Raw genomic sequence first — 71451 nt, 5'->3', positions numbered from 1 at the left:
AACAATTCTGGAGTCAGTGACTACAGGAAAAGTAGATCTTGATGACTTGAATCTACTTCAAGTTTGTTTGAAAGAAAAATTGGCTGGAAAGAGATTCTTGCTTGTTTTGGATGATGTTTGGAACAAGAGAAATAATGATTGGGATCTCTTGTGGATTCCATTGAAATCAGGAAAAAGTGGAAGCAAGATAATAGTAACAACACAGAATAGTGATGTTGCATCAAGCATGGGTACGGTTCGAGCTCACAATTTAAGAGGTTTGTCATTTGAAGATTGTTGGTTATTGTTCAGGAGTCAAGCATTTGAGAATAGAATCGTAGATGTTAATTTTGAGGCTATCGGTAAGGAGATTGTCAAAAGGTGTGATGGCTTGCCCTTGGCAGTGAAAAGATTTGGAATCCTATTGCATACTAGAATGGAAGAAGATGAATGGAAAGACATATTGAGTAGGAAAATATGGGATCTACCAGATGATGAAAGTAACATCCTTCAAACTTTAAGATTAAGCTACAATCACCTTCCTGCACATCTGAAGCCGTGTTTCGCATATTGTTCCTTGTTCCCAATGGAATTTGAATTTGACAGGGATTCAGTTGTTTTGTTATGGATGGCAGAAGGTTTTCTTGAGCAACCTAAAGGAAATAAAAAATTGGAAGCTGTTGGCTGTGAGTATTTTCAGGAGCTGGTATCCAGATCATTCTTTCAACAATCAATTCATGATACATCACGATTTATAATGCACAACCTCATGAAAGAGCTAGCTCAATTTGTTTATGGAGAATTTTGTTTCAGGTTGGAGGATAAGATGAAGGACAGTGAAGTGTTTGAGAAGGCTCGTCATTCTTCATATATTCGTCATCAGCGTGAGGTAACTACAAGGTTTGAGTCCTTCAGCAGACTTGAGTACTTACGCACCTTCCTTTCATTTGATCCAACTGATGGAATTGGAGTCAGCTATTTGGCTAATAAAGTTCCTTGTGATCTGCTGCCAAGGTTACGATATCTACGAGTGTTGTCTTTCAATGCCTGTCGTATTACTGACTTGCCAGATACAATAGGAAATTTAAAACATCTACGTTATCTGGACCTTTCTCGCACTGCAATTGAAAGGTTGCCTGATTCAATAAGTTTGCTTTGCAATTTACAAACTTTGTTATTAGTGGAATGCCGCTCTCTCACTAAGTTGCCAGAAGAGATGGGGAACCTAACAAGCCTACGTCATCTTCATATTACTGGAAGCAGATTAAAAGAGATGCCACCGCGAATGTGTAGACTGAAGAATCTCCAGACCTTGTCTAAGTTTATGGTGTGCAGAGACGGTGGATGGGGAATTAGAGACTTGAGGGACATGCTGCAACTTAAGGGATCACTTCTCATTTCTGGACTACAGAATGTTGTAAATTTTGTAGATGCAATGGAGGCTAATATGAAGGGAAAGGAGGAACTTGATCACTTGGTATTCCAATGGAGTGACAGTTTCGATTATTCACTCACTCATACAGATGAAGAGGAAACTCCTAACATGCCACAACTGCATAACAACCCAGAAGATCTCAGCATCAGAGGTCAAAGTGTTGGAAGATTTCCAAGTTTTAAGGAAACCATGGATGCTTATAATCAAGAAGCCATTGAGTTAAGATTGAGACAGAGGAATTTGGATGATTCAAGAAATGAAAGAGTTGAAATGGTTGTCCTTGAGATGCTTCAACCTCATAAAAATATAAAAGGAGTTACAATCAAAGACTACGGAGGCACAAGATTTCCTGGTTGGATTGAGTCTCCATTGTTCTCTAATATCGTAGTTTTAAAGCTTAGTGATTGTAAGAAGTGTATGCAACTACCGGCACTTGGACAACTACCTTCACTAAAAGACCTCATTGTTGAAGGAATGGAGGGGATAAAAAGTATAGGTCCTGAGTTCTATGGCGACTGTAATTCTCCTATCCTTCCATTTCCGTCATTGGAGACTCTAAAGTTTGACAACATGATAAACTGGGAGGATTGGTCATCCTCTGGGGTTGAAGGCAGGGAAGACTTCTGTCACCTGCAGAAGATTGAAATTCTAAACTGTCCAAAGCTAAGAAAGTTCTCACAACACTTTTCTGCCTTGAGGGAAATGAAAATTAAGTGCTGTGAAGAATTGATTGCTCTTCCAAACCTTTCAAGAGCTTACGACAGCTTAGAACAAGGCACAGAATTCCCTTACCTCCGCGAACTTTCTATATGGACATGTCCCAACTTGAAGGAGTTACCTAGCCTCTTTCCTTCTCTGCAAGTACTTGAGATAAATGAATGTCAAGAATTAGCAGAACTGCCCAAACTCCCTTCAATCCGGGAGTTGGAATTTGAAAAGTGCAACAAGGGGGTACTACAAAATATAGTTGGACTTACCTCAGTTACCTACTTGCATTTGAATCAAATTCCACAGATACCATGTCTACCTGAAGGGTTTCTGCAACACTTGACGGCTCTTGAAGAGTTGCAGATTGCACATTTCAGCGAGATTACCACTTTGTCTAATGAGATTGGATTTCCCAACCTATTGCACCTCAAACGCTTGGAAATTTTAGGATGTCCATTCTTACATGAGCTGCCACAATGCTTGCACAAACTGTCGTCTCTCAAGGAGTTTAAAGTCTCGAGATGTTCCTCGCTTGTGTCTTTTCCTGGAACAGGCTTGCCATCCATGCTTAGAGGGCTTGAGATCAAGGGTTGTGAGGCATTACAATTCTTACCTGAGTGGAAGATGCAAAACAGTAACAAGTTGTTGTTTCCACTCGAGTATCTGGTAATTGAAGATTGTTCTTCTCTGAAGTCTTTCCCAAGAGGAGAGCTTCCTAGTACACTTAAACAACTTGAAATTCGAAACTGCATAAATTTGGAGTGCCTTCCCAAGGATATGATTCACAACAACACTTGTCTTGAAATTCTAAAGATTTCCGGGTGTCATTCTGTTACCTCCTTTCCGAAAGGTACTTTTGGTCTCCCTGCAGTAACATCTGCAATGGTCATGAACCTTAAACAGCTCGTCATCAACAACTGCGACAACTTCCGGTTGTTACCTGAGGGCCTACACAACCTCATGCATCTCCATCACTTGGAAGTTACTGAGTGTCCACTTCTCCAGTCTATCGCGGAATTTGGCCTGCCAAACTCCATGCTGCAATCAATTAAAATTTCTGGTTGTGGAAGCCTCAAGTCCCTACCAAATCGTATGCACAGCCTCACATCCCTTCAAGAACTATGCATAGAGAGTTGCTCTAATCTTGTGTCATTTCCAGAGGGTGGATTACCAACCAATCTTTCGTCGCTGTCGATCTTGGACTGTGAGAATTTCAAGCCTTCATTTGAGTGGGGGCTGCACAGACTCACTTGTCTCAACAGCCTTGCCTTTGGTGGTTGTCAAGGGCTGGTGTCCTTTCCAGAGGATTGGTTGTTGCCTACCAGTTTATCATCCCTTCAACTTCAGCGACTGCCAAATCTTGAATTCCTTCCCAAAAGACTCAATCTCACCTCTCTTGATAATCTGGAGATGTCAGAATGTGACAAACTTCAAACTCTGTCTGAAGAGGAGCAACCCAAGATGCTTCAAAATTTTGAAATTTTGGGATGTCCTCTGACTAGCGGTTTTGTGTAAAATTGGTTCTGGTCTTTCACGTAATCCAAAAATGTGATTTTGTATGTAAAATTTCTTTGTTGTGCTTATTTGTACGGAAGGGAGGTCAAGATTAGTTGATGATTGATAAAAATGATAACTTATTTGTTCTGCCTTTTGATAATCACGTTTGGTACTTGAATTCTGATATGCATTGTAAATTTCATTACGAACAAAGGATCTACCTTCAACATTAAAGAAAAAGGAAATTAATTCGAATATCAAATGAGTCATTTTCGTAACTGTTCCAATTTCACAGGTAAACCACAATTCATAGCGGTAATGGCAAACATCTCTCTCCAGAAAGAAGCATTGTTCTAATTAAGGCCAACCTCAACATCTCTACTGATCAGAAGACGTGCATGCTTTTTTTGTCATAAGAAGCGCCGGAGCTTTCATTTCTTTAGACAGAAGAAGAATCTGCACCGTTGCTTCTACCAAGTAACAATAAAACCAAAAAGAGCATACGGGAATTTAAATGATTTTTGCTGCTCAACCAAAGCCATCTCAATGAGTCAATTCTAGGCCAACGTACATAACAATAACAAAATTGAACAGACGACAATTTTCAGTACTCCAGTTTTGTAGCTTCCACTGTCTGCCCTGGGTTAGCCCTGAAATTTGATGGACATACTATGGACACTTAACGCCCAGTCACTCCGGATAACTCGTGCAATTTTCTTCTGTTTGCTTGACAAAGCCATCTCAATGCGTCACTTCTATGCTAAAGTACAAAGAAAGCTACAGGGCAAAGGTGAGGATTTACATACAAACAAGCTGTCCTGAAACGAGGGGGAGAGAGGGGAGGGGGGCCTAGATAAGTGAAGTCGGATAGAAAATGGTCTACTGAGGTGCTTGCCCGTGCGGTGGCGGACCTGGTGGAGGTTGAGGCATACCAGACTGACCCCTAGTCTGCAATAAGCAAAGACAAGGACACAAAAGCTTCAGCTGAGTAATGTTGAAATTTATGAAAAATCTCTACCACAGATCCTTAATAGTCTGCAGTGCAGAGGTAAATATAATTCTGTCTTACCTGGTAGGGATTATACCCTGGATGCATTGGAATTTGCCCAGGTTGACCCCGATTAAAGGCGCCACCCTGAGGATACATTTGGCCTCCACTTGCATTTGATGGGCCCTGCATGTTTGGCATACCATTTGCAAAACCTCCAACAGGTGCAGATGCTCCACTTGTAGGTAGGGATCCTGAGTGCATTGGATTCATGCCCATGTAATGACCTTGCGGCAATGGATGAACCATCTGGTTCATTGTACCTTGCATTCCCTAAAGAACCAAACTAATGTTAATTACCATCATAAGATTTGCAAATGAAAGTTTCTTTTAATTTTTTTTTACTTATTGCTATTAGTTAAAAACACTAGAATTTTCCTTTTCATTAGTTATGTTATGGAGGGTCTGCCTTAAGAGTTTCAATTTGTCACTTAAAGCATCCACAATGGGCTCCTTACACCACCTCCTTAGACAAATTTTAGGGAGGAATTGGAAAAATATAACTCCAACCATGCTCCCTATCCACCTCCTAAAAAAGGGAGACCTCTAGGAGCTCCTAAATTTGAGGAGAGAAAAAAGACTCCTAGTGGCTCCTTATAATTTAATGATGCTTTGTTTTATGCCTAGTTTAAACTTTTAATTAATGCTAACTATTTTTTTATATTATTTTTTTATAGATATGGACCAATCATGTTGAAATAAAAAATAACTATAGTATTTATGACTCCCTAAACTAGGGAGTATGATTGGAGTTCAAATTTTATAAAGAGCTCCTAAAATAACTATTGTGTTTTTTTAGTTAAATTTTAACTAAAAAATAAGGAGCATGATTGTAGATGCTCTTAAGAAAGCTAAGAGAGATGTCATATCGATTTTAAAAAATTCTAAATATATCACCTGACACTAATTCCACCCAAAATTCTATTAAAAATCGTCATATGGCATGCACATCCCCATCATCCAAGAATATTTCAGTACTTTTACAAATGAAAACATAAAAAAATTCAGAAAAGAACAAAAGAAAAGGAAACCACATTCCTTCCCCAAACCATCCCCAACATCCATAGCTACCTAACTCCCCCACCCATGCCAACACCCTATGTTCATCCTCCAAGGATATTTCAGTAATATTACAAATAAAAACATTATATAAAAAAACTCAGAAAAGAAAACCCATTCCCTTCTCCTAAACATTAAAAATTCTAAATATATCACCTGACACTAATTCCACCCAAAATTCTATTAAAAATCGACATATGGCATGCACATCCTCATCATCCAAGAATATTTCAGTACTTTTCCAAATGAAAACATAAAAAACATTCAGAAAAGAACAAAAGAAAAGGAAACCCATTCCTTCCCCAAACCATCCCCAACATCCATAGCTACCTGACTCCCCCACCCACGCCAACCCCCTATGCTCATCCTCCAATGATATTTCAGTAATATTACAAATAAAAACATTATAAAAAAAACTCAGAAAAGAAAACCCATTCCCTTCTCCTAATCATCCCCAACATCCGCAGCCACCTCTCTCCCCCACCCACACCAACCCCCTTTCCCTGCACCCACCCCTTCCCAACCTAGACATCACATATGGAATGGACATGAGAACAATGCCTGCTAAAACCAGCCTTGGTGTGCACAATTGGGTCTTAGGGTGAGAATTAAGGGAGGGTTTGGTTGAAAGGATTGTGCAGCAGAGGGTGCAGAGCAGAGGGTGAGATATTGTGCTGATGATGGCCATTGTTAAGGAGAAAATAACTAATTGCATTAGTACTAGGTCAACCTCAAGTCCGGCTTTTGGGGGTGATTGGATGGATGGTTGGGGAGGTGAGGAAGGAGGGGGAGGGGGAGGGAGGTGGCTGGGGATGTCGGAGAAGGGAATTGGGGTTTGTTTCTTAAATTATTTTTCTGAAAGTTTTTATGTTTAAGATTTTTATATTTTAAAAAAAATTTCATTAGTAAAATTACTAAAACACCATACAGTATGAGGCATGTGCACAGTAAATGACAATTTTTAACAGAATTTTGGATGGAGTCAGTGTCAAGTGACATATTTAGAAAATTTTAAAAATTGAGATAGACATCTCTACATATATTATATATTTTTAAAGGTGACAAATTGAAACTCGTGTATACGTTCAAGGGCCATAATTTAAAATTTTCCCATTTCTTAATTGAAGCTTTGGCAATAAACATGGAGGGAAGGCTGACTTTTGAATTGTAAGCAAGCCAAATGGATTGTGAAGCAACCTACCCTAGTTCTTACTTAAAATAAGAATGTCTAACTTATAAAGCAATCTCCCTTGGTTGATCCAACTTATATAATGAGAACAGGTGAATAAAGTAATTAAATAATTCTGTGAGAAGAAAAAACATACCAGTTGCATTGAATGTGAGGTAGGAACTGATGAAGGCATAGGCAAGGATCCAGGCACTGATGATGGCATCCCGAGTGGGGGCATTTGGGGTGGTGGGCGATGTAAATGTGGATGGGGCAGCAACGGTAAATGGGATGGAGGCTGTAGATGTGGCATATTTGGAGGTGGCAAAGGCATAGGGGGCATTTGCTGTGGGTGAGCTTGGTGTTGTTGATGTTGCTGTTGTGGGATCTGTTGAGGATTTTGCTGATATTGTTGCTGCTGATTAGCAGCAAGAAGAGAGGGGTGTGGACCTGGAGGGAGAGGAGGAGCCCCTGAAGGCATCGAAAGTGCATGAGGTTGCTGTTGCTCTCCCTGAGTTGATGCATCAAGAGATAACGGCATAGCAACTCCAACACCTGGAATTGTTCCTTCATTTCGAGTCAACCCAGGAGGAAATGGTCCTGGAGTTGGTGGTCCTTCAGGTACTGGAAAGTTACCAGTCATGCGACCACCAAAAGCAGGGTTCTGCTCACCAAAACCTGCGAGAAATAAGAGTAGCATTGATGCTTTGCTCAAGTTGGGTCGCATCCACCTCAATTTAAACTACAAATTCTTATGCAAGGTGTTGGTGGGTGGGTTTTTGAGTGTGTGCACATATATATATCACCCCTAGTATGAAGCACTTAGAGCAGAATAAATCCAAATTTTGGATATACATCCAAGTATGCTGGCATATTAATTATTTATGAAATCACAAAAATACCCAAAAAGGGGAACATTTACCATGCTTGCTGCTGCACAGGTGAAATTGGGTATACTTTAAAAATAACATTCTATTTGATAAGATAAACGAACTACATAGTTTTCACATTTTGATTTTGGGTTAGGCAAAGTACAACCTTGATTCTGACCAATGTTAAATTTATCACGACCGGTGTCTCCCGGCCTATTTCTGCACCAAAACTTCGTAGTGTGATCGTTGCTACCACTGCAGAAGAACATGCAAGTGAATGAAGCCATTGCTAATCTTGTTGAAAGCGTACTAATATTATTCCATATAACAAATCCAAAACATCAAGATGCCTATGCTTACAGGTAGGAAGTTCAATTTGGACATGCAACTTGCCAAAAGCATGTAGGTTTAGGTGGTCCTTTTGTTGGTCCTTACCCTAACATTAGACATTTCTAGCCAAAGTCCAATCATTACAAAGAATTTGGACTTGGGTAAAGGTAGATAATACAAAACTCAAAGCTGAACCAATAAGAGCCAATCCATGAATTGTGTGTGAGAGAATCCAGGGCACAAAGAATTTCCATATACCACAAACATCCCTCCTCTGACAAACCACATGGTTTCCAAATACTTTACTCCCCTTGATCTAAATTCTACAATGGTTGCATGTCAATTACGATACTATAAGGGAACAAACTTACATTTTGACCTGTTCTGCTCTTTCGAATAAAAGTTTACATTTATAAATTCTTTTACAACAGCATCCCATAGCTGATGCCTAGCAAAGTAATTAAGGACAAACTCTAGCCAACAACCTCTTTAGTAATTCAATAAGCTTCAACTCTTCAGCTGGTTTCCTTTATGATTAGTTCCCTAAACGAAAAAAATAATAATTTCATCTGAGCATCTCGGGTCTACTACCATATCATAAGACATAGTGCTCTGTCGAAAATTGCATGCCTTAATCAGATGGCTAAAGAAGATCATAGCTTTCAAAATAAGTTGGCAAAATTAGGCCACCATAGAAGATCATTTTATAAGTATAAAACTCTTCTTAAAGTGACTTGTTTAGAGAGCATTCCACCAGTTTTTGGCGACTTTCACATGTACAACAAAACTGTTCAAAACGGGGTAGGTCTTAATAATGAAAGGGATAATACACTATGAAGAGCAGTAATACATACCTGCAGAGAAGATAACCAATAGGATGCCATGCAAGATCCCACACACTGTTATCATGTGCATTAGGAATTTCAACCTGGGGAGTATCATGCCTGTGCATCAAAGTAAATTTAATTTCAGTTACAAGAACTATCAAAACTTCCAAAAAAACAGGACTACCAATACCGAAAACTTGCTATGAGCATCAGTCATTTTTCTCCAGTCATCCAAAAGGCAATGGAGAATGCAATACAGTTTTGAAAATACATACATATTGCACCAAAGACAACGCAAAAATAATAGGTTCGTGAATATTCGCTTGTGTATTAAGAATTAAATCAGACAAGAAACTGAAAAAAGCTTTCTTCTTCTCTTTTTTACCCATTTCTGAATGGGTAAACTGTAAAGAATGAAAGACATGAGTGTAAACTATTCTATAACACTGACCCAAAGAAGAATAAACCCATAGAAGGGTACTAGATTTAAGGAATAGAATTTACCCAACAAGCCAATGGTAAATGGATCCATCAAAACTCCCACTGACAAAATATTCTTCATGAAACGGATGCCAAGCCAGAGCTAATAAAAATTTCAAAGAATGATAACCATAAGCATTATACTCATACAAAACCTTAACAAATATAATGAGTGCGATAACTTTGGCCCACCAATGGCTAGGCATGAGCATAACAAAGACAGAAGGAGGAAGTTCTGCAGACAGAAATTTTCTACTGTACTAATAATACAACTGGGGCTTTGGAATAGAAGTTTTGCAGACACATTGAACGTGGCACCTACTAATTATAAGAAAAGATAAAGTAGGCTTAGGTGATATGAGAGGAAACTTCACTAACCAGTCACGTCCTTTCGATGGCCACGAAAAGATTCAAGTTCCTTCATAGCCCTTATGTCATAAACCTGAGAGCATTTGGTGCAATATCAGCCATGGGAGGAAAATTATAAATTTCTGAGGAAAAAAAAATCCCATATCAACTGATGTGATAGCTGAGGAGCAAAAAATTGGCCACCAACCTTAATGATTTGATCCTTGGAAGCCGTTAGCACCCAGTTACCATTTTGGTTCCATTTAACAGAGAGCACCATATTTTTGTGGCCATGACTGCAAAAACATGCATAACATCTATAAAGATTTTCAACTAATAAAACTAACTTATAGGTTTAACTGCCATATTTCTCTACTTACAATGAACAGAGTTCTCGCCCTGACTTAGCATCCCAAAGTTTGACAAGATTGTCTTTCCCACCTAAGTACAAACCAATTATATGAAATAAATAGTCAAAGACTAACTTTCAAAAAGATATTAATATAAACTCAGAAAAGAATTGTTGCAAACACCTGAAACTAGTAGAGATTTGGTAGGGTGCCAGTCAACACTCTTCACATCCCAACCATGGCCTGCCTGAGTTCAAACCACATAAAGAAATTCTAAGGTTACTCCATGCACCTCTTAAGCATGCAAACCCCAAGAGCATGATGTCAAAATTTATTAAAGAAGAACGCTTAATGCAATTATGAAACTAAAATAACATGTTCATAAATTTTATGCTTTGAACTCAATAAAGTACACTACTAAGAGACCTAAAAGTATCCCTAAAACTGATAACACAACATGCTTGTATATCCAAATGATGTTAATCAAAGCAGTCCCTAACCTAACCCTTAATTTGCAAACTTGTGATTTTCAACCAGACATAGTATACGTTTAACTTGGTGATATAAAATATCTCACGTCCTAAACAACCCAGGTTAAATAAATAACTTTTCAAGAAAACTAAACATGAATAAACAGACAAAGTCTCAACTAACACCAGTCTAATGGGATGTCATAATTTGTAATGCAGATCATAAGGAATCCCCACAAACAACGTAACACTTCAAAATAAAGTGTAGTTTCTAGCACAACATTCCAATTCCACTGACAAAAATAGATAAATTCTGGAATACACCAAGGGCTACCAATTATGGAAAAGCTGCTGAAGGTGTGTTAGATATTAAATCTAACCTCCTCTCAAGGATACTGAGGGATCTGCTTCTTCATCACTAAATAAATAAAGATGAACTCACACAGAAAGTAGATGTTCATGTGTTCAGAAATTTTGGATGAAGGAAAAAAAGGCAGGTATTGCATATTTTTTATAGTCAGATAACATATCAATAAATCAGTACAGTATGGCATTAAGCTACTGAATTAGGGTCAACAAGCTCATTCCATATGTGTTGAGTGGTCAAAGCACTTTACCAGTCAATGTGCGCTCTTCTTGACAACGTGCAAAATCCCAAACTTTAACAGTGGTATCATCAGAACAGGAACAGAACTTCAAGTCAGTCTTACAGAAGCTGTAAAAAAGGGCCAGTTAAGACATGCCTCAAGCAGAATGAAGAAAAATACACATATGTAAACACTTACCTTAAATCACGAACAGATTCTTTATGAGCAGATTTATTGGCCTTCACATTATTCATGTTGTTCTGCCAATACCTAAAAAGTACACCCATATGCAAGAACACGTTAGGTTTATTATGATTTTTATTTTTAAAAAACTTCTTAACAATTGAAATTATCTGTAATTCTAATTACTTTATTGAGCCCCCATCATCACCAGAGACCATCCAATTGTCATTATGACTCCATACCATAGACCTGATTGCTTGATCATGCGCCTACAAATTGAATTAATGAAAATATCAAAGGCTCTCATTCTGACATCCATCATAACTATAATTTAGAAAAGAAAAAAAATTAATATCTATAATTATTAACCTGAAGAATCATTTCAAAGTTAAATGATTGTCCATTCCAAAGAGTGAATTCCCCACTTTGAGAGCCGGTAATAAGACGTCTCCCTGTAGGAGTCCACTTTGAAAAAAGAGGGGGGGTCAGCCAAATTTAGAATGATAGATCAACTAAAAACGATAAGGTAACGTCAGAAAATCCTATTATCACTCAAACAAGTTCAACATCATAACCCAATACCATATGAGAACACTTAAAATAACGTTTTTCCTGGCTCATGGCCCAATGTTGGGCCTAATTAACGTACATAGGAAAAATAATGGGATGAATAGTTTACCCACTACCCCTTTGAAAATTCCTTTCATTGTAGTGGCAACCTTAAGATGATTTTACTGAAGTTTGTGTTTTTTGTGTTTTTTTTAATTACAGAATTATTTTCAATCTTAGTAGGTCAGACACTCTTTATTTTAGGTTTTGTTGTTTGATCGAGGAGTTTTTCCTCTTGATTATCAATACAATGTTTCTATTAAAAAAAATAGTGTGATGGAATACATTTGAACCCTAGAAAATAGCAAGTGATGTTACTATATTAGCTATTTTCTACGCAACCAAGACAGTAGCATGTATAATTGTCCAACACGTAAAAACTCGGAAACCAGTACAAAGCCTTTCAAACCAACTGGGGTCTACAAGTCATTGATTTCAAATGCCAATCCAACAGCTAAACAATAAGATTAATTATTGCTCAAAAGTGGTCGGGACATAGCCCAGCTGGTAGCCACACACCTCCCTACAAATGGGAGATTCCCAAATACCACACTTTCCGAAACAAAATAATAATAATAATAATGACCTGTTCATAAGTCACACAACAATATAACTTCAAACTCCAAAAAAGAAACATCAATATGCTCAATGCATAATGGTTGGAAAAACATAAATAAATAAATACACACATAGAGAGAGGATTTAAATGTACTTCTGACCAAAAATGGATCATATGTAACTTACCAAGACCCGATTAATCGAACAACGATTTTTGTTTAAGGACGTATGTACAAACTTTGCAGCAAAACTAGTGGAGGGATTATCTGAATACGCAACTGTCGGCAACATCTACACCAAAAGGACAAACTATTCAAGTAAAATGAACACATCCACCAGGTTCAGACCAAAATTAGACTATCATCATGCTTCCAGTAAACCATATTTTATGCACAAAGAAAATATAATATAAAAAATAAAGGACCACTCACATCAATTGCTGCTGCTGGTGTAGGTTGCAATACCGTCCTATCCCTTGCATCACGCTGCCACATTCGAATCTGGAAAACAATGATATGTAATTTTAAGATATTCAATCACCAATATAAATTTGCAAGACTAAGAGACAATGGCAACCAGAATCTTTCAGGGCTGTTTACATATAAAAATGAAATAGATATATCCAAAGGACACACGTGTACTGATGTTTTGTGAGGTTGACATCTATATTAGAATTTTTTTTATAAAGTTTTACTGCAATGTTTGCTGTTCCGCTCTGTACTTCGTAGGTTTCTGCTGAGGTTGTTCTGTGGTTGGGTCATTACTATAAGTTCTGTGATACTGTTTGCTGCCCTGACTTTGTAGGCTCTCTAAGGAAACCCTGTTTAGGCATTTAGTTTGGTTGGTTTCTAACAAATTTCTTTAATATAATTTTTTCAGTTTTCTAAGAAAAAAGGGCGCACATGTGGGTCCATGTTGACAGCATATTATTCATATCATTTGAAAAAGGACAGGATAAATAATTTGAATGCTGCAAAACAAGGAAATTCCTGACATACAATACTTAAACGTAGTATCATAACTTATGAAGTTCTGACAAACATACGAGATCAGGATAGATTAGAACATTATACAACCTGTCTAATCTACACCGCTAGAATACCGAAAGAGATAGCATGAACACCACATGTGAGATGGTAGTCAACCCAGAACCAACATGTATGAACAGAGACATGAAATGCAATTAGGTTAGTGATGCCAACATCTAAAGAACATAAAACACATTTGGTTGTTTTTCCCCAGTGTTGTGTTCTGTGCAGAAAAGGAACGCAAAGAGTGCTTCATTGCCGGTTGGATTATTTTTTAAGGTTAAGGTTGTTAAGGAAGCCCAATCTGTGCTGGGTTATTCCAGCTTCAAGTGATACTGTATTTTCTGCGAGGCTTAAGTTCTTAAGTGGGAGGAATAGAAGTGTGGTTCTAGGAATATGTGCTATGATGGTAAGCTTCCAATAATATCGATGGAATGGAAGAGGAGAGATTTTTATGATGTCAGGGAGGAGGAGATGGATTATTTGTGGGAGGAAAGCTTTTTTCCAGATTGGAGAGCAGCTCATTCTTAGATCTTGTTATGCTTTCACTGATGTTTTTTTGTTGGTTCGAAGTTATTGAGTGTGGTTATGTTGACATCTAAATCATGGAAGACCCTGTCCCTATTATGTAAATTTCCATTTTATTAGTTAAATCTTGTTTTTTTATAAACAGAGAGGGAAAAAAATAGAGTCAGTATGAACTTATTCAACTATAACCAAGAGCAACAAGAGCAACCCCACAAATTAATTAGCTACACATATATAAATCATTGTCATCTTAAAACCTTTCCTTAAGCAGAAAAAAGACGCGTATTGTAGGATTTCAGCAAAATGTAAAGATACACTGGGCCAGATAACATAAAATGTTAAGATTCGAGGATGATGACTTGCTGAAATGATAACTGCAGGAAGGTTTAAAGAAAGAAAAACCAAACTATAATGCAAACAATTCAACTTCACCTGCATATATCGCACCACAGTGCTAGTGTAATCAACTGCTCTCCTCTGGGTAAGCTTTCTCATCCTTTTTGCAGCAAAACCGTCAGGATGAGCTGCAACAGACATGCCATTTGTCGTCCATTAAGAAAGAAACGGAAAAATCATAATCTACACTAAACTTCTAACAAAATTCTACCACCACTTCCCAACCATCGTTTACACCTTCAACCTCACTGGCACGCCCTTGTAAATTGCCAATTTAAAAACTTCAGGATCCAAAACCAGGTCTAGGGGTCTAATTTACAACTCATTTCTTCAAAACCGTGTACTTTAAAGATGTAAATTTCAAAGTTGAAAATGTAACCAAAATCTTTTCTAGGATTTCGTAACATACTTGACTCCACAAGGTAAAACACTTCCATACACTTGAAATTCTTTTATTTTCTTTTCCTTTCCGTTTTCCTAGAAACCAAACAGAACAAAACCAAAATAAGAAAGCCAAGAGGCATAATTTGGAACAAACCATCGTAAGGAGGAAGAGGAGGAGCGGGGCCAGATGGGTGGTGATACTCTGGGGCCATATTAGTTGAAGAGGCCGACGGCTGACGCATCATTGGTGCCTGCGGCGGGGGGCCCCTGTGAAATTCCCCACCTTGCTGCTGATGCTGCTGATGCTGATGCTGCTGTTGGTGGTGTTGCTGTTGAGGATCAGGGTACATCATTGTCGCCCCAAATCGAAGAACTGACCCTAACCCTAATCCTAAAAGATAGAAAAATGCAAATAATGAGTGAATGCAGCAAAAAAAAAAAATAGTGGGTTGACAACAAAACCTGAGAGTCAAAGTTTTCGACAACTGGGAAAAACCAGAAGCCAAAACAAGAGAATTCAAGATAAGCAATTATCGATGTCTCTTAAATTAAATGCCTTTTTTCAATTCCAAATTTACAATTAACAATCAAACCGAAGAACTAGTTCAACCAAAAATGCACCATCCTCTAAATTTAAAAAGAAAGAAAAGAAAAAAAAAAAAAAAAAAAACCAAATCCTTGTGACGACGTCAGTACGATAGCAAGCTGAGAAATGGAGAAATATCTACCTTCCTTATGCTGAATAAACCTCCTTTGACTGAAGCGGGTTTATGAAAAATGCTAGTGGTTTGGTTCTTGCAGACGAAGAGTGAAGATGAAATATCCAAGAGGGTTCAAATTTGAAGTAACAAACTGAGAAATTTGAGCATGCTGAATAAAAAAGTTTGAGCCAAAAGGGCGCTTGGGTCTCTCCGTTGAAGCCGGTTAGGGCAATCGGAAACCTGATTTTTTAACTTAGGTCCCGTCTCCAAGCGGGTCATGTTCACTCAAAATGGGCTGAGATTTTGCACTTAAATCTAAGCCGTTGTTTCCATCCAATGATGGAAATTACAACTCTGCAACCGCAACTGCTACTAGAAATTTAATATATTTGTACAATTCAGTTTGGTTCAGTTCAGTTCAATTTTTATTTAAAATTAAAATTAGTGTCAAAACTGTAAGAGATGTCAAACGGGCCGTGTCGGGCCGGCTCAACCCATTTGAGCTTGTGCCTTTAATGTATTCGTGCCGTGCCGTGCCGACCCATTTAATTTATCGGGCCGTGTCGTGCTGGCCCATTTAGTAAAATCATTGATCCCAGCCCGGTCCAAAGCCTAAGTCCATATTGAAACGGGCCGTGCCGTGCTTGGGCCGTGCCCGTGCTCGTGCTCGGGCCATACTCGGGCCCAAGAACAAGCCCATTTAATTTGAATTTTTTTTACTTGATTTTTTTTTTCCCACTAGATAATTAAAATTATAAACATAAAACATATAACTAGAAGCAAGGAATGATGAACTATTTGAAAACATTAATAATCAAACATCCAAACAATATGAAAAAGGTGGAGGGCAAAAATGTGGCCTCGTTAAAACCTTGTCTTAAAAAACCCCCAAAGGAAGAAAATCCGGTCAAGGAAAAAGAGTACCACTACCCTCCCAAATTACACAAAAAGGAAAATAAAATTAATCTAGGACACCGGGTAAAATATCAGCATTTGTCATCTCACGTTCCTGCATCAGTCAACTGAAAAAAAAATTAATTATTTTCTGGAGTAAAATAAGATACTTAGAGCATCATAAATCTTCAAAAAGACATGCAGTCTGATCATCAACATACAAACCTGTAATTAAGGTGGATCTGGCCCTCGTGTACTATGCAATATAGCAGTCCCAGATGACACAGTGATGAACCCTCAAAGTTTTGACGCTATGCTGGTCACGCTTTGACCAGAATAATCCTACCAAAAGATTACATACATTAGATTTATAACAAAGACTCACACACAAACACAACATGTTCACGTGATGATACTTTAAACATTATTGCACTGGCAAATATTGTAAAAGAGGTGAACATAGCATAATAGATAGGAGAAACAATTGCTGTGTTGAAAGTATCCAATGCCTGCAACCACACCAGAGTGAGAAACCAGCTAAAAAGTTCACCCGATTTCCAAGCTAGAAGAAATTAACAAAAATTCAAACTTGGAAAGAAACACAGGTTTTGGGTTTTTATGATGCTATATGGATCTTCCAACACAGATTTAGGGTTTTTATAATTGGGGGTATTTCCTAAAGATTTATGATATATTGGAAGACAAAGAGGAGATGCAGAAATCGAGAGGAAGAGGAGGAGACGCTGTTTTGTTTTCATTGCTTCTTCACGAATCACTCACGGCTCCTAGAGTCTAGACGCTTTGAGTTTGAGTCCAACTCCAACTCTCCAACTCCAAATCTATTTGTTATGTCATCAAGGCTGGGTGGTTGTTTGTCAAGTGTTTTTATTAAGTCACTTAAGTCTGCCGGTAAGTAATTGGTCATTGCATCAATTTTTTATATTTTTTATTTTATTTTATTTACTTGCTGTTCCAAGTTCCAACTTGGTAGTGAAAAAAATGCAGTAGATGATTTAAGTGGGCTCGGGCTCGTGTCGTGCTTGGAGCGGGCTCGGGCTCGTGCCGTGCTTGGAGCGGGCTCGGGCTAAGCCCGTCTCATGTCGGGCCACGGGCCGGCCCGGTCCATTGGACCTTTTTTTAAATCCCAGCCCGGTCCAAGCTTTCGTGCCGTGCCGAGCACGGCCCATTAATATTCGTGCTCGTGCCGTGCGGGCTGGACTCGTGCCGTGCTGGGCCGGCCCGACCCGTTTGACACCTCTAAGTACTGTTCATTCAATTTGGCTTAGTTCAGTTCATATAAAAATTCAGTAACTAAATCAGACCAACTCAAACTAATTTAAATCTAATTCGGTTTCGATTTTTTTGGTTTAGACTAGCTCTAAGGCTAATTGATAATTTTTTCGATCTTGATCTACGATTACTATGAATATTTTTTTATTTTCATTATTTATCTATAAAGGAAAAAAATTATCAATTGGTCTTGGAGCTGGTTCAAATCGGAAAAATTGAAATCAAATTAAATTTAAACTGGTTCGGGTTGGTTCGATTTAGTTAATGAATTTTTATAAGAACTGAACTGAACTGGATTGGATGAACAATACAAGTACTAATTTTGATTTTAGATGAAAACCAAACCGAATCGGATCGTGCCCACCCTTAATTTGATGTGCAAATCTCATATTAAATTTCTAGTAGCTGTTGCAGAGTTGTAATTTCCACCATTAGAAGGAAACAACAGATTTAAGTGCAAATCTCATCCCATTTTGAGAGTACATGACCCGCTTGAAGATAAGGACCCAAGTAAAACATCAAGTTTCCGATTGCCCTAACCCGCTTATGTTTTTGTTTCGAAACCCTCTTCAACACAGAGACCCAAGCTCCTTTTCGCTCAAACTTTTTTATTCAGCATGGTCAAATTTCTTAGTTTGTTGCTTCAAATTTGACAAAAATTCTACATTGGATGAGTAAGTGGGAATGTGGGTTAAATCCACACGGTTGAATGGTGGTTACCGATTAAAATGGTTGTTGTAGGTAAAAGAGAACAAAATAAAAATTAAACAAAAATAGAACAACAAAGAAAAATAGAACAATACAAAGAAGGGCAAAGAAGATCCTGAATTGCTGAGGCAATCCCACCGGCTATCTCTGTCATCTCTCCCTCTCTTCCCCTGCAACTCAGAGGAGATACGTAATGAAAGGATATTTGCTGTTCTTGAGGTTGATTATATTGGCATCTTGAGGTATGCATTAATTTCTACTTAGTTGCTTCCTGGGCTTAGCCCCCATTTTTACAACAAAAAAAACTTGCTAAAGCCAACGACTGCTCTGTCGTCAAAGTCAATGTGAGTACAAAACATTCCATTATGTTTTTGGGGTTAATGGGTTTTTGTTTTGTTGAAAAGAAAACCATTGTAGTTTCAGTTTTTTCACAGACAAGAAACACAATATGATTAATGTCAATATCTTTCTCTTCTTTCATGTTAGGCATATTGTTGATGTTGAAAAGTTCGTGACTCATTCGAAAAAGAATTTCTTAATTGTAATGATATAATGATATCTTACATTGAGTTCATCTTCAACTCATACAATTACCAAATCGTAATGGGTTTTTTGCAATTTGTGTACATACTTGGCATGCAATTGGGAAGCCTTTTTATGAATTAGAATGCAATTACCAATTGATTAGTCTACTATTACAATTACATGTAATGCAAATGCCATGATATTTGTAGCCTTGCATTTTGGTAATGGGAACACAAGAGGTACTTCAATATGTCATTCTGAATCCAACTACCAATTGGTTAGTCCGATTTTGCAATTAGTGTATCCATATTGCCATGTTATTGGTAGCCTCTTCAGTTTTGAGAACATATGTGATTTGTCAATGCAATCGACAAACAATTACTTCTAATTGCGCATTATAGTCTTGCAATTGACAAACAGAGCAGTCTATTTGCATTCTTGTCGCACAATTGCTATTATATGTGTACAATTATGAAACGTAGAATCTCTCATTAATGACTAATCCTTCATAATTTAATTGTATGTTTATACTTCTACTAAATGCAATTAATGTGTATCCATTTATTTTCATATTAATTATATTATGAAAGACATGTTGCCTATTTTTAGGAAATGGATGCAGAAGCAAGAAAAAAGAATGGAATTCAAGGCCAAAACTCCGTATCTAACAGTAAAGGTTATTTTACGGAGGCTGAGTCACTTGAAGAAACTAAAAATGTCCCATCTTTATAGTTTTTGGATGGCAGAATAGAAAAAATTACTGAGATTAGCGAACACTTTGAGTATGATAGGTTAAACTTCCAAAATATGAGCATTGCTGATTTAGAGGGGAGGGAGTTTGCAAAATTTGAAGAAGCTGAAAGATTTTACTGGAACTATGCTCTTGCAATTGGTTTTAGCATAAGAAGAAGTCGTTTGAGACGTAGATAGGGTAGGGTTATGATGGGAAGACAATGGGTGTGTTCAAAAGAAGGGAGTAGATCAAAGAAATGGATGAAGAGAGAGGATATGGTTCATACACCAAGGAAAGAGACTAGAGAGAATTGTCACACTGCATTTGTTGTGAAGTATTGTCTTAAACGGGATGCTTATATTGTGAATAAATTTGTAAAGGAGCACAGCCACCGACTTGCTAACTCACATGAGGTGCCTTTTCTTCGTTCCCACTGGTGTGTTACAGAATCCAACATAGCACAATCTATTTCTATAAGAAAAGCCTCTATTAAAACCAATCAGACATATGACTATATGGTTAACCAAGCAAGCGTATACGTGAAAGTGGGGTTCCCCAGTAAGGATTTATATAACATGATGGATTTTGAGCGTCGACAAGTGGATGGTGATGCATAAGCAGCAATAAGCTACATGAATGCCAAGGCAATAGCGGACCTGGAATTTTTTTGCATGTTTAGTGTGGATGAGGAGAATAGATTAGCAAATTTGTTTTTGAGAGACTCTCAATCTCTACACGATTATTGTTGCATTGGGAATGTGTTGATATTTGATAGCATGTACAAGACTAATGTATATGACAAGCCTTTAGTGGTGTTTGTTGGTGTAAACAACCATAACGCGACTACAGTTTTTGGTTGTACATTTCTTGTTGATGAGACTGCTGATACATATCGTTGGGTACTCAGAACTTTTTGACTTCTGTGAAGGACAAGAAGCCTGTATCTATTGTCGCGGACGGGGATGAGGCAATGCGCGTAGCGATTGATGAAGTTTTTCCCGATGCACATCATCATTTATGTTCATGGCACATCATGAGGAATGTGAACTCCAATGTGAATAACTCAAAAATTGTAAGGGAGTTTAGCTATTGTATGCATGGCGGTTTGACACCAGTGGCGTTCGAACAACATTGGCAGCATATGATAGATGCATATGATCTAAAAGGCGATTGGATCGAGATGATGTATTGTAAACGGAAACGATGGACTGAAGCGTATTGCTAGGGGCATTTTTTTGGTGGGAATACCACCACACAACGTGTTGAGGGTATGCATAAGAACTTGAAGGATCGAATTGGTAGAGGCATGAAGTTAGTGGAGTATATTCTGCAGATTGAAAGATCCTTATTGAAGTTGAGAAATGAGAATGTGAAGGATGACTTTGATTCAAACAACTCACATGCACTCCTTCTTACACACCTCCGATCACTAGAGGAACATGTAGCTTCTATTTTTACTCAAAATTTACAAGTTGATAAGAAATGAGATAAACAAGGAGGCAAAATTAATTCTCGTGCAACCCGCAAGAAACAATGACGATCCTCGTGTTTACAAATGTTCCAAATTTGGAAGACCCGATGAGAAATGGAATTAATTTTCCAAATTTTCCAAATTAATTCTAGTGTACTACCAGAAAGAGCAATATCTTCAATGTTCATACAAATTATTTGAATCCAGTGGAATTCCGTATTGTCATATGTTTGGAGTTATGAAATGTAATCATATAGACCAAATACTTCCGACCTTAATAATGAAGAGATGGACAAAGGATGCAAGACGTGGGAGTGAATTTGTAGTCAAGTCGGATGATGTTCCCAACAAAACTATTCAAATGGCTAGGTTTGGGTCATTAAGTGCTGATTTTAACAAGTTTTTTTTTATGGGTCGCAGACAAAAGTCTGTTACAAGAGGCTAAAGGCTGCATTTGGGAGATTAAGTACTTTCGTTGAGACATGGAAGGAGCAACATGAACAAACTAGTCTTAATCTACGATGCCATAATAATATTATAAGAGACCCCGTAGTTGTTAAGACAAATGGGAAGCAAACAACGGGAAGCAAAGGCAAAAAGGCCTCACAATGCGGAGAGTGCAAGGTTACTGGTCGCAACAAAAGAAACTGTCTAAATTGCATTATTGGTGATAGAGGTAAGCGGAAAAGAGGTTATATAAGTGACTAGAGCGACATTCTTTCTAGTTTTGGACCACAAGATGATACAACTACTGGGAACATAACATTTTCTTCCTCCTTGAGTGCTGGTTATGGGACTAAGATGCTGTCCTCTTCTTATAAAACCCCTAACTCGGGCTTCTCATATGGCTAAGTGGTTAGTGGCTCCACTTGTTACACCTTTGATGGTTTTACCTTTAAGACACCTAAGTCTAGTGTATTGCAATCACAATTTGACACGCAAGGCTCGCCACCTAGAGATCGTAAAATGACATAGATTGTAGTACTTCCACTATATAAATGACCAAATATTCATTACAACCATATTGTTCATGTATTTCTCCAACTTTTGGCATGACACATATCATTAGTGTTATTTTGTATCTATGTTAATGTTATATGTATGAGTCATGATACATTAATATTTATATATATTTTTTATGATATTTTGTTATGATTTTGCATGATTAGAATGGTTAGATGCAATAAATTCTTTTGTTTTTAATCCTTAGGTTAGGTGCTTAATTATGAAGATACATGGAAAATAAGAAAAATCAAATGGCAAAGTTCTTTGGCAATTGCCAAACAGTCGATATGACTTTGCAATATAAAATGGCAATTACACATTGTCTGTTTGTCGCTTTCATTGTCCAATTCAGAATGTTTTCACCACCAAACTTTCATAATTGAGTTAGTTAGATATAGTCATTCTTAGTATTTGTTCAACTACAAATTTGACATAGTTAACAACCAATCTTTGTGGGCAAGATCCTTTACTTGCACCCTATACTATTTTTCAATATGTGCACTATTGTTCATAATGTGCACTTGCACGTTTAACTTTGAATAGTTTAAATCTATTAATTAGGTTCAAAAATATATTTTCACAAAAAATTCTTTAAATATCAATTTGTATTGTTTATATAGGTTTACTACTATAGTCGATCTATGATAGGTCATAAAGTTATTACAATGTGGCATAAATATAATAATTAGTTTCAAAACCTAATATTATACAATTAGTCATACAGTTGAAATGGAGTAGGATGATTCCTAAATTGACAGGAGGATTAGGGCTAGAGACACATGCGGCTGAGGATAAAAAGAATTTGGAGTTTAGTGCGATTGTATTGGGAGGAGAGAGATAGATTTGAAAAAAGGAAAAGACAAAAAAAGTTTTAAAACAACAATCAAAACGCATATTTTTATTAAAAGCCAAAGGTGAACCCAATAAATAAAACGACGTCGTTTAAGGAAAAAAAAGAGTTTAGAAAATTATCTTCTTCCTTGCTTAGGCCATCTCCAACCCAATGACCTAAACTCAAAATATCTTTCAAAACCTCTCCCAACCTAAGAAAATGAAGGATCCAAAATTTGGGAAAACCCAAATTTGGACCCAAATACCAGTACACTTATTGCCTAGAACCAAAACTATTTAGTGGAGCCCACGCTGAGGTGGCACAGCGCATGTGTATGAGAAAAACACTAGGACCCACGCTGGGACCAGCTTTAGTGGGTTTGTTTGTTTCCCACGCCACGTGTCTGCTCATGGTGAGAAAGCCGTTGGAATTCCAATGTCTCCTTTTTCTTTTTTTTCTTTTTTTTTTAAATCTAATAGTATCTTTAAAAAGAGACTGGGCCCACATATTAGCTTTATTCTAGCTCAAAGTGGTGTTGCAATTCAAATATTTTTTTTTAAAAAAAAAAAATTATAATAGTAACTTTAAATTAACGATATAGATTAAATCTAATTTATTTTAACAGTAAAAAAAAAAATTCAACGGCTGAAATTTAAATCCAACGGTCAAAATAATATTTTTAATTAATCCAAATCAGATCCAACCCCAAAACTCACTCCAAACTCTATAAATACTCATTCATTTCTCAATTAATCTACCAAAAATATTTTTTTCTATTTCTCAATTTATTTTTCCTTTGTCAATTTCATCAATCTCTTTCATTCTCATACTTTTGATATCATTTCAAGCACATCATCTTCTTCATTCTCATACTTTTCATATGATTTGAAGTTTTCAATGGATAACCGTGGCAAGACCATCTTTTCCTTTATGTTTGATGATGATTCAGATGATGAAGAATATCATCAGAGAGTGATAGAAGCCATTGTCCATCATACTTCACTAGAGAATGAAGCCACCACACACGGTGGGTCGGTAGTCGGTCGTGTGCACAAGAACCGTGAGAGGGAAGATCGCCATCACAATCTCATGTCCAACTACTTCGTTGAAAGACCACATTTTAATACTACCGACTTTCGTAGGTTGTTCATAATGCGGAAAGAGTTGTTTTATCGCATCTTGAATGATGTTGTCAACCACGAGCCATACTTTCGCAAAAAAAAAAAAAAAAGACGGGCTCGGCCGACAAGGGCTATCCCCTGAGCAAAAGTTAACCGCTGTCTTTCGTATGCTCGCATGGGGATGCTCAACTGACGCGACCGACGAGTACTATAGATTGGGTGAAAGCACAACTCTTGAGTCACTCTATAAGTTTTGTTGTGCTGTTGAAGCCGTGTATGGCCAATGGTACCTCAAGTCTCCAAATCCAGCTGACCTTTACAAGCTATTGCACAAGGCAAGCAGTCAAGGCTTCCCAGGCATGTTAGGAAGTCTTGACTGCATGCACTGGGAATGGAAGAATTGCCCATCTTCTTAGGCAGGCCAGTTTACCAGTCACAAAACAAAAACCCACTGTTGTGCTAGAGGCTCTGGCCTCGTACGACACATGGATATGGCATGCCTTTTTTGGAGCCGCTGGATCCAACAATGATATCAACATTTTAGCTCGTTCTCCATTGTTTAATGATGTGGTACATGGAGTGGCTCCTTATGTTGAATATTGTCAATAGAAATCAATACCATTTGGGCTACTATTTGGCAGATGAGATCTACCCCCGTTGGGCTACTTTGGTGAAGACCATCTCTTCTTCTGATAAACCAAAGAAGAGCCTTTTTACACAAATCCAAGAAGCGTACAAGAAGGATGTTGAAAGAGCATTTGGAATACTACAGGCTCGATGGGCTATTATTCGATGCCCTGCACGTATGTGGTGCAAGGATAACCTCCACTCAATCATGATGACATGTATAATTTTGCACAACATGATTGTGGAGGATGAGTAGGAATATGTTGAAGATGAATCTAATAATGAGGATATGTGTCCACAACGATCCAGGAGGGCCAAAGCAAGACAATATGAGCTGGAGCCAAGCATTACATATGAGTACCACCAAAATAGGTAGACTCTCTCTGATTACATGATTCGTCATAATAGATTTCGATCTCCACATGTATATCAGAGTCTCCGACATAATTTGATCAATCACCTTTGGAGAGCTTTGGAGATGGTGAATGAGGTCAACAATTGTTTCAATCCTTATTTTGTGTTTCAATTATTTTGTGTATTTTTTTTATTTATGTTGTGTGTTTACTTTTCGAATAAAATTAAATTTATGGAATTTCAATTTTGTTTAGGTCAAATTATTCAAAAAAATTAAATTATGATGTTATTTAAAAAGATTAAATGAAGAAAAGTTTTCCATAAAAAAAAATAGACTTAAACCATTCTTAAACAATTTAATAAAGTTGCAGACTTAAAATTTGAGTCCAGAGGGTTTGGAGAAAAAACAATTTGAGTCTGGGCAAAACCCAAATAGTCACTTTTTGGAGGGGAAAAATTTGGGTTTAGCCCCTTATGGGTTGGAGAAGGCCTTAACAGCTTCTTCCTTGCACAACCGTATTTTTTCTATTAAACTATTTTCTTCTGTTCTCTCTATCTCTCTCTTTCACCCACCCCAAATCACCCATCTTTCACTTGTTTTTCGAGTAGAATTCGATTTTGGACTCTATTCTTCAAGGTTTCAAGTGTATCTCTCACTTTCTAGAGAAATTTCAAGTTAGGGTTTTGAATTCAATTTCTCTCATTCTTTTTGTTTGATTTTGTTCATTTAATCCCTTTATTTACATGAATGGTAGAGAATAGAATGAGTAGTTGTTCTTCATTAATTATTGAATTCTTATGGTGTTTTTATTTTGTAATTTTTGTAAATTCTCAAACTTTATGTTTATAATTTTTTTTGGGCTCATAGTGATGGCCACCAACTGTTCGACGAAATGCTCTAAAGAACCTTTGAGCTCTCTTTTTAGATGTGTTGTATGTGTCTCTTTGGCTTCCTCAGTTCTCTTCTTAGATGGTTTGTAGGGGTTGAATATTTATGAAAGAAGGAGCAGATGAATGTATTCTAATTTCTGCCATTGGAATTGCAATTCCTTTCACACCAATTGGGAACGTGATGGGATTTGTTGAGCTCCCATTATCATACTTTTAATTTTTGGTGGTTCTATTTTTAGGATATTTTTTTGTTACCAGGTGGGCAAGAGACTCTACATTATTGTTTATAAAAGATGGCTTTAGTTAATTAGAAGAGCAAAGGCGGAACTATGTGTAGACTACACTGGGCTTCAACCTAGTGCAAGATTTGATAAAATACTAATTTGGTGCAAACTTTATAAGGTAGTATTCTGTTAGAACTTAAGATTGGGTTTCGGGATTATGTCCAAGGCCCAATTCCAATTGAGATTTATATTGGGTTTTATTCATACAATTTTTGGTATGATTCTTATTTTTTTATTTATTTACCGATTTTGTATTTTTCTCAAGCATTTCACTTTTGAAGTATGGGGAAAAAGCCCTCAATCAAGAAGCCAACTTCATAAAAACGTTGCGAAGGCAAAGTTGTAACTACTTGGGTGCCGCGAAACAAGACGACAAAGGGAAAAAAACAACCGTTTTATTGTAACCACTGAGCGAGGGAAAAGTTCCACACCATACCACAAAAATCCTGCGAATCACCCTTTGTTTGGCATGAGGCGATATATACACAAGAACCATAACTCATATGATCCTGTGCTACATGTCAATATAACTAACAATTTATCTCATAAGGTACATATCCAATTGCATTTCAAGTTTGTGCAATTGCCTTTCACACATGCAATTACCTATATACTGTCTGGCAATTGGATGGTTCATTAATCCAATTGCATTTAAAGTGTGAGGAATTAGATTTCACATATGTAATTATCTGCCTACTGTATGGCAATTGGATGAAATTTAAAAATATGCAATTACCTAACACAAAGTTGCCCTGTTGTACTTGCATCTAATTCTATTATTAATACTTGCAGAATATTTTGACACATATTAGGGGATGCGAAAACAACAAACTTTGTGGTTTATGGTTTCAAAATGAATTGCCTGGTCAAGTGAAGGTTAAAGTAGCATCTGTGAGGTTTTATAATTTTGCAAATTTTCTTGCAACAAAGGGAAAGAGAGACAAACACCTCCTAATGACATTGACGGTGCGTTGGTGGGACACTACACATACATTCCATCTGGATAAGGTCGGGGAGCTTACAATGACTCCGAAGGACTTTAGTGCCATCACGAGTTTACCCGTTTGGGAAGGCTTTAAAGTATGACATGGAGGCTTACACAAAAATTGAGGAGGTGGTGAGGCTCTTTGGGGACCCCATTCTAAGCATGCTTAATGCCAAGATGAACATTGTTGATAAGTATAAGAAGTGGAAGCCCCAAACCCCTGAACAAAAAGACGAGTTAATGTGTGGATTCATTCTTGCATTGCTTGGCAGCACTTTATGCAATGATAATAGTGAATCTGTGTATTTATAATATTACATGCCAAGCTTGGCTAAAGTTGAGGAAATTAAAGACTATAATTAGGGTGAGGCTGGGTTGGCATGCTTGTATCTGTCGATGGATGCTCTTTCTTGAAGGCTAATGGCAAGCGCATGAGGTTATTGGCGAGTATAAGAGGTGAGTCATTTTATGTTGGTCGATTAAATGATTATTACAATTCCTTGTGATGTGATAATGTTATTATCATAACTAACAACGGTTGTACATTTTTGGTTTATAGGAATAGGCATGCGTGTACTTGAAGCCATTTGCTTTAAGTCGACCATTGATCGATGCGGATGATTTGCCTTGGGCGTTTCTCTGGCTATGTGCCCCAGATGTGTGGGAAACATCTCACAAACTTGGAGCAGTTTAGGACAACACTCTGATATATCACTATTGATCAAGTGAATTGGCATATGTGGGAAATCAAGGATGTGATCCTACATGATTATGTGCAAAACAGCATTCTTATGACAAAACAAAGGATTCTACTGCAAGGACAAGCCGGGTATGCTTGGTATTTAGGGGAAAGGGTATCCGTGCAAAGCTTGGGTACACCAGAGCCGTGAGTCCCTAAAATACCCCCTAGAACCATGTTTAAAGACATGAAAGTATTTGCCTTGGACAAAGAAACCAAAGCCTCACGTAATGGCTTTAATGCAAAGGACTGGTTTGTCGAATCCATGGAATATCGAGGGTTTCGAAATCAGTATGTGATGTATACCCATTATTTAAGTATGGATAGGGAGGTAAGTTTTACTATTTACAATGGTCCTTCATAATATAGTTACAAAATTTGATTCATGTCATATCACTATGTAGACTATGACAGATAGTGTGACTTCCGTTGCTCTGAGCGTTCAAGGTAGTGTAATTAAAATTCCACCATGGACTGTTCAAGTGGTGCAATGTGGAGACGGTGATGATTGTGAAGTATTGGATATTCCAAGAGGCAAGTCTAACATGTGCCTTCCACTCCCGGAGGATGCCAAATGTGTAAGTTTGAAGTCATGTCTACGTGATTACAATGTTGACCTTGAAACTACAATAATATATTAACTTTATTTACATTACATATTTGAACTAAAGGTAAGTATATCAACAGCATCAGAACTGTTAGATATGAATAATGGGCTAAATTCCTTACTCTTCACTAAATGCATGGTTGCTAGGACAATCATAAGGGAGCTTCGATAGATAATGTTGGATTCAATTGATTTTAGGAGTGTTATCAAATTAATTCAATCCACTTAAGTACTGGATTTTTGTTATATACATGGCTTATATGAATTCAAACTCCACTCGCTATATATTATGGTAAATGAATTGCCTTTAATTAGAATTATATGCGGAGGAGTGATAACTTATGTTAATTGAATTTGTAAGCATAAACAAAATATTGTGTTTTAAAACCTAATAATGTTTCTTTTGCAGGAGTTAAGACTTGCAAGACAACATATTCATGCTAATGTTGATGCAACGCAGGCGAGTAGTTAAGATGTTTATGTGCCATATTTGTTATTTTATTTTAAGTTAAAGATTAGGCGACATATTTATAATTGTAGTAATCATCAAAGATTATGACTTTGTTTTTGTAGGAGAGACACACTAAACACAACCATCACTGCCATGCTGGAAAAGAAATTGATGATGGGGAAGTTGATAATCAAATTGATGATGAGGATGATGAATTTGGTGATAACAACGATAATGGGTTTGAGACTTCATGTGAGGATGGTGAGAATGCAGCGGATGATGACAATGAGGAGGAAAACGAGGAGGAGGACAAAAATGACCAGGAAAGTGAGGAGAATGATGAAAACGACTAGGAAAACGAGGAGGAGGACGAGGAAGATGAGATATTAGTGAAGAAAACCAAAACCAAGTCACCATCCCCTAAAACCGAAGAAAAAGGATTTGTGGTGAAAACGTAGTGCAAAGGAGGGGAGATGCATACCAAAGAAAAATTAGTTGCGATTAAAGTAAAAGGCAAAGCATCACCATAAAAACGCAAGACCTCTTTGCTAGAACTAGAACTAGAGTCTATTAGTAAGAGGCTAAGGAAGAAAACTTAAATATTATTATGGGTATTTTGTTTTTGTGGTATACGTTGATAAAATTGTGAATATCAGAAGTGAGATTATATTTTTTCTGGTAGGTGTTAACTGTGAGCTTATGTAATTTGTTTGATGCTACAGATGTAAGATCCCACATCAACCAACGGAGAGGGGGTGATGTGCCTTATATGTGCACACCCGCATCCATCTAGCACGAGGCCTTTTGGGAGCTCACTGGCTTCGGAGTCGTAGGAACTCCGAAGTTAAGCGAGTTGGGGGATAGAGCAATCCCATGATGGGTGACCCACTGGGAAGTTGCTCGTGAGCTCCCAGAAATAAAACCGTGAGGGCAGAGAGGGGGGCCCAAAACGGACAATATAGTGCTACGGCGGAGCCGATCCCGGGATGTGACAATTTGGTATCAGAGCCACTCTGCTGTGTGGTGCGAGTGTGCCGACGGGAACGTCTGGCCCTTAAGGGGGGTGGATTGTAAGATCCCACATCAACCAACGGAGAGGGGGTGATATGCCTTATATGTGCACACCCGCATCTATCTAGCACGAGGCCTTTTGAGAGCTAACTGGCTTCGGAGTCGTAGGAACTCCGAAGTTAAGCGAGTTGGGGGCTAGAACAATCCAAGGATGGGTGACCCACTGGGAAGTTGCTCGTGAGCTCCCAGAAACAAAACCGTGAGGGCAGAGAGGGGGGCCCAAAGCGGACAATATCGTGCTACGGCGGAGCCGATCCGGGGATGTGACAACAGACTTATTATATAATGATGCCAAATATGATCGTGTATTTTTCACTCTCAATGGGTTCAATGTGTTAATTCCAAAGGAAGTGACCATAAGATTATTATATAATGATGTCAAATATGATCGTCTATGCTCACAAAAATATATTCTGGTCAATCATGATAGTCCCATTACTTAACCTTGTTAGTGGCGCCGAGGTCAAGGCTGACCACGGCCTATACATGTTTCTGGTATAGTAACTTCTAATATTTTTTTTTTCGGAATATAAACCCTCTTTTTTCTAACGGTGACATTCGCTACATCCTTTGTTTTAACCTCAACATTACCATTCTTCTTCCTCTTCGCCGTAAAATCAGATGCATTTTCCATCACTTTCAATGCTTCACTTATTACATCACGCAATTGAGTTTTTTTTCATTTCGCAGCAACTCAATAGCAAATTCGTTGTACATTAGAATCGTACTGCAACCAACAACAAAAAAATATTCATTGTTTCATTGCGTGTAAAATATTTTTACTATAAAAATGGCACAATCCACACCATTAGGTTGGACGAGATTGGCATCCAATGGGGACATAATAGAAAATGAGGAGAACATCCACCCCGTCTCAAATACCGACAAGATGTCATCATGAAAAACGGAGTCTAGGTACAACAACTATTGCATGAACAACAACATAGTCGACATAAATAACATCGAGCAAAAGAAATACAAATAAGTGCATTGAACAAAAGCTTCTCCACTTACAGTAAGTTGGCAATCGTTCTCGCATTTCTTATTATGACACATATCAAGTAAACTGTCCCAAATTTCTGCTTTCTATTGAAAAATGTCACAAACCAAAAGATACCAGTGACCAATTACATCATAGTGCATCAGAATATACATCTGCAAAAAAGTGGTATATTCATTATCACCGATAATTCACATAATTGGAGCTTGCATATGAAACACACCTGCATGCAATCCTTTAGTCGCCCATCAAATCTTGCGAGATGACAAAGCTTGTGTGTCCTAGCATATAACATCATACAATCACCGAGACGCACCAACTTGGCTCCTTCCTGCATATTATGAGATATAACACATCACGTTTAACCAAAAAATATCCTTCATTAATCTTTTTCATTTACTTACCGACCAAAATTACGTAGGTTGGAACCACTTTGTGAAGTTGGTATCGTAGAAATATTCTGCCATTACATTAATTACCTATTACAAGATAAGACACAATTGTTAGCATCATAGTACCAACATTCTAAACATATACTAATGAGTAGTTAATATATATTGGATTAATAGTCCTTACATCATCAAAGAGAGGCGACCCAGGGGCAAGACTTCCAAAATGGTGATGATTTACAGCTATAGCATCAGTGTCAACGAGTAGTTCACTGCGAACAAAAAAAAAAGTATTCTAATCAATTTTTCTTATGTCATTATGACAACATGACACATATAATAATTATTTTCACAAATCTGGTTGAGGGTATACCTCCAAGGTTTTGGATCCAATGGATTGAAACAAAATGAAAAACTTAGTAGATCTCTATCATCTTCAGAAATATCGTTGGTCATTCGGAATGGACCGACATTCAATCTCTTCATAATCCGCTCGTGCGCAATTACTTGTCAGGTTTTTGCATTTGCTTTAACTTTCAATGCATTGAAGTCTTCATAAGGAGTTTTCTTATGGGGACCAGGCTTTCTATCCGTTATTGCACGAGTCACTATCAGATCTCTTGTTGAAGTAGAACCATAATTCTCTAAGAACAAACTTTTTACGTCATTGCGACCTATTTTATCCTAGTGCCCATAAATCATTACAACGTAGCATTTGCAAATCGATCTAACTGAAACAAAAATACATTAGATGATACAATGAGTCTCCATAAAATAAGGACATCTAACTTAGTTATTACATCGGGACAATGATTTCTGCAAATCAAAGACTTGATGATTGTCATCATCCAAACATGTAAACCTACAAGTGAAATTATTAAAACACATACAAACAAGCTACAACCAGTACTCATCATACCTCATTATGAGGTTGTTTTGCATGTTTTCTCTCATGGATGACTTCAACATAGGGAGCCAAAGTTTTATCAAGATTTGCAAATCCTTTGACATTATCACCTTACTCGTTGGAAGTTCCGTCTTATTTGTCTTGCTTACTTTTTGGAGTTTTAGTATTTCCATGGTCTAGTTGTCCTCATCACATCCCATATCAAACATGTTATTATCTTCCTTATTCAGTTTAACTTTGTATTGATGAAGGCATGGAGTGCGCAATGTTCTATCTTTTTCTTCATTTTTTGATGCTAACTCAAAACTAACCTTGGAGAGTGATTCGTCCATACAAGCAACAGTGGCCACCAAAGTTGCCACATCCTTTTTTATTGAACTTAACTCTTCGGCAAAGTGAGTCATTGTCTTCGAATATTCTCCGAGACCTCTAGATTCAGCTTTGATAACAACTATCTTATCGCTTTCAAACCCCCTATTTTTTTAGCCACTTCTTAATTTTTTCGGTATTTATTTTCCCCCATACAGCGAGTGGTAGCACATACCTATCCACAAGTAGGCTACTATGAGCTATAGCATCAACGTAAAATAATTAAAGGAATAACAAGCAACCACCGATGTAAACTTGATTGTTCTCCTTCAATGACCTGACACTATCTAATAAAAATTTGAATCAATAACTTATCTAGTTTTTCCTTGCTATTGTTTTTCTATCTCTTAACGGAAGCATATATTTTAAATTCACATAACAGAAGTGGTTTGACGTAGCAACAGGCATAGAGCAAACATGGCAAAACCAACTTTGAAAAAGTCACCTGCTTCTTTCGTCCCCACCATCATTTGCTTCAACTCATTATTCTTTAAAAGCTTCTTCCCAATCAAAAAAGAATTTCGCACCTTTACAATATGTTGCTCATCCATGAATCCGGTAAAGTCAACTTCCTCTCCTCCATCCTTAACACCCATTATGCGCACGAACTCATCCACAAATATCTTAAGTGTTTTTCCATGTAGCATGATTGAAGATTCAGAAGGATTCAGTTTATCAACCAAAAAATGACACATTGAATGAGATAGTTTTCCACACTTCATTTCCAACAACGAAACAAATCCCATTTTCTTGAATGACTGCTTTTTTCTCATCACTTAAAACATTTATAGTGTCATTTACATCCTTTGGACTGCATCGTGTGGCTATCTTCAAAGAACTCTTGTTCGAGGTATTCGTTGAAGGTTTTTTAGGTTCATACTCTACTTTCTGAGTAGCATCCAACTGTTGCCACATATAAGCGATTTCCTTCTTGGTTTGAGGAAGAAAATAATAAAACTCAATCAATTTATTATAAGTTGTGGGATGTATCGTCCTATTTAAATGTATTGTTGCCAATTTATGACCTTAGTATCCACATTCTCCACTATTTTTTATTGCTTCATTTCATTGCCCTTTATTTTTTCTATTTAAAACATTCACATTTAGTTAGTCTTATAAAAAGTACTTAGTATACTGGAAGATACATTTAACACTTACATATAGTTAAAATAATCGGTCTTGAGACTAATCACCGTCTTTGACTCATCTTCTGTTGTTTTTGGATTTTTGCCTTTATTATGCACATCACTGTTCTTTCTCACCATTTTATAATTCCAATTAATAATGAGCCTGCATTAAATAAGAAAAACATTTTATCATATCAAATAAACTCAATAAAAAATAATAACATGTCAACTCATATGCAAATTGTCAAACTATATCAAACAAACTCAATGGAAAAATAACATTTCAACTCATATGCAGTTGCCAAAGGAGATATGAAATTGCAAGACCCAGGCTTTGCATGTTTGTGCTCCAAGATATCTCCCTCTATGCATTCAACGTAATGCTCAGGAATCCAAAACTATTTTCAATGCTTGTTCCAATGCTATCCACTTTCATAGAAATTTTACAACTTTTAATAATATGTGAACGAAATTAAATTCATATTAGGTTACCACCATTATTTTTTAAATCTTTCAACTCATTCCATAGTTCAAACATCAAATAATACAATATATTAAACAAACACAAAAAGTAGTCTTATCAAATAAACTCAATCTTAAAAATAACATCTCATATATCAATTGCTAACCAGGTGATATGAAATCGCATTACCCCTAGGTAATTGCATTTTTGTGCTATAATATATCACATTCTACATATCCAATATAATTATGAGGCATCACGAAACACTTTTAATGGTTGTTCTCAGCTTACTGACTTTAATGACAATTTTACAGTTTTTAATAAGGTTACCCACCCACATAAATTAAATTCATATTACGTTTTCAAAAATTAACTTAAAGAGGTGAGGTTAGGGTTTAGCAAAACACAGGTTATATTATGCAATACTAATTTTACAAAAGGTTAGGGTTTATCAAGAAATAAAATGAGATTATTCAATACTACCCTTACAAACCTTCAAACCAAGTGCTTTAAACCTTAATGGTGTGTTTACTAATCAGGAATTGGAATTCTCATCAGGAATTGAATTCCGCCTATGAAGAATTCCTTCGTTTACTTCACATCAAGGAATTGAAAAGTAAGCGGGGCCCACACAAAATTGGGAATTGAATACCTGATTTTGGAGGAATTCAATTCCAGAGTAGGAGGTGGTATTCTAATTCCTGGAGAATTCACCAATTAGGAATTCATCTTTTTTACTCATTATATCCTTACACAATTTTCAAAATTCCAAATATGCCATCTACTTTAACCCAAAAATGAGGACATTTTAGTAATTAATACCACCCATACTCCAATTCCATATGGTTAAGTAAACAACTTCAATAAGAATTTGGAATCTAACTCCCCTCAATCCATATGGTTTAGTAAACAACTTCATTAGAAATCCGGAATCTAATTCTCCTCAATCCAACTCCTCCTCAATTCAATTCCTCCTAATCCAATTACGGATTAGTAAACATGCCATAAGTAAATAGCTGCCAATTAATGGAGGAATCTCTACCACATAACATATGTCAACTTATATGCAATTGTCAAATCACATAAACAAATTTCATGAACCCTATATAATTGAATTTTAGTCAGTCATATCAAATAAATTCAAAAAATAACATGTCAACTCATATTCCAATTATCAAACTGATTTTTATTGAACCATATATGAAATTGCATTCTCGCCAGTCATATCAAACAAACTCAATTAGAAAGTAATATACCAACACATATGCCAATTGGCAAACAGAAAGCTATGAATTGCACAACCCTTATGCAATTGGATTTTCGTGCTCCAATAAATCATCTTCTATACATCCAACGAAATTATTATACATAATATTACAATGTTTATTCTATGTATAAAAGATAAAATTGTAATGCTACTAACTTTCATTCAAATTTTATAATTTAGAATAAGGTTACCCACCCAAACAAATTCAATTAAAATTTGGTACAAAACTTAGGTGAGATTAAGGTTTACCCATAAACATAAATTAACTTAAAAATTCTTGAGATTAGTTAGGACTTGGCAAGAGACATATGAGATTAAGGCCTAGTTTGGCATTGATGTGCTATGAAAATAATCGCTGTCAGATTTGCTGTGAGAGAAATCAGCTGTAAAACAAAACAGTTTGGCGTTTGGTAAACTTTTTGTTAAAAGTGTTGTTGGTACTAATTCCAACATAATCATTAAACCTAGCGCATCTTCGAAACTGATTCCTGCATAATCAGAACATGAAAGCACCCCATTAGCTGCTTTCCCTTATAGCTTTATCTCACAGCTATTTTTAACAATAAGTGATTTTCTCATAGTTTACCAAACAGGCTGGGCTTCCTAAAATTTTAAAAAAATGCTTATCACCTCAAATAAGCAATGTTAAACAGGCACTAAGGTTTACCCATAAACATAATTAACTTAAAAAGAGGTGAGATTAGTTAGGGCTTAGCAAGAGATAGGTGAGATTGCTCAATACTAACTTTAGAAAGCTTCAAATCCAATGATATCCAATGCTTTAAATCTTAGGAAACAACTGACAACCAATGGAGGAGAAGGTCATCTTTAGTAGTAGAGTTTTTTGGGGTTTGAAGTTCAAGACCAGCTTTGGGGAGCATCGCGCACTAAAATACCAAAGAAAAACCTATTACCTTGACCTGTTATAGCAGGTTTTCTTTTATTTTTTTTAGGCTTATTTACTGTAGTGCCCTTTGAAACTTTGGTCAAATCTCATTTTGCCCCTCAAAGTTAAAATGACCCACTTTGCACCAATGACCAAGGTTTGGTGTCCCACGTTGCCCCCCGCCGTCAACTCCATCCAAAAGTCCGTTAAGTTTGATGATGTAGCAAGTGTATATTTGTAATTTTTTACACATGAATTATTTACTCACCAATTTAAATGGGTGATATGGCAAAGTGGAAGCCACCTCACATAAACCAAAAATATGATAGAATATTCTTAGTATATATTTTTAATTCTTAATTTCTAAAAATATTTAAAATACAATCACCAACCCACCATCCCATGTGATATGGGTAAGATCTCCTCTTAAAACTAAAAATAAATACAATCCCAACAAAATAAATATGAAAGAACATATAGAAAAACAAAATTATTGGAAATAAAAATTTTAAAAAGATAAAAACAAGAAAAAAACAAAAACAAGAGTCATCATCTTCTCCACAGCACCACCTCCACCACTCTCAGCCCACATAACCACTTTATCTCTCCAGAAAACCCATCCCAGATCTCCGCTTAGCCAACCCAGATCTTCCACCTAGCCCGCTCACACTACCTTGAGCAAATCTGGCTCCCTACTTTGCGAGCCACTACGCAAGGGAGAGACACAGAGGGAAAGAGAAATATAGATAGAGAGGGTTTGGGTCGTGGGGGGCTGGGGAGTTGGGTGTGTGAAAGAGAGAGAGAGAGACACACACAAAGGTAAAGAGAAACATATACAGAGGGTTTGGGTCTTGGGGGGCTGGGTGAAAAAGAGAGAGAGAGAGAGAGAGAGAGAGAGAGAGAGAGAGAGAGAGAGAGAGAGAGAGAGAGAGGTTGGGTGGCGGGTATGGATGGGAGTATGAAGCTCCACCATCCATCGCCGGAAGCTCGCCAACGAAATCTCGGAAAAAATACAATCGCTACCAATGTTATTTTAATGTCATGATCAATATGCATTACCATTTGGATAGAAATTAGAAAAGAACAAAAGTTACTTTCAACAATTAGAAAAGGTCATTGTGATGTTCTGGTGGCTGCTTCATCCCAAGATGTATGTGGTTCTGGCTCTTCGAGATTGTTAATGAAAGCTTTGTGTTGAACAAAAAAATAAAAAAACAAAAAAACCCAAAGATTTCACATACTATATTTGGAAAGTGAGTGGGTGGGAATGGAGGGAGAGTGAGGGCTAGGTTTAGGGTTTTCTTTTTTTTTTTCTTTTCAATTTTATGTTATTTTATTGTGTTGTTTAATTAATTTCTATTTTTTAAAGCATTTAAATGTAAAAGATTTTTTATTAATATTTTGTTAATAGTAGAGCGGGCTCCACTTTACCACGTCATCAAACTTAACGGATTTTTGGATGGAATTAACGGCAGGGGGTAATATGAGACACCAAACTTTAATTAAAGGTGCAAAGTGAGTCATTTTAACTTTAAAAGGGCAAAATGAGATTTGACCAACATTTTAGGGGCACTACAGTAAATTAATTAGCATGTGCTTCATGGAGGACAAATGGCGCATGGTGCCCAAATTTGAACCCTCCTGGATATTTTCATCTTCTCTCTTCGTCTGCAAGAACCAATCCACTAAACATTTTTAACAAACCCGATTCAGTCGAAGGAGGTTTATTCAGCATAAGAAAGGTACATATTTCTCCATTTCTCAGCTTTCTATGGTACTGATAAATTTGGAATTGAAAAAAGGCGTTTAATTCAAGAGACATCGATAATTGCTTATCTTGAATTCTCTTGTTTTGGCTTCTGGGTTTTTCCCAGTTGTCGAAAAGTTTGACTCTCAGGTTTTGTTGTCAACCCACTATTTATTTGCTGCTGCATTCACTCTTTATATGCATTTCTCTATCTTTTAGGATTAGGGTTAGGGTCAGTTCTTCGATTTGGGGCGACAATGATGTACCTGATCCTCAACAGCAACACCACCAACAGCATCAGCATCAGCAGCAAGGTGGAGAATTTCACAGGGGGCCCCGCCGCCAGCGCCAGTGATGCGTCAGTCGTCGGCTTCTTCGACTAAAATGGCCCCAGAGTATCACCACCCATCTGGTCCCGCTCCTCCTCTTCCTCCTTACGATGGTTTGTACCAAATTATGCCTTTTGGCTTTCTTATTTTGGTTTTGTTCTCTTTGGTTTCTAGGAAAACGGAAAGGAAAATAAAATAAAAGAATTTCAATTGTATGGAAGTGTTTTACCTAGCGAAGTCAAGTATGTTAGGAAATCCTAGAAAAGATTTTGGTTGCATTTTACTTCTTTTATTGACTGGGGTTTTCAACTTTGAAATTTACATCTTTAAAGTACACGGTTTTGAAGAAATGAGTTGTAAATTAGACCCCTAGACCTGGTTTTGGATCCTGAGGTTTTTTAAATTGGCAATTTACAAGGGCGTGCCAGTGAGGCTTAAGGTGTAAACGATGGTTGGAAAGTGGCCGTAGAATTTTGTTAGAAGTTTAGTGTAGATAATGATTTTTCCGTTTCTTTCTTAATGGACGACAAATGGCATGTCTGTTGCAGCTCATCCTAATGGTTTTGCTGCAAAAAGGATGAGAAAGCTTACCCAGAGGAGAGCAGTTGATTACACTAGCACTGTGGTGCGATATATGCAGGTGAAGTTGAATTGTTTGCATTATAGTTTGGTTTTTCTTTCTTTAAACCTTCCTGCAGTTATCATTTCAGCAAGTAATCATCCTCGAATCTTAAATTTTATGTTATCTAGCCCAGTGTATCTTTACATTTTGCCGAAATCCTACAATACGGGTCTTTTTTCTGCTTAAGGAAAGATTTTAAGATGACCATGATTTATATATTTGTAGCTAATTAATTTCTGGGGTTGCTCTTGGTGCTCTTGGTTTTAGTTGAATAAGTTCATACTGATTCTATTTTTTTTTCCTCTTAAAATCCTGTTTATAAAAAAACAAGATTTAACTAATAAAATGGAAATTTACATCCCTAACCTAATTGTGTTCCATGTCTCGATTCTTACATGTTGGTTCTGGGTTGACTACCATCTCACATGTGGTGTTCATGCTATCTTTTTCGGTATTCTAGTGGTATAGATTAGACATGTATTATAGACTTTAATGTTCTTATCTATCTTGATCTCGTATATTCATCAGAACTTCAGAAGTTATGATAGTACATTTAAATATTGTATGTCAGGAATTCCTTGTTTTGTCCCATTCCAATTCCTTATCATGTCCTTTTTCAAATGATACAAATAATATGATATCAAGAAGGATCCAAATTTGTGTTATTCTCCTTTTTGATTTGGTCCAATTTGAAACTCATCCCTTCCAATTTTTGCTTTCCTCCAGAATGCTTATTGATAAATATACCATACTATATTGTCTAAATCAAATTTCTGATTCTCTTCTATCGAGATGCCTTGGTGATAGTTTTCTTCATCTGTTCTAACTCTAATGCTCCTGTGTTCCCTTGACTTGTAGGTTTCTTTAAAGTTTTCTTATGTTTTCAATGCCTCTTGTGTTGTAACTCTGTACAGGTAGAAATTTCAAAATCTCCCCATAAAATGAATGCAGGCCACATGTTCGACAAAATGTTTCAGACATATGCAATTGAGCGTTCTGCTGACTATAACTGGATGCATGCCCACATTTTATTTTTGAACAGGGCCTCATAAAGCTCAAAGGTGGCCCTGCCCCCTCTCTAGCAATAGTCGCAGCAGCAACATTTTCTTCCATGTCTTATGAAAAAAGGCTCACCGTTGCCAGAAAAGCTACCTCCCTCACTGCTCACCTCTGTGATAAGGTGCAAAAGGTCCTTGTGCAGTCAGACACTCATTCAAACTCAGAAAAAAGTCCTGGTGCAGCAGCTGATTATGGTAGAGCTTCAGAAAGAATAGAAGAATTTGCAGATCACTCCACGCTTGCTACTGCTGATGGTGATATCAATCGTGGCATTCATGAAATGAAATTGGCAGAAAACTTAGCCAATCTTGTAAAGGAGTCTTCTCATATGGATGAGAGAAGACCCAAGAGCCGAATGGAGCTCAAGAGGTCTCTTGAATTGCGCATAAAGAAGAGGGTGAAGGAACAATACATCAATGGGAAGTTTCGAAACCTAATGGCAAAAGTCATTTCCAATCCAGAAACTCTTCGGGATGCTTATGATTGTATTAGACTCAACTCAAATATTAATACAGCATTCAATGATGATAATACCTCTTTTGATTCTATTGCTAAAGAGCTGGGTTGTGGGAGTTTTGATGTTAATGCCAATACCTTCTCTATCTCAAAAAAGGGTGCAAGGGAAGAAGTTTTGGTACTTCCCAATATAAATCTGAGGGTCATTCAGGAAGCAATCAGAATTGTTTTGGAAGTTGTTTACAAACCCGATTTCTCTAAGATTTCACATGGTTATCGAAGTGGGAGGGGGCATTCTACAGCTCTGAAGTATATCAGCAAGGAGATTTCTAATCCTGATTGGTGGTTTACATTGCTCATAAATAAAAAGCTTGATGCTTGTATACTTGGTAAACTTATAACAGTGATGGAGGATAAAGTAGAAGACCCTAGCCTCTATGCTATGATCCAAAGCATGTTTAACGCCAATGTGCTCAACTTGGAGTTTGGTGGTTTCCCAAAAGGTCATGGCCTTCCACAGGAGGGCGTATTGTCTTCTATATTAATGAATATTTATCTCAACCAATTTGACTATGAATTTTACAGATTGTCAATGAAATATGAAGCTCTCAGTCCAAGCTTACATTCTGATCAAAAGTCCCAGTCTAAGCTGCGCAGCTGGTTTAGGAGACGCCTGAAAGGTAATGATCTTGGCTGTGCCGGTGAAGAGAGTTTTAGCATAAGGGTCCATTCTTGTCGTTTCATGGATGAGATATTTTTTTCAGTGGCTGGTTCTAAGGATGCTGCCCTTGATTTCAAATCTGAGGTTCTAAATTACTTGCAGAAGTCTTTGCACTTGGATGTGGATGATCAAGCAGAGTTATTGTCATGTCAAATGCTGCATGGGATCCGCTTTTTGGGCACTTTAGTTAGAAGAAATGTAAGAGAAAGTCCTGCTACAAGAGCAGTCCACAAGTTGAAGGAAAAAGTTGCTTTATTTGGTTTACAAAAAGAAGAGGCCTGGAATGCTGGGACGGTTAGTATAGGAAAGAAATGGTTGGGTCATGGTCTGAAGAAGGTAAAGGAGTCGGAGATTAAGCATTTAGCTGACTGTAGGTCTGTTTTGAGCAAAATTTCCCATTTCCGTAAATCCGGTATGGAAACTGATCATTGGTACAAGCACTTGCTGAAGATATGGATGGAAGATGTCAACGCCAAAGCAGCAGAGAGTGAGGATGCTATCCTGTCCAAGTATGTTGCAGAGCCAGCTCTACCCCAAGAACTAAGAAACTCCTTTTATGAATTTCAGAGACAGGTGAAAACGTATGTTTCTTCTGAGACCACTTCTACTCTTTCCCTTTTGCCAAGTGCTGCTTCTTCCACCGAATCTGTCATTATCACTGAGATAATTGCTCCTGTTAATGCCATTAAAAAGCGTCTCCTACGATATGGATTGACCACATCTGATGGTTATCCCCGCACATCCTCTTTGCTAATCTTACAAGATAATGACCAAATCATTGATTGGTTTTCGGGTATTGTTCGCCGTTGGCTTAGATGGTATGCCGAGTGTGATAACTTTAATGAGGTAAAGCTCTTGATTTCTAATATAGTTAGAAAATCTTGCATTCGCACTCTAGCAGCAAAGTATCGTGTGCATGAAACTGAGATAGAGAAACGTTTTGACACAGAACTAAGCAGAATTCCGTCTACCCAAGAAATAGAGCAAGAGATGGTAAACGAGACATCAGATGCTCAATCTTATGATAATGATGAGGCATTAACATATGGAATTTCTTACAGTGGCTTATGTTTACTCTCTCTGGCAAGAATGGTAAGTGAGTCACGTCCTTGCAATTGTTTTGTAAATGGGTGTATGGCTCCAGCGCCAAGTGTTTATACTCTTCATGTAATGGAAAGGCAGAAGTTTCCAGGCTGGAACACAGGGTTCTCAAGTTGTATTCATCCCAGCTTGAATAGACGGAGACTTGGGTTGTGCAAGCAACATTTAAAGGATTTGTATCTTGGTCATATATCACTTCAGTCCATCAATTTTGGTGTATGGAAATGACTGTATTCAATTAAATATATCTTATTGAGCTATGGATAATTTGGGTATTAAAGCTCATTGATTTTGAAGCTTTCAATGGAGGCTTGAAAGTGCCAAGATTTCTCTCAGATGGCTTTGTAGTGTGTACCTGAAAAATGATGTCTGAATGCTTGTTGAGCCATTTACACGAAAAAACATGGTAAGTTACTTATTTTGTGGACGTTCTGATTTATACCCTCAGAAGCAAACATGGTTTAGTTGTCACTGAAATATGCATTTGTTCATTTTTCATAGGTTTGCTGAAAGGTTCTTATTTAATTTTTCGTCAATGAAATGTTTGTATGTAATATGAACTAGGATAGGTTTTCATGACCAAGTTCATATAACATACAAACATTAATACCATTCCTTTTGTTATGAACTCCAAAAGCAGGTTGTATAAATGTACTTGGTCTTGAAAACCTATCCTACATAACAAAAGGAATGAGAAAAAAAGAATGTCAGAACGATGAGAAAAAAAAAAACTTGGTCATGAATGTACTTGGTCAAAAGCAGTATCATTTCTTTTCTCATAGGTTGTATACATGTACTTGGTCAATACATTTGAGACATCTTATTCTTCAGTTGCCTAACTTATAAGTAATTGAGTTTTTTTTTTTTTTGGGGTGTAAAGGGGTTTGATGAGTATGGGATCACATTCCTTTGCAAATTGTGTGCTCCTATTACCACTCCTAATTGCTCAAACTTTCTTCCTTTTGTTTTGAAAAATAATACAAAAAATACAAAAATGGTCTTGCATAGAATTACTTAAAAACAACAAACATATATTTAATCAGATGTGATATGATTTACGTGGTATTAATTTTTCATGAATAAAATTTTTAATTTATTTTTCTCTCGGCTTGGTGTAGGTTGTGATGCTTTCTCGTAGCTTTTCTTTGCAGTAAATGAACCCATTTGTTTCTTCATCTTTCACTAAGAGGAGCATCCACACTTCACAACATCCTAAAATTTCTGTAAAGGTTTCAATTTGTATTATTATTTATTTTTAATACAATCGATATTGGGGGAGGGGAATAGAATCTAGGGCTTTGTGTGTAGAGGTAAATGCTTTTTACAGCTTCAGTTACAAGCACCCTGCAAACGGGTTCAAAAACATTTGACTAAAGAGATTAGGTAAAAGTTCTGTGAGGTTTTAAATAGATTCTCTCCAAAAAATTTGCACATTTTTTTTCTGTTCTTGTAAATTTGAGAATATGAGAACGACCCACCACCAGCAGGATTGTGAATTGAAAGGTTTTAGTTCTCCAACACCCTTCCCCTTTCTCAGCAGGATTGTGAATTGAAAGGTTTTAGTTCTCCAACACCCTTCCCCTTTCTCATTGTATGTTACATCACCGAAGTTCAAAGGGAAAATAACACTACTTTGAACGATGATGACGCTGCATGTGAATTGTGAAAGTAGCTTGTTTTCATATCCTCAACCCAATCTGCCCGTGAAATGCATGAACATCTTCTTCTGGTAAGCAGTTGGAATGCATCAGTGTTTTGAAGCTACAAATTAAAGTGGGGAAATAGAAAGACATCATCAAGATTTCATCGAATCAGAAAAAAATGGGAAGAAGCATCCACCAATATTTTATGTAAGATATTTCTTGTCTCAATTCATATATATATGCGTCTACAATTCATAATATAACATTACATTTTAGAAGGAAAAAAAAAACTATTGAAGTCCAGTACTTTAGAAAAACACTATGCTCTATTTTTAAGTTTAAAAATGATAATGCACTAAGAGCCAATTAAAACGTGACAAGTGGCTAATTGAGGGTTTTTTAGTTAGAACAAATTGGGCTAATTGGGGTGAATATTGGGTTGAAATCGAAATTGTGAGGTACAAGGAAAATCAAAAGGCCAAACAAAATTCAAATGAAATCAACAACTTACCAATATATTGGGCTGGCTATACTAGATCTCGGCATGGAAATTTCGGAGAAATTTAAAAAATAGTATAGCCGTGCGGCTATACTTGTGTTTCTAAACAATTTTAAAAATAGAATAGCTGTACGGCTTTACCTTTTGACGTAGTGCATCGGCACTGGGCGGGTCTATATATATATATAGCCGCCCGGCTTTACTATTTTGACACGTGGCACCTCGGCGATGGGCGCGCCCTTTTTTTATATTATATATAAATAGTATACCTGGCACAGACCTGTGCCGACAAACTTTCATTTAATTTCTATTTATTAAGTCTTTTGTGAAATCGTTTGGATGTCTTAATTAAATTTCCCCATAGCCCAAGATATATAATTTATGTCTGCACAAGTTTTCAGTTTATGAGATGTAGTTGTGCAATATTTCTGGTACCACTCAAACTCAGGGAAAGCCAAAGATGGAGCTCCTGAAAATATAGACAGCATTTCGAATGCCATGACAATCCTGTTTGGAAATTTTTTTTTCCTTTAAAATTTCTGTAACCGTGTTCACAAGAGTTGGGTAAAATTTCTATGAGGGTTTTGAAGCGAATTTGGGGGGATAAATTAATTTTTTTTAAAATTGTTCGCTTTGTCTGTCTACCTAATAATACCCCTATACATGTGTATGTGTGTTCCATAGATTGTTCTCATCACACTTTGGAGACAATGGAGCTTGGGAGCCATTGGAAGACCCATAAATTTTTTAGCGGATGTGTAATTTTGAAATGCTAAAAACTCTTTGTGAATTGAACATCTAAGGCTTTTTACCTAGATTAACCTTAGGTCCCTTCATGCATTCATATCATGCATGAAAAATTATTTTATGTAAAAATATTGACTAAGTATGAAAAATAATTTTTCGGAATAATCATTTTCTCAAGATAATTAATTTTTGGCGACTTTTATTCCTTACACATCAAATAAGAAACTTGATTTTCTTCTTTGCACGATACGTGGCGTCTATACCATTAGTCCATTTACACATCAAGTTATGTTTCCCCTTTGCACGACAAATTATTATTTTCTTCGCTATTGCCCAAGTCCTTTTGCCACACTTGTTTTTTTATGGAGATTTGGGGACTCTTCATGGTGCCAATCTATGAGTTACTACAAAATTTATGATATGATTTAATATTGTCAGCTTGGCCAAATTATTAAAATGCAACTCCCCATATACAGAACTCTCTTGTTTGAGGACTTGAGGGACTTATGTTTGTGAGGTAAAATACATCTAGGCCGTGCTTGGCTAAAGCACGATGACAGAGTTGAGTTGAGAACCCTTGCCATAACCCTAAAACTACATCTCTGTATGAAGAACAATTAATGCATTAAAATCAACAACTCATGCACTCAAAAAAAACATTAGAAGGCTGGAGGAGGGGAGGGGAGAGATGCAAAGGGTTCTCCTACTCAACTATATCTTCATAATTGAAGAACAATTAAAATCTCAGGTTTTCAGTACAGTACCCCAAAACACTTACATATAGTGAATACAAACAAGCTTCCTAGAAGTGATGACAACATTACGAAAGTATATACAATTATTTCATTTCTAAATAAAAAATAAAAAATATATTTCATTTACCATCAAGAATTTATATCCACCGTTTCACTTTCTTGTCAAATATTCCTCCTCCGTATGTAGAAATGAAAATCTCAACAAGAAGGGGAAATTGCATCCCAATAAATAAGGCGACTGGAATGCTGGCGAGGAAAATGATTGGGATAACAATCTGTAATCTTTCATGAAGCATAAGGAAAAGGGCAGAACAAAAGGCAACCATCATGGTAGCGATGGAGATCAGGAGTGTTGAAAGGCCTATTATCATCTTTGTGGGTAAGGATTTGAGGAAATCATCTTCCGCATAACGCGATGTAAGAATTCCCAAAAACATTAGCACTGAAGTTATGGAAGAAAAGAGAGATATAGCATCTGAAACTATGAAAACCATAAACATCTTTTCATGTAAGAATATGGGAAAGCCTGTTCCTCCATTGTTTCCACCAGGAACTGTGAAGGCTGCAGCAAACATGATGGTAATAGTGAGAGCACCTACAACTGTACAAGAAGTTGCTGCATCTTTCATCCACTTTTCTCCTTCTTCCTTCAATTTCTTGTGGTTCTGGGTAAATAGTTCATGGGGTCTCTTACCCTCTTTATTGAAAGCTCTCACTCCCGAGGGTAAAACTACAGTACTCTTAACCTCCTGCATTTCATTAAACAAAACCTAAAGTTCGTTGTGGCTACCAGGTAATTAATTTTAGAATCACTGCTTTTATGGAATGCAACATAATACAAGAAAGAAATACAAGAAGCATTGCTGACCACAATGTAATAAAAATTGTTTGTTGCCAAACTGCTTATGGTACCAAACTGAAATGAATCCTAAAATATTTGAAACCTTAAATAGGTCCTTCCTTGTTCACTACTTTCCGAAATTGATAGAAGGGAGGTGGCTTTGCAATGAGTAGTGTTTGGATTATGGGGAACTTGGAACTGCAAAATTTTAACTCTTTTCTTTTAAGATTTGATGGCGAATCCTTGATTTGTAGCTTTCTCTTACGCCAATACTCTGAGTTAAAGAGGCTAAAGGTTCTACCCTACCTGTGGTGAATCCATAGCCTGTGGTATGTAACGCAGTGGAGGTTGTGGAAACCGACGGTACGATTAAAATCGATTTTGGTAAGTTCTTCTTGTGGTGGGTATGGTTGCATAGTGCGGCAGAGTGTGGGCTCGTTTAAGGCTTGTGGGTTTGGCTGTTTTGTTTGTAGCTCAAGCGCGGGGGCTAAGGCAGAACCGGGATGGACTACATTTTTATGCGCAGGAGATGCTTATTAAAACTGATTCAAAGGTCATGGTTGGCATTTCTATTTCTAAAAGCAATACAGTTTTTTTTTTCTTTTTTTAAATATTTTGAAAATTGGTTTCAACCATTCATGGAAAATAATTCTAAAAGAGATTAAAAAAACAAATTTATTTGGCACCAAATATAGAAAACAAGAGTGAAGGAAGAAGAAGATTTCAAAGATAAGCAAAAAATCTAGCTCAAATCTACATGTCTGGGGGAAACTTTAGAGCTTTTGAAGTTACTACTCTATTTGTATATGTTTCTTCCACAACATACCAACCCATAACGACATCTATAAGCTGCCGCTCGAGCACCTAACATCCCACATCTAGCTCTAAATACAATCAATTTACAAGAAAGATACATAACCAAGATGTCTAACCTTGAACCATTGTCTTTCTCTCTGCATTTGCAAGGCTGCACCTGAAATACGATCAAGTTTTTCCGTTGGAGATAGCATCCCTGCAAGATGTAGCATATCATTTCCAAAAGCATCTGAAAATGTTGCAATAAGATTTCTTTGACGAACCCCATATATAAGGCTATAAACTTTTTCCTGGCGACACTCAATTGAATAGTGAAATATGTTCCTTCCCATTGAATTGTTTCGCCACAATACATCCGGATCTACTTTACATAAACGAATAACGAACTCAATAATCCCTCTTCGGACAGCTTGGAATACTGCTTCATAGACAAGGCCATCTTCCCTTTCTTGGATATCTACATCTTTTACCGCTCTATATAACATGTGGTCCAAAATATAAAGCGAGCGATCATGGATCAATTTCATTTCACATATGTGGTTGATCCCTATGTTGATGTCGAAGAAAATGTTACAACCACTTTTTATAGAAATAAATGTGCAAAGACACCAACATATAAAGATGGAAATGAATGTTGCATACCTAAAAGGTTGTGGAGGGTAGAAGAAAGCCCCTGCAATAAACCTAAGAGTGCAATGCAGATTAAAAATCACAATATGTTGGCACAAAGTTTTAATTCGTCAATTAGATTATATATGAATAGTAAAAGAAAGGAAAAAAAAACCGAAAAAAAAATATTATATACACTTGTTTACCATTCTTTTTTGCTTCATTTGATATGTTAGACTTGGAAACCGTCATTAAAAATTTTGTGTTAAATATTTAACATGAATATGAAACCAAAGGTCGAGCCTTTACCATAAGATGAACATGCCATGTTCACACGAAAGTGTTATATGTGCGAGGTACAAAGCATGAATGTGCTTTGCTAAATTTTTATTTTTATTTTTATTTTTAATATCACGACGTCTTATATTAAGATCTAAGTTCTTGTTTATGAGCATACTAGAACAATGTGATTTGCTGCGCATCTTGTAACGATTTGATTATCTAATAATATATCATCTTTTTCTCAAAAAAAAAAAAAAAAAAAAAAGGTTCTTGTTTATGAGCATTCTAGAACAATTTTCTTTCACCAGATTTCTTTTTGCGCGAAACTATGTCATGATCAGCTTCTTATTAAACAGATGCATTATTGCAAAAGTCTGAAAAAATGACAAGAATATATATACAGAAAATGAATGCATTTGATTAAACCAAAGCTGGGGTTTCGACATCTAGCAAACCTGAGAAACTGATATTTCTTTGGCTACCCAGTTCAATTTCTGGATTTTGAACATTTACACTAACATCAGGGATAGCAGGAGGCTGTATGTGTATACCTATCAAGAAAAGTGGACAAGCTTAGTCAATAATTTTTTTTTTTTTTGAGTAAAACTGAAACTTTCATTAATTCAAAGAGAGGAAAACATATCATGTGATAGAAGAGGAATCACTCTCGGTGCCTCCTCAACCCAAGAGATGAAATTTGTACAATTTAGTGCACACTTTGCAATGCAATGAGCTACTTGGTGCTAAGAACTGTAGGGTTTGAATATTTGGATGATTGTATTATTCTCCGTAAGAAGGAATATATAAGGATATGTCAACTAAACTAAATAGAAAATAAATCACCTAATTAACTTAGGAAATAAATCTCCTTTTGATTGCCGTAAATTATTAACTCACGTAAACACTCCCCCTCAAGTTGGTGTATACACATGGCCAATATGCCCAATAAAGGTGGCCACAGTTCAGTTCGGTTCCCACCCATAACTAAAATTAGAATCGAAAATATTTATCTGGTCCGGTTCGGTCTCTAGTTTCTAGCTAACACTGACATTAAACCGAACGACCTAGGACAGGTTTTGGTCCGATTCGGTTCTCTTGGTTTTAGCCGAATCTGAGCACAATTAATTTATTGAGGATTTTTCGAGATTCAAGCCAAACACTTCCTTAGCCTTGCTATGAGGAGCCAAAAAAAACCAATAGAGTTACGGATAAACACATGCTCATAAAAGATAGAAATAGAGATACAGATAAATTGAAAACGCAAAAGAAGGAATAGAAAAGAAAACAAAATAGATAAACATAGAAGCAACTTGTTGCCTCTTTATTATTATATCTCTTGTTGAGCTCAAAACCAACAGAAAATGACAACATCTTGGTACTTCATAGCTTATATCATGTACATCAAGATCTAGAACCAAAGTTTGGATCTGCAAAACGAAGACAGAAAGATAGAAACAAAAAACGAAGGAAAAAATAAAACAAAAGAAAAACAGAGAAACAAAGGAAGAAAGAAGAGGAAGAAAAAGAGAGGAAATAAAGAAGAAGGGAGATAGGAAAGAAAAGAGAGAAAAAGAGAGGTGCGGCTCTGACCTAAAGAAAGAAAGAGGTAAGTTAAGCTATTACATTTCTTTCGCCCTGGTTTGACTCGGTTTACCGGATCTACTGTTCCGATGCACACCCCTAAATCAATCCAATTTTTTTTATTTTTTGAGTAAAATTGAAGCTTTCATTAATTGAAAGCGGACAAACATATCCTGTGAAAGAAGAGGAATCACCCAACATGGTGCGTCCTCAACCCAAGAGATGAAAGATGTACAATTTATTGCATACTTTTCAATGGAATGAGCTACTTGGCGATAAGAACTGTAGAGTTTGAATATTTGGATGATGTATTCTCTTTAAGGAGGAATATATAAGGATTTACATGCTTTATAAGGAAATAGATACAATAAATAAAAAGGAATATATGCTAATAATACGGGGATATGTCAACTAAACTAAATAGGAAATAAATTGCCTACTTAACTCACGTCAACACTCCTCAAGTTGGTGCATACACATCGCCAATCTGTCCAATTTTGTAACTGAGTTATGAAATACTCGTTCAGAAACAGCTTTTGTCAAGACATCTGCTAACTACTCTTCTGAAATACTTGTTCAAAAGGCATGCAAATACTATTGTTCTTAATCTTCTCTTTGATGAAGAAGCTATCAGCCTCAACATGTTTTGTCCAATCATGTTGAACTGGATTATGAGCAATATCAATTGCCGAGTTATTATCACAACTAACTAGACATCGTAAGCTTTATGTACATACAAAGATCTTCGAAAATGGACAAGTGTGCAATTTTCGGTGATTAAGTTGGTTCTTTGACGCTCATTCCATACTTTCAGTTTCAAATATCAGTTTTCTGATTGGTAGAAAACCTAGGGTTTGTATCTTGGTGAATCAAGTTAATAAGTCTTCATCTCACCCAAAAAAAAATACAATAAGTCATTTCGGCTATGGAGATAGCGATTGGGAAACTACAAAACCTACTGACCTAGGTGACTTGGGGATGAAGAATATGATTAGTGCGAATATAGCTGTTTATGAACATGCATATGCTTCCAAAATTATGGCTTATATGTTAATGCTACTCTTACCACAATTCTACACCATGTGGACTATCCTAATAATTTTTAACACAAGAGTTGTTGATGTGTCATGTCTTAAAACGGACATATTAATATAATGGTCTAGATGTTGCAAAATGTGCGTAAATGCACAATCTCTAAATGTAGCAGCTCATAATCCATCATATTACAGGCTATGGGTAAATGTTTATGGCTGAAAATTTCTTAGATCTGTGTTGGATGACCTTCCTATTTATTGCATTAATTTTGTTCTTTCTTTTTATCTACTTTTTTGTTTATTTATTTATTTTTGGTCAAATTCTTTCCATTTATTCTTGAAATGGGGAGGGAGGGAGGATGAAGAAGCGCACAAGAAAAAAAAAAAAAAAAAAAGGTTGGGGACTTTCAGGAGGAAGGAGGAGATTGGGGGTGATGAATAGCAGAGAAGGAGTGAGGCAAGAAGATAAACGTTTGACAATTTTTTATTTATTAAAGTGTTATAATTGAAACTGTGAAACATAAGAAAAATTAAGTGAATTGAGGTAGATAAACTGTTGGCAAAATATACATGGGATATAATAAACGTGATTGTAGCAAGAGAAAAGAGAATGTATTACTAACAGTCATAGATCCACCGTTGCCAAAATTTGAGCAGCGTCCCACTCGGGAATACAGAAGGAATATCTGCCAATACAAATATAGGGGATTCGCCCGTCGGGCCTTTAGTAATGGCCAATCGTGGGCAGCGCTGAAGTAAGTCCAAGGCAATATCTATTATTAGAAAAACAAAACAAAAAACAGGAATTGTGAAAGTTAAAGCTTGAATTTTGGCAAATAAAAAAAGTTAAAGCTTGAATAATAAATAAATAATGTGGGTTTTGGTTGGTTGAGAATTTTACCAAATTGTTTGGCATAGAAACAAAAGCAAACAAGTCCAGCGCCATAAGGGCCCTTCTCTGGCTTTAGGTCTTCGATCGTGAGGGGATACAGATAATGAACAATATCCCATAAGTCATTTTTAGCAGCGAAGAGAATTGGTGTCAGACCGTGGGACTCTTCGACCATATCAAGTAGATTCCTGTTCTTTACAACCATGCACTCAACCATTTTGAGACTTAATCTCCAAGTCTTCAGCTGTCATCAAATCCACCAACTTTTCCACCATATTCTCATCTCCCAACTTGGTTGCAATGTGAAGAGCTGTCTGTCCTGTTGCATTGCATTGGGATTTCCTCTAAGAATGTTATTCGTTTCTTCCCAATCACCGATCTTAACAGCAGCAAAGAAACGACGGAGATCATTGTTCTCATCTGTCAAGTATATTATATATATGTTTGGGCATGAATTATTCGCATCTATTATATATATCAAAATAAGTCTAAACTAATATATGTTTGGCTGAATAAAAATAATTTGGAAATTAGAGGTTTATATGTATTCAGATCAAGTCTTTGCAAGGACGGAGCACATTAACATTTGAGTATTCTTTTAACAGTATACCTGGGTTGTTTGATGAGTTTGCAGACTGAACAGATCTCCATCGCTGTGGCTTGAACGTTTGGGCCAAAATATCCCAAGCAATATTGGCTGAACTGATCTCCTTAATCACGGAAAACGCATCCGGCCCACACGAAATTTGGATTGCATGTAAAGCCGCGGCAGTCTTCTTCCTCCCGATCAACTGATCAGCTTCTTCTGGTACAGGACGTTCAGTTTCAGCCTCCACTACGTCCCAGAGGTCTTGAGCCAGCAAGTAATTTTTAACCAACGCACTCCAATGCTCATAGTTATCTTTGCTAAGAACATCCACAACGATTGCACCCGCAGGAACCAGGCCTTCCACCATTCTTATTCCTGCCCAGGCTTGCTATTTTTTTTTTTCTTTTAAATTTTGAAAAGGACATTTGCATATTTGGGGTTGAGCACATCTCAAAGTACTGACATTTCTTATGTTTCTTATCCTTGTCCTTTTCCTTGTCTTAGCTGGCAAAACTTTTTTTATCTCGTAAGCTGGGCAAAAGTTGGCTATGCTAAAGGGATAGCCAACCAAGGCATCAGTCAGTGCGTGATAACCTGTAAGTCTCCCACTTTTTAAACAAAAAATAATTGGGTACATATTGAAAATAAACATGCTTTTATTAATTAGATTCATGAGTTATGTATTTAGTTAATGTATAAGTATTTGGAAAGACTCTAGAAGTTAATTGGGTATATGTATTTAAGACTAGGAAGTAGTGGGGCTTTATTACCTTCAGTGGTTGTAATTGCTATATATGCTAAAGTCATGTAATCAGTTGGTTGCACTCAAGAAATATGAAATAAAGTATCTTCTCCCAAATATTGAGAGTTTTATGAGTGAGGGTCCATCACCTTCCAACAAATTGGCATCAGAGCCATAAGAAGAAGTTTAGAAGATGGCGAACAATTCGATGGCTCCATTTCAAGTTCCTCTGCTGACCAAAGATAATTATCACAATTGGAGTGTTAGAATGAAGACTTTGATTGGTTGCTATGATGCTTGGGGGTCGTAGAAAGAGGTATTGGCGAACATGGAGATGAAGCAAATTTGAATAATGCCTAGAGAGAAGCATTGAAGGAAACAAGGAAAAAAGACAAGAAGGCACTCACCCTCATCCATCAAGCCTTGGATGACAGCACATTTGAGAAGGTTGCAAATGCGACAACGGCAAAAAATGCATGGGAGATTTTGCATAATTTTTATAGAGGAGTTGATAAAGTAAAGAAGGTGCGGCTCCAAACCCTTAGAGAGGAGTTTGAAAGCCTACATCAAAAGGAATCCGAATCAATTTCAGACTATATGTCAAGAGTTCAAGCCAATGTCAACCAATTGAGAAGAGATAGAGAAGAAACTAGTGACACCCGTGTAGTTGAGAAAATTCTTCGCTCATTAGATTCAAAGTTCGAGCATATTGTTCTTGCTATTGAAGAGTCCAAGGACCTGGACACTATAACGGTTGATCAACTTTCTGGATCATTGAAAGCTCATGAGGAAAGATTGAAGAAGAAAACTCAAGAACCAGTTGTGGAGAAAGTCTTACAAACAAAGCTTACTTTAAATGATGAAGAAAGCTCAAGAAGTGGAACAAGTCGTGGTTGTGGAAGAGGAAGAGGTGGCAGAGGAATAAGAGGTGGAAGAGGAGGAAGAAGTGGCAGAGGCGATTTCAAGTCAAGTCACAATGAAGGAAAAGAACAAAATTCTTATTCATCAAGAGGACGTGGAAGATGGAGCAATACAAATCAGCAGGGAAATTTTAGGTATGATAAATCATAAATCCAATGTTATTCCTGTGGAGGCTATGAGCATAAAGCTTTTGAATGCATAGGTGGTGGTGGAAATGTCCGAGGGAAGTCTAATTATGCAGAAGCAGACAAAGAAGCCACTTTGCTGTCGGCCTACAAATGTGAAGAAAAAACTAGAAAGAATGGAGAGTTATGGTATTTGGACACTGGAGCAAGCAACCATATGTGCGGAAATAAAGATTTATTTGTTGACCTTGATGAAAAGTTGGGTGGCAAGATCACTTTTGGAGATGATTCGAAGATTTCAGTTCAAGGCAAAGGTAAAATATTAATTTGTTTGAAGGATGGCAGCCATTTATTTATTTCAAATGTTTATTATGTGCCTACTATGAAGAGTAATATTTTGAGTTTGGGCCAATTGCTGGAGAAAGGATACAATATGCAGTTGATTGATTGTAGTCTCTCAATTAGAGATGAACAAAACAGGTTAATTGCTAAACTTTCAATGACAAAGAATAGGATGTTTTTGCTGAATATTCAAAGTGAAGCTGCAAAGTGTCTGAAGCTTGTTTCAAAGATCCTTCTTGGCTATGGCACTTGAGATTTGGGCATGTGAATTTTAGTGATTTGATTTTGTTGTGCAAGAAAGAAATGGTGAAGGGCTTGCCATCTATCAATTCTCCAGATCAATTATGTGAAGGGTGTCTACGTGGGAAGCAATCTAGAAGAAGCTTTCCTAGAGAAGCAAGTACAAGAGCAAGAGAGCCATTGGAGCTCATTCGTGCAGATGTGTGTGGCCTTATAAAACCAAGTTCGTTTGGTAAGAATAATTACTTTCTTCTCTTTATTGATGATTATAATAGAAAAACTTGGGTGTATTTTCTAAAAGAAAAATTTGAGGTGTTTGGTTCATTCAAAAAGTTCAAAGTTTATGTTGAAAATGTTAGTGGCTACAAGATCAAGGCTTTGAGGTCCGATAGAGGAGGTGAATTTACATCAAAAGAATTTCAAAATTTTTGTGAAGACCATGGGATCCGTCATCACTTGACAGTCCCTTACTCCCTGCAGCAAAATGGAGTGGTGGAGAGAAAAAATAGATCAATTCTCAATATGGCTCGAAGCATGATGAAGAGCAAAAATATGCCAAAAGAATTTTGGGCTGAAGCTGTTGAGTGTGCTGTTTTTTCCAATCGGTTTCCAACTAGAAGTCTTTGGAACAAAACACCCCAAGAAGCATGGAGTGGAAGAAAGCCCAGCGTGTTTCATTTAAGAGTTTTTGGGAGCATTGCCTACACACATGTGCCAGATAAGAATCATTCCAAGCTAGATGACAAAAGTGAGAAATTCATTTTTGTTGGCTATGATGCTTCCTCCAAAGGGTACAAGCTTTATAATCCAGAGAAGGAGAAAATTATTATTAGCAGGGATGTTCATTTTGATGAAGAAGGCATATGGAATTGGGAGGCTCTAGAGAAAGATTATAACTTTTTTCCTCTCTTGGAAGAAGAAGACAATGTTGAGCAAATATTTGAAGAGCAGCAACAAACTCCACCTCCATCACCACCATCAGTTCATAGAGATTTCTCATCCCCATCATCCTCATCAAGTGAAAGCTCAAATGAAAAAACACCACACTTCAGAGACCTAAGTGAAATTTATGATGTCACAAGTAATCAAAATGATTTGACCTTGTTTTGCTTATTTGCTGATTGTGAACCAATAGGCTTTGAAGATGCAGTGCATGACTCGAGATGGAGAAAAGCAATGGATGAAGAGATAGGTGCAATCAAGAAGACAACACATGGGAGCTTGCTATCTTGCCTAAAAGCCAAAAAACAATTGAAGTAAAATGGGTTTACAAGGCTAAGAAGAATGCTAAAGGAGAAGTTGAAAGGTATAAGGCAAGATTGGTTACCAAGGGATACAACCAAAGGGCTGGAATTGACTATGGAGAGGTGTTTGCTCCAGTTGCGAGATTGGAGACCGTAAGATTGTTTTATCCAGCATCTAATGAATTGAAGCTTGTGGGTTATAGTGATTGTGATTGGGCTGGAGATAAAGATGACAGAAAGAGCACTACATGATTTATTTTTTACTTGGGAGATGCTGCTTTCACATGGTCCTCAAAGAAGCAACCTATTGTGACTCTTTCTGTCACATACCGGGATCGGCTCCGCCATAGCACGATATTGTCCGCTTTGGGCCCCCCCTCTTTGGCCATCACGGTTTTGTTTCTGGGAGCTCACGAGCAACTTCCCAGTGGGCCACCCATCCTGGGATTGCTTTAGCCCCCAACTCGCTTAACTTCGGAGTTCCTACGATTCCGAAGCCAGCGAGCTCCCAAAAGGCCTCGTGCTAGATGGATGCGGGTGTGCACATATAAGGCACATTACCCTCTCTCCATTGATTGATGTGGAATCTTACACTTTCAACTTGTGAAGTTGAATATGTTGCTGCAACATCTTGTGTTCTCATGTCATATGGCTTAGAAACTTGTTGAGTGAATTAAATTTACCACAAAAGAAAGCAACTGAAATTTATGTTGATAACAAATCTGCATTGGCCTTAGCCAAAAAATTCAGTTTTTCATGACAGAAGCAAGCATATAGATACAAGATATCACTACATAAGAGAACGCTTAAGCAAGAAGGAGATAGAGCTGATGTAACACCACGACCCCAAATTTAACCCTTATTTAATTATTTAATTATTTAAGGGTATTTTAGTCATATTTTTAACCGGAGAGAGTTTGGGACCGTGACTTGTATTTTTGGATAGGTCGTACTGAGACGAGTTCACAGACATGTAGTGGGCTCGAATCGGAGTTATAACGAGAGAGATATGGTCAAAAGAAGCCCATTGGCATAATCGTAAATATTTTGAAATGAGATTTTTTTATAAAATCTGGTTTTCCTCTCTCTCTCTCTCTCTCTCTCTCTCTCTCTCCCGCGACTTCTCTCTCTCTCCCGTCGGCCTCTCATCTCTCTCTCCTCGTAACTCCGGCCACCGGCCGCGGCTGCGGACGGGGCCGGTGTCAAAAGAACCGGCTCGACCTCGGCGTCACGACCCAGCCCATCCCCGCCATCGGCCGCCGCTCCAGCCGCCGGAAAATGGCGATTTTCGCCCGGATGTCGCCGGAACTTCAACGCCGTCGATCTCCCTCCTCCGGCCACCATTTCCGTCGACCCAAGTATGGATCTTGAACCTCTCAAGCTGTTCTAGCTGCCTGTTGGTTGGGTTTTGATCGATTCGATCTCTAGATCACTCGATTTTCGAATTGAAAATCGGCCGAAACTTCGGCCGCCGTGATCGGCCATTTCCGGCCACTTTTTGGGGTAGGTCCAAGAACAAAAGTGGCTCCAAATAGGGTGTTATACCTAGGGTAGGAGTTTGGAGCCGTGGTTTTGAGATTTTCTGGCGAAGCGTTATCGCTTTGGGCACCCACGCGCTGTCGGCGCGTGCGGCGGCGCGTGGGCACTGTAGAGAAATAGCACTGTATTCCGATGAGATCCTTAGGTTGTCACGAGTGGGTAGGATTTCGCGGATCTCAATTCGGACGTCGTTTGACTATCGAACGGATAATCGCATATTGTGCGTTATCCGGGTTCGATAGGTTGGGGCCGTCGGATGGTCCCAAATTTAATATATGTTAATCTAGGTATTTCTAGGATTGTGTAGGAATTCACGGATCGTGAATCGGAGCCCCTGATGTTCCGAATAATAATTTAAAGTTTATATTTTATATTAACCGTCGGATCGTGCGATCGTGAGCAATCCGACCGTCCGATCTGAACCAAACTTGCAGGACAAGTGTCCTGTACCTGGTAGAACCCATAGGGACTTTCGGATCGGAAATTGTAGGTCGTCGGTTCTGCAGGTCCGTTTGACCAGGGTTAGAGTAGTTTGACCCTTGGTTGACCGTGAGTCTCCCGGAGTAATCTCACCTTTTTAAGGGGGGATTATCGGGTGCTAGACCATTGTGAAGGATTACACAATATTAGAATTTATTTATATAATTATAATTATTTATGGTTGTACAAGGGTACAACAGAGTCTAGAATGTCCGTTTGGAGTGCTATACGCACTACTTTAAGTACCTCCCCGGATGTTGGAATGACTACAAGTACCACCAAGTGAAAGTTAGGTCCCACGTGGCGTAGGTTATCCGGCGTTGGGACAGACCCCATACGTGGCGTTGGTTGTACCGGCGTATGGGGAGATTTGCAATATGATGTTCAGGTCTCGCGTGACGTAGGTTATCCGGCGTTGAGACAGGCCCCGTACGTGGCGTTGGTTGTACCGGCGTACGGGGAGATTATGTGATATTGTGTTGAGGTCGCACATGGCGTAGGTTATCCGGCGTGTCGACAGACCCCATACGTGGCGTTGGTTGTACCGGCGTATGGGGAGATTTGTGATATGAAATTGAGGTCCCGCGTGGCGTAGGTTATCCGGCGTTGGGACAGGCCCCATACGTGGCGTTGGTTGTACCGGCGTATGGGGAGTTATGTGATATGATGTGCAGGTCTCGCGTGGCATAGGTTATCCGGCGTTGAGACAGACCCCATACGTGGCGTTAGTTGTACCGGCGTATGGGGAGATATTATGATAGTATGGCATGGTCACACGTGGCGTAGGTTATCCGGCGTGTTGACAGGCCCCATACGTGGCGTTGGTTGTACCAGCGTATGGGGAGATTATATGAAATACAGAGAAATGAAATAAGGTATCGCCCAAAGGTGGAATTGGGTTTTATGGAAGAACTACGTGTGGCTTGATCCCTCAAGGAGGGTACGTAGGCAGCCTAAGGTTATTAGGCGCAGCCGCAGACTAAATATTAGTCATAATTTGTATCTGAATTGTTTGGTAGTTGTTTGAGAATTATTGGAAGGTCGAAGGCCATTTATGAGAATTTGCATGAAATTATATTGTGCATGCTGCCTGTTGGGAATATTAAATGCGTTTTTATGCAGGTATAAATTTTGGGAAATGTCCAAATTATAGGGGAGACTCTGCCGAAATTTCGGCAGGAAGTCTCAGTTTTTAGTAAGTGGGCCTGACATCGGGGTGATGTCAGGAATTCCAAAGGGTTCGTCTCGGATTTTGAGAAAATTCGGGGCGGGTCCTTTCAGTGCTGAAGTATGTGAAGTCTGAAGACCAAGTTGCAGATATTTTCACCAAGCCTTTGAAGTTGGAGACATTCAAAAGATTGCGAGGATTACTTGGAGTTTGTTTCAAACTAGAAAATCATGTTTAAGGGGGAATGTTGAAAATAAACATGCTTTATTAATTAGATTCATGAGTTATGTATTTAGTTAATGTATAAGCATTTGGAAAGACTCTAGAAGTTGATTGGGTGCATGTATTCAAGGCTGGGTGCATGTATTCAAGGCTAGGAAGTAGTGGGGCTTTATTACCTTCAGTGGTTGTAATTGCTATATATGCTAAAGTCATGTAATCGGTTGGTTGCACCCAAGAAATTTGAAATAAAGTATCTTCTCCCAAATATTGAGAGTTTTATGAGTGAGGGTCCATCACCTTCCAACAGTACACACTCGGATTTGGGGAAGCAAAATGATGTGATATTGAAATTGTAAGAGCGATTCCACCCGTTGCCTCCAGCCAGGGCAGGACAGGGCTCAAGCCCAGGCAAGCACTTCCAGAGGGCCAAGCTTGTCCGGCCAAGTTGTGGGTCCCATGTAACTGGGCTAGCTCGTAGGCCAAACCTGCCATACCTCGAGCCCGAAGGCAGCTGACGCCAGCACCCGGGTTGTAAAAAAATTTACTGTTGGCGCGTGCATGACATCATGGTTGACGCCAGCCTAATATTAGCGCTCGGGTTTTAAAAAACTTTTACCGTTTGCTGGTGCAAGAATTTGAATTTTCGTGCGCCGACGTCAAGCTATCATCAGCCTTGAATATGAATAACAAAATTTGAATTTCTGTGGGGCTATATTTTAGGACTCTCCATATTTTATTATTTTAAGAAAAACTGTGGTAAAATACGCATACATTCCACTACAATATGAATAACAAAACAAGTAAAGAGAATAAAATTGTGGGAAATGAATGAATGAAATGAGTGTAGAAAACATTTGACAAAAAAATAAAAAATAAAAAAATAAAAAGAAGAGGGAAAAGTTGTGAATAAGTAAAGTATTTAAATACCTTCAAAGGTTAAAAGAAACAAAAATAATAATTATGGCTAGGAGACGTCAACGCGCCTTTAATATCAATCTTTGGATTGCAGTTGCATAAGATATTCCCCTTCTCACACCCACACGTGATACTTTCTCGTATTTGGGCAACACATGTGTTGGGCTCACAGGAAAAGTTTGGCCTAGGCTACAAGTGGCTTGGGATGATTGCTAAAGGACTAAATGTAGCCCTCAAAATTTGACTAATTTTTTTTTGACCCATGACTGAAGATGAATTTTGCATCTTTTGAGTGCTATATATGATTTATGGCCATGGCCGAAGATGGCCTAACAAAAATATTATAATTCCTCTCCTAAAAATGATTAATTGGCTCCGTCATATCCTAAAAAAATGCGGGACCATGTCGCATAGGATTGAAAATTGGAACCACACAACACAATGCTTGCTTTAACTTTTATATGTAACTTTGATCTCAACTATAATACTAGAATATCCAACAACAATAAAACTATATAGAAAATAAGATTAAATTAAATTATTCAAATGTAGAATAAATGATGTGTGTGACATTAGAGCATCTCCAATGGGGGTGTAAAGCCAAGTGTATGTTATATATACATATTTTATCGCCGGAATTATCTCTAATGGGAAGATGTAAATGGTTGTAAAAATACATCACAACCATTGAGATGCAAAATTAGATATACATGTGCATCTTTTTTTACATCATTTGCAGGCGAGACCCACAAGAGAAAAAGGGAAAGAAAAGTATTGGAATTCAAAATAGAAGGTCCAGATTTCATGCAAATTGCATTGCACTTCCAATGGTATGAAATATTATAAAAAATACCTTAAAATGTTTAGTAGATATTTTTATGTTAGTTTGTAGGTAAAATCATATGTTCTCCAAATTTAATTTTTTTTAGGTCCATTTATTTATAAAAATAAAAATAAATCTAACACGCACAAAATTAATTTTAAAAAGATAAAGCACAAAAAAAAAAAAACACACAACAATGAATTATCACAAACAAATCGAATATGCATCTTTAGATTACATCGTTTTCTATTTGAGCAAAAAACTTATTTACATCCCTTGGAGATAGGGAATGTAAAAGTGACTTTGCGCTCCTGAAAATACAACTCCACTGTGGATGCTCGTAGTGTAGATGTGAATGGCCAAGTGGTTGTACATAATTAGTAAGCCAAATACCTCACAGCACAGTAGCAACATTTTTTCCCCCGTTTTGAGTGCCCCATTTTGATAACCATATCCATGACGATATACCGTTCCATATGAAATTTGTCCAAAGCCGGACTGACCCGCTGGATACTTCATTTTGCCACCACCATTGCCCTCGTCTTCCTCCTTTTTCTTCTCATCTCCACCGCCACTGCCATTGCCGTCGTTGCCGTCGTTGCCGTCGTTGCCGTCGTTGCCGTCGTTCCCGTCGTTTCCTTCATTTCCGTCGTTTCCGTCGTTCCCGTCGTTTCCTGTTCACGTTACCCATGTCAAATAATTAAAAACAAATTCATCATCTTAGAAACGACGCCGTCACATTAACGATTGGTGGAATTTATAACCTCACCTCCGATCTCTGAAAAAATCTCACGCCCTGACAGGTACAAGGTTCTCAAGTTTGTGAAGTTCGAAAGTCTCAAGTTTGTGAAGTTCGAAAGTCTCAAGTTCGTCGAGTTCGAAAGTCTCAAGTTCGTCGGGTTCGAAAGTCTCAAGTCCAAAACTGTCAAGTTCGTCAATTTCAAAACTCTCAAGTTTCTAAAGTTCAAAACTCTCAAGTTTCTCAAGTTCAACGCAGCCTACACAAACCCATGACCCCTTTAATTAATAAAAGCGATTAAATTTTTTGAAACATGAAAATAATAAAAATTTTGAGGCAGGTGCGTAGAACAAGACTGGGGCACGTTAGGAACCAATGCGCACTACACACACCTCTTTGGGTTTTTCGTCGTTGTCTGTTTTCTCAGGCTGCTTTTTCTTGGTGTCGATGGCGTCGTCTTTGTTGACTTTGTTGTCCTTTTTGGGCTGGGGAGAGACGAGGTCGACCTTCTTCTTGGTCTTGGTGGCCAGCTCGTCTCTCAGCTTTGTGGGGTCCACTTTTCCGACCACCGTACGCTTGTTCGCTTGGCCCTCAGATTTCACCGACTCAGCGCCTGTGTTGCATATATAATACACAACTTAAAAACCATCCCAGAAATGAAAAAAAAAAAAAAAAAAAAAGGAATCTGATTGTGTATGAGATTCAACCCATAAAGACTAAAATAGAAACAGAGCATAATCTGAATCAAATTCGTTTGGAATATTACTTTTTCCATGCACCAAAATAGAGAAAATAAAAGAAGACAATTTCATGAGTGAAGGGAGATCAGAATCCGTGTAAGACAAAATTTGAAGGAAATCTGATAAACTGGGGTGCTTTTTGAACTGGGGTTGAATGATTTTACCTTGAAAAGGTTTGACCCGTTTGACAATCTTAGAGGCGATGGAGCCGTCCTCCTTCTTCTCACCCCCGTCGTTGTTGTTGGTGTAGTTGTTCTTGTTCTTGTTCTTGACGCCATTGTTATTCTTCTTCTGCATGAAACCCAAAAACAAACACCAAAACCCATTACTTAAACACACGCCCATCAAGCAAACGCAAGCATATAGAGAGCAAGTAAAGTAAGGGCTAAACCAAAAGATAGAGAATCAGAGGCGGATGAATTAGTCTCACCTTGGCCATTGTGAGTTTTTTCGGCGGATGTATGCGTAATTTGTGAGTGGAGAGTAGGAAACGTGGTGAGGGTAGTGGATACTTAAAGCCGAGTGAGTTTCGGGGTCAGTTGCTGTTGTGTGACGCCGGAGGTAGGTTCACTTCCTCAACCGGTTTAAGCCTTCTATAGTGATGATGGAGGGTGTGATTTTATATGCGAATTTAGGCATTTGCGTAGATGAACCTTTTGGACATGGGAGAGAGAAACTTCCTTGTAATTTTGGTGTACGTTCGGTTGGGTTGTGGTGGGCTCTGCTGATTCAAAAGCTGAGAACGCGCTTTGTGAAAAAACAAAAACATTACATATATATATTGAGAAAAATATTAGGGAAGGCCGGCACTTGGCCAGGGTGACCAGGGCATGGCCCGGGAGCGCAAAAAAATAAAAATAAATCAATTTAAGCCATATATATAATATCAGTTCCGATCTCTTATATCATAGAAGTTTAAGATATTGTGGTCACTCACTGTTGGATATTAATCCAATAGTTTTAAAAAGTTTCTTAAAAGAAGTGCAAGAGTGAGTGAACCGTTAAATTTACATTCAACGGTGAGTAATCACAAATATCTTGAACCCCTGTAGTCAAAGAGATCAAGACTTTATATAATATATGCATACATGTGTTTTTTATTACGAAATTGAAGTATGCGCTTATATTAAGGATTTGTGTTTTGACTGATGAATCTGCACCCATTGCCATTTGTTTAATATCTCACCCTCTTTTTTATATTCAATTTCCTCTCTCTTTCTTTATTATTTTATTTTTTTGGTGAAACAAGGGTATAAAACCCCATGACAAAAAGAGAAAAAAACCACTAAACAATATTAATCATACGGGTCTTCGTAACCCCTAACGAATCATCCATCAACAGCAGCCCAAGCCAAGGTCACTGACGTGGCTCCAAGCAGCCAATCAATCAGCTACGGCGTCCTCTCTCTGTAAATGTGTTGAAGTTTACTTCTTGGAATTTTGCGCAAAAGTCTTTTGCAACTGTTAACCAAGCCAGTAATAGGATGACAGATGTTCAGCTTATTACTCAGGATAAGATTCAAAGGAGTGACATAATACATTTCAACAGCAATATCCATTATTCTTTTTTTAATGGCTAATTTTAGACCAAAAAATAAACCCCACAGCTCAGCTTCAAGGATTTGCCCCACAGCTCACCTTACATCTCACAAACCCAGCACCACACTACTACAAAAAGTGAAAAAGACGACCAGAAAACAACGACGGTCTAAGTGAAAACCGTCGTGGTTTTTAAAAAGACGACGGTTATAAAAACACCGTCGTGTAATACCACCTTAGACAACTAAAAAATGGAGATTCAAATGGCTATTCAAAAACAACGACGTACCTAATTAAACAACCGACGTCTATTTGAAACAGATTTCCGCAATGTAAAATCAAAGCCAACAAAGAACGGCAAAAGTTATGAATCGACCGATGTAGAAAGTAAAGACGACGATTTCAATAAAAGCCGCCGTTTTTACTTATAAAATAACACGACGAGGTTTTCGTATAAGACGTCGTATAATTACAAACAAATCCACGGCTTTAAAATACAAAATATCGCCGTATTAAATTAATGTACAACGACGGAAAATATAAATATATCGACGTCATTCTCGTATAGTTCTACGACGTTATCTTTAAATCGTACTATAAAATTTAACGTCGTATTTATTCATTTTATACGTCGTACCTTTAATTTAAACCGTCGTCTTAATAAGAATTTTTGTTAACAATTTTTTCTTTGATTTTCTTATCCTACATCGGTAGATCTACTTAATGACAAGAATTGAAATAACCACGACGGTTTATATAGAAAACCGCCGACATAATCAGATTTTTTTGAGATCCCAAGGGTTACGAAATCTTACCAGATGGAACTCTGTTCCACATCATAATCTTAACAGATGACACAGATTTGCAATCAGAGAGACAATTTTTTGGAAGTTGATGATGTGTGTGCGTTTGTGTATCTACAAATATTATACCTAACGTCGTTGCAAATTTGCAATCAGAGAGACAATTTTCAACGACGGTTATATTATACCTAACGACGTTTAAAAAACAAATCAACGTCGCTCAACAAATATATTACGTCGTCTTAGTCTTACTTAAGACGACGAAAAACGACGACAGTAATACAAAAACAGTCGTTGTTTTTATATTCTTATTTTATTTAAATCTGTCATCCAAAAAAGAAACTTTACATATTCCAGAACATTAATTTCCTTCATTTTAAATTTCCTCTGGAAAAAAAACTCTATTTATAACGCACTGTAATTGAAAAATAAACTGAAAGGTCACGGGAAAAAAAATTCTATTCATAATTTAAAAATTCAAATCCACGTCGGTTATATTAAACCTAACGACGTTAAATGAAAAGATTCCACGTGGCAAAACAAATATTGCGTCGTGTTAGTTTAGGGTTTCTTTAACAGTTTCAGTTTCTTTAACAGTTTGGTCCTTTATCTTTCTGCAGGACTTGTATAGTTCAAAGCATTGACTTGTATAGTTCAAAGCACTGATTCGATAGCTCATGCTTTAGAGGCCATCTGAAGCCATTTCTATTCTTTATCGCATTCTTGAAACCCATCTTCTTCTTCTGAAGCTCTACGGATAAAGGAAGAGGCTATCACAAATCTGACGGATCTTCTTAGCCAAGAAAATCAAGCAGAGGATCAGGCACATCTGATCTTCAGATTTCCCTGAGAAGCGAACTTTCCTTCGACAGCGAGTGGAGGCCAGGCTTGCATCTCTTTTGATGGAAAGCAAGGAGTATTCAGAAGCACTAAATGTCCTATCAGGCTTGATCAAGGAAGTGAGAAGGCTAGTTGACAAGCTTCTTCTTGTGGACATAGATTTGATGCGAGTAAGCTCAATTTCTCTTTGAGAAAGACATCCAAATTATTGTCTTTGAGATGTGAGAGACAGTGTCTCTGAGAGAGGAAGAACTTGGAACCCTAAATGTAAACCGAAAATGAATGAAAGCGACAAATTTATAGAATAAATTTTTAAAACTAACGGCGGTCCTTACAAAAAAACCGCCGTTTAAATTGTAAAATCAACGTCGGTATGACCGACGTATATTACAGAAATCCACGTCGGTACATTAATAAAAACGATGTGTTAAATAATCTACCATGACGCGAGTTATTACTTATGTACTTTGATTTTTGAGTTCACTACGACGGTACCTACAACACTGCTGTCGTATTTATTTACCACGTCCGAAGTTAAATGTACCGTCGTATTTTGTAATTTATACGTCGTAGTTATATGTAACCGCCGTATTATTTTTTTGAAATGGTTTTATATGTAAGCAACTTTTCGTCTACCTGACTTACACATGCACTGTTTCCAAACCCGATTAAAAATTTCAATCTCCCAGAGAAAACTTTTTGTCTTTTTTCCTTGTCAGAGCATTGTCAGAGTATCTCATCGTCTTCCTCTCGTCTTCTTCGTCGTCTCTGAACTTAAACATCGTCTTCCTCTTGCTTTCATTGCACGCAAAAGGTAAGCTTTCATTTTCACTATTTTGGTTGCTGTTTTGCATGCTCATACGTTTCTTGTTTGAAAAATCTTTTTACCTTTTTTCTGGCCAAAATCATTTTACTTCTTTCCAAGTTTGATAAAATATACAGACAAAGAGGGAAAGTTTCCAACTTTGAAGACAACTACCTCAACTAAATAAGACGACGGTAGCTTCTTATTTACGTGGTTAAATATGTAGACCACGACGGTTCGTCAGTCGTTCTAGCGTCGTCTGAAAATTGACAAAGTTGTTTTTAAAATTATAGTCTTTTTTTTATTTGCTTGTTTAATTGCAGGTTTGATTTCTCTGAACAATGGTTTTTGTTTTTCCCTAATTTGATAAAATATAAAGAAAAAGAAAGTAGGGTTGATATCTAATATAGACGACAGTATCTTATTGTTTTACGTCGTGTGAATGTTAATACCACGACGTCATATTAAAATACCGTCGTCTATATAAGATTCCAAAACTTTCTTTCTTGGCCTTGTATTTTATCAAATTAGAAAACAAAAAACATGGTTCAGAAAAATCAAATCTGCAATCAAACATTCACAGAGAAAGAAAGAAGGGTTTTGGATCCTTATATAGACGACGGTATATTACTATTGACGTCGTGTGGACATCAATACCACGACGTTATATAAATATTTCGTCGTTTATAGTTAATTATCACGTCGTCCGGTAAATATCGACGTAATAAGTTATTATTACGTCTTATTTTATATTATTTCGTCGTTGTTTAATTACCTTGGTTTTAAACATTTATTACGTCTGAGATTATTTCATTGCGTCGTTTAAAATCATATCATACGTCGTATTTTATTAATAACCGTCGTTTGTGTTCTTAATCTTTTCCTGAAATATTTTCACTTGCAGTTTTGTCTGTAAAAATGGTTTCTCAAGACCAAAGTAAGGACTCTGGCTCCAAGAAAAATGGAGATAAGGAGCTTGGAATGGTAACTCCTCAAGAGAAGTCTTCGAAGAAGATGAAGTCTTCGAAGAAGATGAAGTTTGCTTCATCATCTGCTGAGACAGAACCAACCAGCACCACAACAATCTCTGATGATTCAAAGTCTGGTCGAGGTATGAGCACAATGCCTCGTGTTGTGAAGAGAAAACTTCAGAAACTCAGGCCAATTGTTGAGTACAATAAAAGGGGGAAAGGAATTGGCCAAGCACATAGTGAGATGCAGTCCTACATTGGTGTGTTGGCATGCTCCAGAGTTTCACTTGTGGACATGAAATGGGCTCAAATCCCCAAGGATATAAAGGAGCAGATTTGGGAAGCAGTTGACATTGCTTTTGTGGTAGGTCAAGGGGGCAAGAACTCTGTGTTAGCTTCTGCTGCCAAGAAATGGAAGGATTTCAAGTCTACACTAACGAGGCATTATATCCTTCCATACACCAATGACAGGGAGAGATTAAGCCAACCTCCTGAAACATATAAATTCATAGAGAAAGCACAATGGGATGCCTTTGTAGCTTCAAGGTTATCCAAAGATTTTGAGTCTGTGCATTCTCAACATGCACAGATTAGGGAGAAACTTGAGTACAATCATCGATTGTCTCGAAAAGGATATGATGGTTTGGAGGATCAATTGGAGGAAACCATGCCTGGGGTAGAAATTGATCGATCTACCTTATGGAAGAGAGCTAGACAGGACAAACATGGTAACATCCCGGATCCAAAGGTGGCAGAGAAAGCAAAATTAATTGTAAGCCTACTCACTCTGTTTTAAATTTTTATTAAACTGTGAATAATTCTTATTACGTCTTATGTTATATTTTGCGTCGTGTGAATGATATTATCACGTCGAAAGTTTTTAAAAAACGTCGTTAAAGGTCTAAATAGGAATCACTGCTCTGTTTTATGTAATTATAGCATAAGATGTCGGTGGTTCATTTTCGCGTCGTTTGTATTAAATTACTACGTCGAAATGTTTTAAACAAGGTCGTTAAAGGTGTGAATATTGAATCATCCCTCTGTTATCAGTAAATAAAGCATAAGACGTCGGTGGTTTATTCATTTCGTTGTTTTAAAAAATTAACCACGTCGGTATAACTACCGTCGTGATAAATTATAATAACGTCGATTTATATGTTATTGCGTCGTGTGAAATTATATAATACGTCGTTTGTATATAAATAACCGTCGTGTGTTTTTTGTTCTTACTTTTTTATATATCTTTGTTTTAGGATGAATTGCAAAAACAAGTCTCGGAAGGCAAAGTCACTGTATCTGGCAGCAATGATGTGCTGACCATGGCTTTGGGCCCCGAGGGGTGGTTGCGGTTCGGTAACCGCGAATTTTTACTCAAACCGCAAACCGACCGACTATTTGCGGTTTGGTGATTTTTGAAACCGCAAACCGACCGCGTTTTGCGGTTTAAAACCGCAAATTCTCAAGCATTCACAAAAATATAAATTTACAACCTAAATAAATAAATACACAACCTCAATTTCTCAAGCATATATAAATTCACAATCGATTCCAATTCTCAAGCATTCACAACCTAAGAAAATTAAAGTTACAATTCCAAACATTCCAATTAAAGTTAAACTTCACAAGCATTCCAATTCCAAATCCTTTAAATTTACAAACCAAAAGCAAAATGAATTAAAGTTACAACCAAAAAGAAAAATCCAATTCACAGTTAATTAAAGTTACAAACTAAAAGGAAAAATGCAATACACCAATGTTACAAACTCAAGTGTTGGTGGTGAGTGGATTTGAAGAACCCCTTTGTGTTGTTTGAGCACCAATGCTATCTACAAATAAAACAACATAGTTTAGTACATTTTATTATAAGAAGAAGCATAAATAACATTAGCATAAATAAACTAATTACTTACAAGTTGTCATATCTTCCATTTCCTTGTATAATTCAACCTCATCATCTGTTGGTTCCTTGTAAAAGGAAAATTCGTCCGCTCTAAGCCAATCACTAGTACACACTAATGCCTCTACCATTTTAGGATGCAAAGAGCTTCTAAAAGGATCCACAATCCTCTTGCCTATGCTAAAAGCATTTTCACCAGCAACCGTAGAACTTGGAATTGCAAAAATATCCTTGGCAACTTGTGAAAGAATAGGATATCTTGTTTGGTTCCCTTTCCACCAATTCAAGAGAAGAGAAGGGTTTACAATTTTACTTAATTATTCATAGATGGCTATACTTTGCGGTTTGCGGTAACCGCAAATTTTGAAAATCAAATACCGCAACCGCAACCGTAAATGCGGTTCGGTTCTTAATACCGCGATTGCGGTTTTATTGCGGTAAAATATCGGTTGGTTTTTGCGGTTTTTCGGTTTTTCGGTTTAAAATGCCACCCCTAACCACGTCGGTATAACTACCGTCGTGATAAATTATAATAACGTCGATTTATATGTTATTGCGTCGTGTGAAATTATATAATACGTCGTTTGTATATAAATAACCGTCGTGTGTTTTTTGTTCTTACTTTTTTATATATCTTTGTTTTAGGATGAATTGCAAAAACAAGTCTCGGAAGGCAAAGTCACTGTATCTGGCAGCAATGATGTGCTGACCATGGCTTTGGGCCCCGAGCATCCAGGTAGAGTGAGAGGAGTAGGTGCTGGGATTTCCCCAAGGCAATATTTCAATTTACCCAAACCACAGAGGATGAGCTTTGACGACCGTTTAAAGGACAGTTTAAGAGTTCTCCTTCAAGAAGAGAATAAAAAGATGGAAGCTAAAGCAAGGGAAGAGGCTTTAAGGATGGAGGCTAGAACCAAACAATTGGTAGAGGCTGAGAGGGAGCATTTCCTGAGTCAGCTTTCCCAATTAATTCCCAATTTTGATCCAAGCATGCTTAAACCAAGAATTAGCCAAAGTCCCAAAAATTCAATGTCTGACAAAGCAAGCTGCTCTGGAGGTGATGTGAGATCCCTACATTTTGAGGATGATACTGCCAAAAATGGGAAACATCAGGAAGAAAAGGTAACATATCTGAACTTTGAATTCTCTGTTTTTTTAAAAACCATTAGACGTCGTTATTATTAATAAAACCGTCGTTTGAAATACATACCACGACGATTTTAAAAATACACTACTACAAAAAAGCAAAAAGACGACGGTAAATCACCGTCGTGTATTCGGTTTTTCAATGGTCGTGGAATCCACCGTCATCTTTTCCCTCATAAACCACGACGCTAAATCACCGTCGTTGTTACAATATACAACGTCATCAACAAATACAAAACGACGTCTTTGTACTGCAAAAAGATCTAAAAAAGCAGTCGAGGATGAGAATAGACGACCAACTCTCTAAAAAAACCGTCGTTAAAAAGGAAAAATATGACACATATTA

The 71451-nt window shown here is 37.3% G+C and overlaps 6 protein-coding genes across 12 annotated transcripts in view; 3 read left to right on the top strand and 3 right to left on the bottom strand.

The window, feature by feature from the left end:
• LOC18787213 (putative disease resistance RPP13-like protein 1) overlaps nucleotides 1–3779 on the top strand; it is a 4546-nt gene extending 767 nt beyond the window's left edge. For both annotated transcript variants that reach the window (XM_020557109.1, XM_020557110.1), the window contains one exon: nucleotides 1–3779. This exon is cut by the window's left edge. In XM_020557109.1, the coding sequence (XP_020412698.1) occupies nucleotides 1–3637 (3637 nt within the window). In that variant the 3' untranslated portion in view covers nucleotides 3638–3779.
• LOC18785925 (flowering time control protein FY) lies at nucleotides 3849–15812 on the bottom strand. The gene is made up of 19 exons (XM_007220612.2): nucleotides 15573–15812; nucleotides 14999–15235; nucleotides 14497–14588; nucleotides 12940–13008; nucleotides 12695–12799; nucleotides 11711–11806; nucleotides 11528–11610; nucleotides 11357–11428; nucleotides 11189–11286; nucleotides 10285–10344; nucleotides 10132–10192; nucleotides 9960–10047; nucleotides 9782–9845; nucleotides 9428–9506; nucleotides 8951–9040; nucleotides 7933–8021; nucleotides 7052–7572; nucleotides 4689–4940; nucleotides 3849–4567 (listed from the first exon to the last, which is right to left on the bottom strand). Exons 2-19 carry the CDS (start codon nucleotides 15195–15197, stop codon nucleotides 4499–4501), a joined length of 2187 nt encoding a protein of 728 aa, XP_007220674.2. The 5' UTR covers nucleotides 15198–15235; nucleotides 15573–15812; the 3' UTR covers nucleotides 3849–4498.
• Nucleotides 38173–42997, top strand: LOC109947584. 4 transcript variants are annotated; one of them, XM_020558063.1, is made up of 5 exons: nucleotides 38173–38283; nucleotides 38508–38730; nucleotides 39166–39257; nucleotides 40282–42321; nucleotides 42425–42513. In XM_020558063.1, exons 2-5 carry the CDS (start codon nucleotides 38643–38645, stop codon nucleotides 42428–42430), a joined length of 2226 nt encoding a protein of 741 aa, XP_020413652.1. In that variant the 5' UTR covers nucleotides 38173–38283; nucleotides 38508–38642; the 3' UTR covers nucleotides 42431–42513. The 4 variants fall into 4 exon arrangements, with proteins under 4 accessions (XP_020413652.1, XP_020413649.1, XP_020413651.1 ...); XM_020558060.1 differs by having other exon boundaries at nucleotides 40282–42997; XM_020558062.1 differs by having other exon boundaries at nucleotides 40191–42997.
• On the bottom strand, nucleotides 46146–53318 carry LOC18787314 (ankyrin repeat-containing protein ITN1). 3 transcript variants are annotated; one of them, XM_020558087.1, is made up of 7 exons: nucleotides 52886–53318; nucleotides 52285–52695; nucleotides 52007–52156; nucleotides 49224–49319; nucleotides 48520–48561; nucleotides 47994–48424; nucleotides 46146–46969 (listed from the first exon to the last, which is right to left on the bottom strand). In XM_020558087.1, exons 2-7 carry the CDS (start codon nucleotides 52490–52492, stop codon nucleotides 46358–46360), a joined length of 1539 nt encoding a protein of 512 aa, XP_020413676.1. In that variant the 5' UTR covers nucleotides 52493–52695; nucleotides 52886–53318; the 3' UTR covers nucleotides 46146–46357. The 3 variants fall into 3 exon arrangements, with proteins under 3 accessions (XP_020413676.1, XP_007220031.2, XP_020413677.1); XM_007219969.2 differs by having other exon boundaries at nucleotides 52285–52654; XM_020558088.1 differs by lacking the exon at nucleotides 52886–53318 and having other exon boundaries at nucleotides 52007–52133; nucleotides 52285–52441.
• LOC109947160 lies at nucleotides 54204–55247 on the top strand. Its single transcript, XM_020556694.1, has 2 exons — nucleotides 54204–54576; nucleotides 54730–55247. The coding sequence occupies exons 1-2, from the start codon at nucleotides 54204–54206 to the stop codon at nucleotides 55245–55247; spliced, it is 891 nt and encodes a 296-aa protein (XP_020412283.1).
• Nucleotides 61801–63827, bottom strand: LOC18786620 (heavy metal-associated isoprenylated plant protein 3). The gene is made up of 5 exons (XM_020556336.1): nucleotides 63535–63827; nucleotides 63269–63395; nucleotides 62757–62977; nucleotides 62395–62623; nucleotides 61801–62299 (listed from the first exon to the last, which is right to left on the bottom strand). The coding sequence occupies exons 1-5, from the start codon at nucleotides 63541–63543 to the stop codon at nucleotides 61893–61895; spliced, it is 993 nt and encodes a 330-aa protein (XP_020411925.1). The 5' UTR covers nucleotides 63544–63827; the 3' UTR covers nucleotides 61801–61892.

The sequence above is a fragment of the Prunus persica genome, chromosome G2 (genome assembly GCF_000346465.2).
Source record: "Prunus persica cultivar Lovell chromosome G2, Prunus_persica_NCBIv2, whole genome shotgun sequence".
NCBI classification, from domain to species: domain Eukaryota; kingdom Viridiplantae; phylum Streptophyta; class Magnoliopsida; order Rosales; family Rosaceae; genus Prunus; species Prunus persica.
Note: the sequence above shows the minus strand (reverse complement) of the source record. Positions and strands in the feature narration are given on the sequence as shown.

Bases quoted from the DNA above. Each gene is read 5' to 3' on its own strand.
- LOC18786620 (XM_020556336.1), bottom strand. The intron at 62,624-62,756 runs GTGTGTGTAGTG...GGGTTTGTGTAG, and splicing joins ACGACGAAAAACCCAAAGAG to GCTGCGTTGAACTTGAGAAA. The intron at 62,300-62,394 runs GTGAGGTTATAA...TAACGTGAACAG, and splicing joins GATTTTTTCAGAGATCGGAG to GAAACGACGGGAACGACGGA.
- LOC18785925 (XM_007220612.2), bottom strand. From the start codon at position 15,197: ATGATGTACCCTGATCCTCAACAGCAACACCACCAACAGCAGCATCAG. The intron at 11,429-11,527 runs GTAATTAGAATT...TGTACTTTTTAG, and splicing joins GATGATGGGGGCTCAATAAA to GTATTGGCAGAACAACATGA. The intron at 10,345-11,188 runs GTAAAGTGCTTT...GAACTCAGGCAG, and splicing joins AGAAGAGCGCACATTGACTG to GCCATGGTTGGGATGTGAAG.
- LOC18787314 (XM_020558087.1), bottom strand. From the start codon at position 52,492: ATGGTTGAGTGCATGGTTGTAAAGAACAGGAATCTACTTGATATGGTC. The intron at 52,157-52,284 runs GTAAAATTCTCA...TTCTAATAATAG, and splicing joins TTTCTATGCCAAACAATTTG to ATATTGCCTTGGACTTACTT. The intron at 48,425-48,519 runs GTATGCAACATT...ACATCAACATAG, and splicing joins TACCCTCCACAACCTTTTAG to GGATCAACCACATATGTGAA.
- LOC109947160 (XM_020556694.1), top strand. From the start codon at position 54,204: ATGTCAAGAGTTCAAGCCAATGTCAACCAATTGAGAAGAGATAGAGAA. The intron at 54,577-54,729 runs GTCACAATGAAG...TTGAATGCATAG, and splicing joins CAGAGGCGATTTCAAGTCAA to GTGGTGGTGGAAATGTCCGA.
- LOC109947584 (XM_020558060.1), top strand. From the start codon at position 38,643: ATGCGTCAGTCGTCGGCTTCTTCGACTAAAATGGCCCCAGAGTATCAC. The intron at 38,731-39,165 runs GTTTGTACCAAA...TGTCTGTTGCAG, and splicing joins TCCTCTTCCTCCTTACGATG to CTCATCCTAATGGTTTTGCT. The intron at 39,258-40,281 runs GTGAAGTTGAAT...ATTTTTGAACAG, and splicing joins CTGTGGTGCGATATATGCAG to GGCCTCATAAAGCTCAAAGG.